This window comes from Coenobita brevimanus, chromosome 63, assembly GCF_032717465.1.
Source record: "Coenobita brevimanus isolate Jiangsu-jjx chromosome 63, ASM3271746v2, whole genome shotgun sequence".
Taxonomy (NCBI): domain Eukaryota; kingdom Metazoa; phylum Arthropoda; class Malacostraca; order Decapoda; family Coenobitidae; genus Coenobita; species Coenobita brevimanus.
In genome coordinates, this window is record NC_137016.1 from 16,164,412 (window position 1) to 16,236,500 (window position 72,089).

Consider the following 72,089-nt stretch of genomic DNA (forward strand, 5'->3'; position numbering starts at 1 on the left):
GTAAAATAATAATAATAATAATAATAATAATAATAATAACAAGAGGAACGAAGAAAAAAAAAAGAATGAGCATGAAACATTGAGAATAAGAAAAAATGTGAATAATGGAAAAAAAAAACAATAATTATAAAAGTAGTAGTAGTAGTAGTAGTAGTAGTAGTAATAATAATAATAATAATAAAAATAATATAATGAGGACGAGGAAGAACAAGTAATGGAGGGATATCAGAAAGAATGATAAGAAAAAGAATAAGAATACTTACGTCAGGAACAAGCACTGATACTGGCGAGATCAACACTCAGGTATCTCTCACTCCGTGTCAGTGCAATGCAATGGCGTGGCGTTACCTGGAGTCAGTACAAGAGTGGTGCTAACAAAACAGGTTAATGTGGCCAATAGCAATGCTCTCTGAATCACTTAATGGAATAAAATGGTGTGGCGATAGATGGATAATAAGAGAGGAATCCCCGTCCTAAGAGGGTTAATCCCGCTGCCCTCACGCCCTGCTCATTATCCTGACTACTGTATGTCCGTCTCTCCTGTCTGTACCTGTCTCTGTGCAGCCAATAAAGTGTGTTGGGCTGACTCATTACCAACCTGGCCTATTGTACCTTCCATCTCCTAATGCATAATTGTGTGTGTGTGTGTGTGTGTGTGTGTAATCAGTAGTGCAGACGATAACTGTTTGGAATCCTGTGTTCATGTGGCCTTGACCTTCATCATTACCTGGCACGACAACTGAGTGTTTGGCAGGTCAGAATAACACAATGAAAACAATAGATAAGTTTAGCTCCGAGAGATTCAGCCAATACTGCACTACACTTCATTAGCCATAAGCTTTCACAGATTTTATTTCACAGATTTTTAATGTCTATCAGAAAAATATGGGCAAAGAGAGAGAGAGAGAGAGAGAGAGAGAGGGAGAGAGAGAGAGAGAATAGAAAATGGAGCAGAAAAAGACTCGATGGGAAGTAAAGGAGTGAAGAGAAAAATTTACGGAGAAGCAATGGGGGAAGGGGGAGGGCAGGAATGTGGGCGAGAGGATGGAGAGAGGAAGGGGAGGGAGGCTGGAGGGTAGAGGAAAGGGGGAAAGCGGGGGAGGAGAAGGCGAGGTAAGGGAAAGGAGTGAGTCAAAAACAAGCACAGGTTGTAATTAACATTTCGCCCCCTCCCCCACCTTTACCAGTCCAAGGTTACACTACGTATCCTTGAACAACACTGACACCGTACCAGTTACATCATGCACTCAAATATACACCTAAAAAATGCACATCAATATTCAACATACCTAAACATCCTGTCCTTTCGGCATAACTGCGCAACAGAATCACGCAAACTTCCAAGACTCTCCAAAACAACACTTCTACATTATTCTGCACAATTATACATACCTCCAAACATCGCCATCCTTAGAACACTCCGCCCAAGCACAGTCTTGCGTTACATAAGCAAAAAAAAAATGTAATTTTTGATGCCAGGCAAGCATGTGACGCAACAGTATATCACCGGAACGCGACAACCTCACCCAACGTCGGTTAATAGGTGACTCAGCTAGAACTCCGGACTATGGGACAGTGGCTGATAAGAAGACTGTTCCTATGATATCACAGCCTGGGCATAATAACACAATTTCCATCATCAAAATTAGACGACCATCAGAGTTTACTAATATTGCTTGTAAAAGAACATATTTATTTTATTTTATTTTTTATTTTTTTTTGCTGACAGAGACGTCAGGAGAAAACAATAATGAAAATTTAAATAAGAATATAAAAGAAGTCAAGACGATCTATTAAAAACATTGCATTTAAATTCTCAATAACAGCACTCTTTAATCGTTTAGTACTAAAGATTGTCCTAAAATTGCTTTCATTCAGAAATTCATCTGCAATGTCTTTTTAGCTTATATGGGAGAGTTACTGAATGATTAGGAAGTTAATGAAGAATTAAAGGTACTAAAACGATTAAATATCTCCCCTGACAACAAACCGACAGCCAATCAGGTGGGCGGGGCTTAGGGATGCGAGGACAGTGAGGTAAGGATGAGCTTGCTGCAGAACTCTTCAGTCCCACGACGTGGTTTTCCTTCTACATGCTCATTTGATAGTGTGGCGGGTGTAATGCTTTACCCAGTGTGTGTGTGTGTGTATGTGTGTGTGTGTGTGTGTGTGTGTGTGTGTGTGTGTGTGCAGTTCTATCTGTGCGTCTGTGCCCAGTGTGTGTGTGTGTGTGTGTGTGCAGCTCTATCCGTGAGTCTGTGCCCAGTGTGTGTGTGTGTGTGTGTGTGTGTGTGTGTGTGTGCACGCAATTTTGTCTGTATGTTTGTGTGAAAGTAGTCGCCAACAATGTTTCTATTTGAATTAAGCCAAACTTACTGTAGTGGAAGGGTTCTTTGGCACATGTATTTGGTGCATACACTGGTACACATAACTGGTACATACACTGGTACACATAACTGGTGCATACACTGGTACACATAACTGGTGCGTACACTGGTACACATGACCGGTGCATACACTGGTACACATAACTGGTGCATACACTGGTACACATAACCGGTGCATACACTGGTACACATAACTGGTGCATACACAGGTACACATAACTGGTGCATACACTGGTACACATAACTGGTGCATACACTGGTACACATAACTGGTGCATACACTGGTACACATAACCTGATATGCTTAGGGTTATACATCTTGCACCCAATTCCCTGGTGCTGTTTCGCCCCACGCATCAGTCAACAGCATCAATGGCTCCTTCCCAGCAGCTGTCAGCCCTACCGTGTCAGCCTACCGTGTCTCTCCTGATGCCTCATCATAACCTCACCTGCCCTCACCATCATCGCCATCAGCTAAATTTGGCTGCACAATTGACTCCACTGATTGCCCTCTTGCTGAAAACAGTGAGTGAGCCTATATAGTTCTTCAACACAAGCTCGTGCATGCTTGTGTGTGTGTGTGTGTGTGTGTGTGTGTGTGTGTGTGTGTGTGTGTGTGTGTGTGTGTCGGAAAAGTTCATGAATTTCACCTGCTTCTCACTACTCTAACAATACAATACTTATATATTTAAGCAAAATTTTCTAATGATATATCACATCCTTCTTCAAAGCATAAATTACTGTACTACTCTCACTCTAGTATTTTCTAGTGGCTAATATGGCTCCTGGAACGCTGGCAATCTTCTACTTATAAAATAAAATCACTAGGAATTTATCATCTTTGCTCCTGAAACTTGAACAAAAATAAGTTCTTGTCAGATGAGCATTTGTTTGATCGAGGAAGATGATATTTTTAATCAGCTTTGGGAATGTCTCAAGGAAATGAAAGAAGTTAATACGTTTAGCTAGAGAGGACAATGTTTATGTTATTTTTTCAACAGCCAGATGTTTGCATTTGGCTCAGGAGGGACTTTTCTGGTCAGAAGTGTTAGTTATAGTCTTCATTAACCCCTTTACTGCACTGCATCATCATTGACCTGAACAATATCATCTGGCTGGGTCGGATTGCAATGAAAAACCCCAGCAGCCCTTTTTAACGTGACAGCTTTCGGACTGACCCTATCAGATAGGTATATATGAAGCTATAGAACGTGGTGAAATTTTTTTGGCCTATCTGATGGAACCAGGATTCCGCGGGCTTGAAGGATGAGTGAAAGGAAGCGTGGCCCATTGAACTGGGCAAACATAGGCTGTCTGGACGTTGCTACTCCTCACCCTGCACTAGGGTGGGAAAGGACGTCCGGATGATGTTAATGATGAAAAGGAACATATTGAAGGATTCACTGTTGTGCGCACTGCTAAGAAGTACACTACATGATGACTCTTGTATTCAGTACGGGATGGCATATTCATTTTGTAGAGTGGTGGCACTTAGGTAATTGGAGGGTGCAGGACAGAGGCGAGAGTTTGAAGGAGTAAAGTTAAGTGGTGAAGGAAAGGCGAGAAGGAAGGTAAGAGGCGGTTGAGGGAAAGAGACGGTGGACGAAGGAGGGAATAGCGTGGATGAGACAGACAGACAGACAGACAGACAGAGAGAGATGCAACCTTATCCTTTCAAAAAAAAAAAAAAATCAAAACCCGTTAATTTCGAGGTGCCTGGACACTGCGTTTAACCCTTCAACCCAATGACGCATTTTATTTTCGACTGTAGCTGATATTGGAAGAGTATATTTCACTTCAAGATTTTTCTTTTTTTATTTTTTACTGGAGGTGTTAGTTATAGCATTCATTAACACCTTCACTATTACGCTATTGGGCTGCTTTTGTAAATTAATTTAATCTACACTAACAGCCAGAATAAGATAAATATTACGTCACTGGGTTTATATGACCTTATTGCAGGAGGTAATGACGTCTTTGTGCCACCATTTGCTTGCTTATTTTTTATAGATGTTACAAATAGATATTCTCTAAGTTGTCTAAATAATTTTACTATCGATATAATTTACCTTAACTTTGTATGAGTGGAAAAACTGTAATATGCAAAATACGGAAAAAACTGTAATATCCAAGATACGGAAAAAGTGTAATATGTGAAATACGGAAAAAACTGCAAAATGCAAAATACGGAAAGAACTGATATGCGAAATACGGAAAATATTGTAATATGCAAAATACGGAAAAAACGGAAATTTCCAAAACACGGAAATAACTGTAATATTCAAAGTACGGAAAAACTGTAGTATGCAAAATACGGAAAAAAATGATATATACGCAAAATACGAAAAAAATGTAAAATGCAAAATACGGAAAGAACTGTAAAATGCAAAATAAATCACCGAAGACGAGGCGTGACGAAATCTCCAGACCCACCTAGAAATCCGAGTCAGCTTTCCATACACTCGTCAGCTTGAGAGGAATTCTGGACTCTCTTCCTTAACTACTAATTTTCGATATAACATTGCCACACACCCTCTGCTAATCTCTTCTTAATACGGACATCCAAGGCATACAGAAAATACAGGGATACATTAGCGTAACTGATACAGAAAAACAGCGGTGAAAGTTGCAACACATCCTGCTAAGGCAACCACACCCACGGTCTGAAGGTGACATGAGGCAAGACACACTCGCCTCCCAGTACCATATCCTACCGACACGCTTCACATTTCCTCTGGAGACTATTACCATGCCCCGGCCCTACATGTCAGCAGGTGGGTTGGGGGAGGGTTAGTGCCCCTCCCCATAAAACAACTAACTCAAAGTCATACGACCACCCCTTATGGGATTATGGTGTCTGGCAAGAGATAGACAGATAGACCACGGCCGTCAAGTGAGGCCGGAAAGGATGACAAAAATTACCCTCGTATTTTATCCAACGACCAAAGAAGAGTTATTTGCTCAGACCCTTTAATAGTCGACACAACTCTCTTATTCTATTTCAGCTAAATCCAGACGACTGTATTTAGCTAAGAGTGAGTCATAGGAGCCTGAGGATATTTTGGATAGGTAAGTTCCCTGTTCATATTTACCTTTTGTGTTCTTTAGTATGTCCTATAATTTTCTCTTTCGTCTTCAATTCAGTTTCACTTTTTAAAATAACAGACAAGAGACATATACATGGGTAAACAAAGATGTCATATTCCTTAGTACACAAATTAATATTGTCATCCATAAATTATGGAAGATCCATTTGTAAAAAATAAATAAATAAATAAATAAAGATCCGTAGAACGAAATCTGCCTACGTAAATGCCAGCAGACTTGTAACGAAAAATAACGTGACAGTGAACATTGACTTTCGAAACCATGTAACAAGACCTTCGGAGACCAACAAGCTTTTCGGAATACTATGCAAGAGTTTCATAACTGAATGGCTGAATATCAGAGTGAAATTCTTGCCCGCAAAGTATAGGTAGGATTTCCGAATGAAGAGTACAAACGATTTCCACTATTTGCTGTTATTCATGGCTCTGTATAGGGATGCCTTCACGTGGTGGCACAGATATAACAGTGCAGCTCAATTGCCTGGTTACATAAACGTCCCTCAATTTCCCTATCCCCTCAAAAGGAGAAAGTTGGACTGCAGGAGAAGGGAACTGAAGCTTGCAGTCCACCGGCTTTGCATCACATATGAGCCTATAACAACAACAACAACAATAACCACTATACTACTACTACTACTACTACTGACATTTACCACACTTTCCCTGGGAGTCCGCAGTTCCACACGCCACTCGGAGCATTTCTCTCCAGCCACCATAACAACTCCTCTCCATGCGGCCAAATTATCCCCGACCACTGTTTCAGGTTTCCCTACCCACCCCGCCACCACCCAACCCATACCCCAGCTTCCCTACAGTGCACGCATCTGAGAGTCGTCTGGTGGTTGTAAGAAGACGATTGACAAAGCTGTCAATGAAGCCATGGGATCAAATCACGAAGACCACATAAGTAGCGTATAAAATGTACCATCAGTGTGCAAACTACTTGAATTACGCACTGGAACAGTAGAAAAACGACAAATAAAAGATAAATGGATATATTAAGATATTATACTGGCAAACATGCTTCAGGTCAAAATTACAATCTCTCCGTGCCACCATTATCCTCTCCCCTCCCCTCCATAGCCTGTCACTCTGGATGGTTACAAATGTGGGTGAGTATTTCTTCCCGGCGGGTTATTCCTACCGGCATACATTCAGAAATGCTCTGCTTTGACCTGCTTATCTCCGGGGCTTCACATCCTTTTCCCACTATATTTCTGAAGGTTATTTCACCACCACTGCGTTTCACTCGCCGGTATTTCCATTTGTGTTTAGCGGTGGCTCGACTTCCGGGTAGTTTCCTTTTAGAATTTATCATTTTCATAAATGGTTTATCGCTGATCCATCTGCATTTCGTATTTTTTACATTATGAATGTTCTTGGCGCATATATATATATATATATATATATATATATATATATATATATATATATATATATATAATGTCTAAATATTTTTAGGAAAAAATCGTATTTGATCTGTTTCATCTTAAATTTATAACTCTTTTTCCAATTTTTCTTGCGCATTACTCTTGTCCGTTCTATTTATCTGAGTCCGTGCAATTTAGTATCTGTGGCTGGAATAACTTGCCCCAAGACCTCAACAGAATATCGTAATTAAAACCCAGTCAGATGTATTTGCTGTGCCAGATTATTACGTCCAAGCATCTTCCATTTCTTCATCTCATCTCGCACTTTTCGTTGCACTCACATCTGACTCATTTTGATACACCTTATAAAGGCAAATGAATTGGTTACTTTTTAAATAATAACTGTACTAGGTTTAATAATTTCATTTTCAGACACTGCCATAATTTCGTTTCATGTTTTCAATTCCTTCCTATATTGCATGATCTCTATCCACATAATATTAGTTACCATTGTACTTGTGTCAGACTTGACAACACCGTAACCTAAAAAGCCTGGTCTTCGTCACACACTCCCCACCAGATCAAGAGTTCACCAACGGGAATGGTAACTATAAACTTAATTTTATGAACAGTAATGAATTAAACACCTATCGCAATTTAAGACTGGTTAAAATCAGCTGTGTAATGTAACCTACGAAATGTTCACAGTAAGACATTATGAGAAAGTAAAGCGGTAACAGGCAATACCATTTTATCCCTTCTGTTATTACAAAGATAATTCCTGTCCTGATAAAGAATCAAAATATATAATTCTACGCTTTTCAGTACGGAGGCTGAAGTTACGCATCTTGTTTCGCTGATCGCAAATAATTTTATCAAGATCGGATAATTTTTACATGTCAAAGGGATTAAATTAATTCAAAAAGTATCTCTAATAAAGGAAAATAACATCGGAACTCCAGACGTGTGTGTGTGTGTGTGTGTGTGTGTGTGTGTGTGTGTGTGTGTGTGTGTGTGTGTGTGTGTGTGTGTGTGTGTGTGTGTTGAGTTTCTTGGGTGGATTAGTGTGAGGCGGACAACATTCAGCCTGCCGGTATGAGGACAGTATTTTTAGTAGTGTCAGTGTGGTGGGAATCCTTTTTAGGGCATCAGTGTGAGAGAAGTAACTGTTATCAGGATTTCAGTACTGGATGGATTTATATATTCATTCATTCATTTATTTATTTCTTTTGTGAGTGTCAATATGAGAGGGATAACTTTTTCCAGAGTGACACCGGGAAGGGAGTAGCTTTAATTAGTTTGACAGTATAAAACGAACATCTATTTTCGGTGTAACAGTAAGAGAGGAGAAATAGACTGTGCAACATGTCACTGTGGAGAGAGTAAATATTTCCAGTGTGTTATCGTAAGAGGAGGAAGTTTGTTTACAAGGTGTATGTATGAGGAAGACATCTTTCGGTGAATCCAGCGTAGGTTAGGACAACTTCTTCATCGAAACATCTTTTACTTTTATTTTGTTCTTATCCTTATTGTTATTCGTGTTATTGTTCTTCTTCATCTTATTATTATCATTATTAGTATTGTTATTTTTTTTTTTTTGGGGGGGAAGCAGACTTATACAGCATGCATGAAAAGCACACACCTGCCTCGCGCGGGGGGGAGGGGGGGAGTGGAGTGAGGGGAAGAGGGGGGTGAGTGTAGGATAGATGATGGGAGGTGGCTAAGAGGAGAGGGGAGTGGTGAGGTGGGTGGTAGGTGGAAGGGGTGGAGTGGCTGGGGCGGGAAGAACCAGGGTGGGTGGTAGGGGGGCGGTATACAGGGAGAGGGAGGAGTCGGGAAAGTGAGAGAGGAAATGAAACAAGTATACATGTATATAAGGGAAGGGAGAGGTGGAGCGAGTTAGGCAAGGAAAGGAGATGGAGTGGAGGGATGCAGGAAGTGCCAGGGTAGGGGAAAAGGTAGTGGGAGAGAGAAGAAAGTTGAGGGAAGGGTGTGCAAGGGTGGTGGCAGGTCTGAGGAGAGGCCACTTGTCTTGTACCACGCGGATCAGAAGTAAAGCCATTTTGCGGAGAACAGAGGCAGTCACATGTTGATGAAGGAGGAGTGGGAGGGAGTGGGATGAATAGCACCGAGACAAAGATGGAGGGTGATGGATATATATGATATGAACATGCAGGTGAAGATGTATGAGGACGAAGGAGAAAATGGATGGGGATGGGATGATGATGTATGAAGGCATAGGTAAAAGGTGTATGAGAAAGTGCAAAAGGCAGCATCTTAACACTGACACAATATTTGCCAAATACTGCAAATAATCCAAGTTACAATATTCCTTTTGATCGTTAGCGGCGCCCACTATCCACTCACTCGTTCTAGTGCTACCTACAGATGACTACAGTAAGTGGCGATTCAAATGTTCCCCTGTTGTTATTGTGTAATCCTCGTCTACCTGGCTAAGCAAACCCATCACCCGTAGGAAAGCAATCGCCCTCTACCTGTAGGCCTGTCCCGAGGAGTGAATTGATGTATCCTTGCGGCAGCCACAGCAAAGCACGGGGAGGAATGTGGAGTTTTGGTTCCTGGATGCACATCGCATTTGCGTCTCTCCACCCACTTAACAAGGGCACCATAATAGACTCCACATTACCCAATTTTTTGACTATGTGGTTACCACCAAGCAATGTAGATGGTTTCCTGGGTTAAAGAAAACCAATAGGTTTGCACTCAGTGTACAGCCAAGAAAGAAGAGTAAAAAATGTTACTGGAAGAATGGGAGCAAACAGGAAGAGAGGAGGCCAGACACAGAAGTAGAATGATAAAGGTAAATGAAGAAGCAGGCAGTACTACCTCTTTCAAACAAGCGAGAATGTTAATATTTTCAGCAGTCTCAACACTTCTGAACAATGTCAGCAAACCGAATAAGGTTCCACGAAAAATAAACTTAAATTATTACCTGTGAGTATTACATAATAACAGAAACACGTTTTAATTACATCACAAATACCGCTGCGGGGCAAAATCAACCTTAATTCGATTATGAATGAATGAATAACATGCTGGTATCAGTCAACGGGCACAATATTATTTCTAAAAACTTAATTCACTTCCAACAAAACATAATTGATCTTTCCTGATTGCTGTTTGAACTACCGTATTGGACTGAAAGTTACCTGGTTGTTTCCCCAATGTGATAATATGTAAATAATAAAAATATCACTGCAAGAATATTAACCATAAACCTTGAAAATATGCACCTGGTCCCCAGGGGGAGGGACCATAAATGCCCCCACCTTCCGCCCCTCTCCCGGTGACGACTCGAGCTGCCTGGAACCTCTGTCTGACTCTCTTCTTCATTTCTGCAACATTCGCGGCCTTTCCTCTAACTTTCGCTCTGTTGAGCACCACCTCTCCTTCTCTAAACCTCACCTTCTTTCTCTAACTGAGACACAGCTGTCTGAGGCAACTGACAGCAGACCCATTTCTGTATCCTCCTGCTTTCTCTATACTCATTTCAAAGCCAAAGTGGCTGTTGTGTATATATATACGCAACGACTTATCTTGCTCTCGTGTTCCTGAACTCGATTCTTCTGAATTCTCTACACTCTGGCTTCGGCTTTCCTGTCATTCTCTGACTAAATATATCTGCGCTGTTTACTTATCTCTTAATTCTACTGACTATCAAAAATTCTTTGACTCTCTTACTTCTACAATGGAACAAATTCTGTCCATTTCTCCTTTCTCTGAATCTCCGTTCTAGGAGATTTCAATGTTCACCACCACCTTTGGCTTTCCTCTCCTTTCACTGATCCACCTGGTGAATGGGCCTACACCTTTTCTGTCCTTGGTGACCTAGAGCAGCTTGTACAGCACCCTTCCCGTGTCCCTGACCGCCTTGGACAGAGCTCCTACATACTAGACCTCTTCCTTACAACTAATCCTTATGCTTATATTGTTGATCTTCTCTCTCCGTTGGGCTCCTCCGATCATAACCTTGTTACCTTAACCTATCCTATCACTGCTACGGCCTGTGGACCCTCCAAAGAGACGTCGTCTGTGGCACTTTGGAGCTGCAGATTGGGAGGCCCTCAGGTAGTACTTCTTTGATTTTCCCTGGAATGATTGTTGCTTCTATGGCCGGGAGCCATCTGAGTGTGCCTTGCGCATTATGCAGGTTATTCTCTCAGGCATGGAAGCATACATTCTTTTCTCATGTCCACTGACTAGTGCTGGAAAGCCTTGATTTAATCACGCTTGTTCTAATGCTGTCCGCAACAAGGAAGGGGCCTATAAGGGTACCGGAGCCAACCCACCCCTGAATCGCATCTTTTATACGTTTCTGCCCGGAATCGTGCTAAGTCTGTTCTTCGCTCTGCTAAAAATAATTTCATCCGTACTAAATGCTCTCAACTCTCCAACTCGAATTCTTCCCGCTCCTTCTGGCACCTTGCCGAAAACCTTTCTAACAACTTTACCCCATCATCCTTCGCTCCCCTTTTCTACTCTGATGGCTCTTTAACTATTTCTTCTACTGATAAAGCAGATCTCTTCGCACAGACTTTCTCCTCCAATTCCACCTTAGACGATTCCAGTGCTGTTCCTCCATCACTTCCCCCATCTGACTTCCTTATGGCTGACATTAAAATTTCTTCAGCTGATGTATTTTCTGCCATCACAGGCCTCAATACTAACAAGGCATATGGGCATGATGGAGTCCCTCCTGTTGTTCTCAAGAACTGTGCTTCTGTGCTTACACCCTGCCTAGGCAAACTCTTTCGTCTTTGTCTATCAACTTGTACCTTTCCTTCTTGCTGGAAGTTTGCTCTCATTCAGCCAGTCCCAAAGAAGGGTGACCATTCCCAACCGTCAAATTATCGTCCAATTGCTTTAACATCCTGTATCTCAAAATTTTTCGAATCAATTCCTAATTGAAAAATTTTAAAGCATCTCTCATATCACAACCTTCTTTATGATCGTCAGTATGGATTTTGTCAGGGACGCTCCACTGGCGATCTTCTCACATACCTTGCAGACTCCTGGTCATTCTCCTTTCGGGACTTTGGTGAAAGCTTTGCCATTGCACTTGACATCTCAAAGGCTTTCGATCGAGTCTGGCACAAATCTTTAAATTCCAAACTGTCCTCTTACGGTTTCTATCCTTCTATCTGTCACTTCATCTCCAGCTTCCTTTCTGCTCGTTCTATAGCCGCTGTTGTAGACGGCCATCGTTCTTCTCCTAGATCTATCAACAGTGGTGTTCCTCAGGGCTCTGTCCTATCACCAACTCTCTTCCTTTTATTCATCAATGACCTCCTAAGCTGTACATCTAACCCTATCTACTCATACGCTGATGACTCCACCCTTCATCTTTCCATTCGGTTCCCTCAACGTCCATCTCAGCAGTTATTTCAACAAACAAGGGATGAGGCTATGGCACACCTAATGTGTGACTTGGCTCGTATTTCTGACTGGGGGTAAAAATAATCTTGTTGTTTTTAATGGATCAAAGACACAGTTTTTACACCTATCAGCCCGACAAAATCTTCCACAGGTATACCCACTAATGTTTAATAATATTCAGGTTAATCCTGCGTCACCCTTAGATACTTGGGGTTTCATTTACTGAGGATTTATCTTGGAAGGATCATATTGCATCTCTTGTAGGATCTGCTTCCAACAGATTAGATGTGCTGAGCCGACTCCGTTCCTTCTTTACCCCTGCACAGTTGTTGACTCTATTCAGGGGTTTTAACCGCCCCTGTGTGGAGTACAATTCTCATGTGTGGGGAGGCTCTCCACATACAGTTCTTCTCAGTGGGGTGGAATTGGGAGCTTTTCGTCTCATTAGCTCTCCTCCTCTTACTGACTCCCTTCAGCATCTGTCTCTTCATTGCACTGTTGCGTCTTTGTCTCTTTTCTATCGCTACTTCAATGGTCACTGCTTCTCTGAGCTATCTGCATGCATTCCTGCACCACTACGACAGGCGCATAGCACCCGTCTAGCAACAAACTCTCATCCCTTTTCTGTCCCACTCCCTGATGCAAGAGTTAACTGTTACTCCCAGTCCTTCATTTATGCATTAGGTCAGTTCTGGAACTGTCTCCCTCTGTGTTTCCTGCTTCCTGTTATCTCCAGTCTTTCAAACGCAGTGTGCCCAGACATCTCGATATGATCGGATCTTGAATTTGGCTCTCTCTTGTATTTTGTTTTTCTCTTTGATGGAACAATAACTGCGGGCTCGCGGCCTTTGGGTCCTTCTTCGCATTAAAAAAAAAAAATAGTCTTGATTACAGTCAATAATAAATGATTCAGTGCTTTACGGCTTCTCATTTGCCATATTAACTGTTTGTCTTTACTTGTCGCAGATAGTCCTTTCATTTTCTTGGCAGTAGTGAGGGAATTTTGCCTACATGACGCCATAATTATGATCTAATTCAATAGAGATGAATCACTTTCAATGACAGCGTTCAGTAGGTTGCTCAAGCTAACGCTAGAAATTGTATTCAGCGGAGGAACGTCTATTAACGCTAGAAATGTAATAGCTATTACAGTTTAAAGCAATATTTGTTAATCCTTTCACTGGTGTGGTGGCAAGTCGGTATTTCATGCCGGCAAATGTCAACCAAATGATATCAGTATCAATTAAAGGTTGTATCTGTTGTGAAATATGTAGATTAGCCCCCTTCTTCTACTTGTTTGGTCGTACATATGAAATTTTCTGGCAACGATAAGCAGTTGTACGCCGCCAAAGAAAACTCTTCGCTGCTTGGACACGTCTACATTTCTGACTGCCGGCATCTTCCTTTTATCTAAAAATTCCCTAATACAATCTCGTTTTAGGAACACTGCACATAGATTCACCAGTACATCCTGTTAAAGTACTGGTGTTATCCTCAATAGCACGTAGGATGTTTACTCTGGATATCCCCTGACGATTTTCTTCAGCTTAGGACTGATGACTGAGGTGTAGGAGAGTAACAGAATAGTTGGTTTCTTGCAAAGCACTCTCTCTCGCTTCTATAGTACCTTCAGGCCTAAAATAGCGTACGCCTTTTAACTCTTAGTGTTTCATCATCATCATTATCATCATCATCATCATCATCATCATTATCATTATCATAACTTCTTCCCACTAATACATGAGATGGCAGTGATCATGAAATACGAAAAACATCAACTGCAGGTAAACAACGGACAGAGTAGCCTAAGGAAACAAGCAACAAATCCTGCCATTCATCACTCATTTGAAACTTTCACTTCTACCTAACCGCCAAACGGTCTACATTACGGTAGACTTAACATTTTTCATTTATTTATCTTTCATTTTTTTTTTTTTTTTTTGACAAAGTTCATTCCGTGGGCAACGAAACTGAATATGAGTTGCAACCGTTGTCATGGGCATCTCCATACACACTTCATCTATCCATTTTCGTCCATCCTCAGTTGCTTCCTCAATCTTCCAACCCTGCCTAATACATACACATCGACTTTCTTCTTGGTTTTCTACGTTTCCCCTTCAAACTTTTTTTTTTTTTAATGCAAGGAAGAAGGAACCAAAGGCCGGGGACTTGCAAATTGCTCCCTCCAAGAAAATAACAAAAACAAGATAACAGAGAGCCGAATTCAAGATCCATCTATCCACATATACACCCTGTCTCACCACCCTACTCATATACATTACTTACTTTACCATTTTAACACATCTTTTGCTCTCCTTTCATCAACAGACTTCATTGCTCCACACCTTATGAAAAGCTCTTTACATCTTATGATTATTATCCTGTCCATCCCAGGCACTCACATATATCAAGTCGCGTTTATCCTTGACCGCTCATGTACAGTTTTTTTTTTATTTTTAGTGAAATTGTCAAAAACCACCAAAGAGCTACAGGAGTAAATAAAAGAACGTTACTGAAGTACAGGAATTAATGGTAAAAAAAAAAAAAAAAAAAAATTCCTTCCCAAACCGTTCAAAAATTTTCTGGGAGGCTAACAAAAGAAAAATATTATTGTAGTGAATGGGTTCTAGAAGATAGTTTAAACCAATTCAGTACGAGTAGTCCGTCTAAAACTGTCAAATATCGTCACTGGATAGCGACACACACACACACACACACACACACACACACACACACACACACACACACACACACACACACACACACACACACACCGCTCGCTGGTGCAGTGGTAACGTTCTCGCTTGCCATCTGGTAGACGGGAGTTCGCGCCTCGCTCAGGTTGCGAAAAGTTTCACTGACGAAGTGGGTGGTTACTGTCCCCCTTGAGCAAGAGGACGGGTGTGTGCGTGTGTGAAGGTCACAGCCTTGCCCTTAGATCGGACTATATGAGCTCTCAGCTCCCTTCCGGGAGGGTAAAAGCTGACGATCACGACCATCAAGTGATCCTGACCGACCCGGTGAATTACATATGCTCTCATCGTGGTGAGGGTAATATTATATCCTCATAAAACACCGAGTCAGTAATGTAATTTGAAGGCCATGTTTACAGGTTCAACATACACCAAAGAGCCACACTCTAAGTCAGATGATTCTCTCTCTCTCTCTCTCTCTCTCTCTCTCTCTCTCTCTCTCAGATCGAAGAACACAATAATTTCTCTAACTACAGTACAGTACAATCCACTCCTGCTGGCTGAAATGAACCCATAAAATAGAAGCTTCCTCAATATAACGCCATGAAGCTGTCAGGAGCAAACTACAATTTCTCTGATGAATAAGAAAAATTAATATTCTTAACACAAAACACTTTTCAGTATAAATAATGGAGGCTAAAAAAGCAAACCCTGTAATATAACCCCAATGTATGTCAAAGAGAACGACTAATGGCACTTCATCATCACAATAACCAACCTTACTCTAATTAACACGGGACCCAGTTGGCCATTACTCCAGGCGTCTTATTACCTCGCCTCATTTACATCTGTTAATTACCAAACTAATGACATACAAAATTAATGCTGCCAAAAATAAGTGTAATAATCCACAGCCAAACTAGGGCGCCATTATTCCCAATACACACTTCAGCTTCAAGTAGGCTGGGTTAGCACAGCATTTGTAATTTTTCTTTATTAACTCAATGTTTATATACCTTTTTTACCTTAACTTGACCCAGATTTTCTTCCTTTTGTAGCTTATTCTACGTACCTCAGTAGTAGGAAAAGACAGTGCTATGGCTCAATATTCTTTCCATAGTCCTTCTTCGTGACCAGCGTCCTATCTTTTGTTACGACTCAGCATTCAAGATGGAGAAATGGCAATTTTAGGCCAAGTTACAGGAACAGGGGTATAGCGCTTCTCTGAACCCCTTGAATACGATGACGCCTTTTCTACTTAATTCTGGTTACCTGTGGATGATGTTATGTGGCTCAAGAACCCTCTCAGATTACACGACATTAAAACAATCACCTGCCGACATCTTCACCGCTATAGCGATATGCCATTTTATACTTGCTACTACCAGTCTGTCTTACGTGGGTCAGGAAAGAGTCATCGTACTGGCAGGGGTGATGTATATTTATCCTCGTGCTGAATAGACACAACATCCAAGCCAGTCATTAGTAAACACCATAATGTACACCTGCCGTCAATTCTTTTTAAATCACGGGGTTTAAGAACTGCTGCGAGACCCAAGCATTCTTTACCCAATTTCAACACTGGCTTAGCAAACTCTCGTAATGTTCTGACAGTTTCATAACAGTGCAAAGGAATGACTGGCCTAGTTGTACTTCACTTTCATATGCATCGCGACTATTTCCTACCAACATTTAATTTCCGACCCCATCATACATATGACGCTCCCTCCATCAAAAGTAAAGAGCAGGGAGAGAACCTGGACTGTGGCCTTTCGTATTATCCATACATCCGTAACATTAGATAATATCCTTCCTTCCCAAACACCATTCTCTTCTTAAAAATGCTGTCAGTTCTTTTTATTACGTATTAATATTTTAACATGAAATCTTAGCCGCACCCCCTTAACATCAAGGAATAGCTTTTCTCCCAGTCCATATCTGCTTTGTGCTTTAATATTCTGTTAGCTCCCATTACATACTTAATCCTTTATCATCATCATCATCATCTTCTAATCCTGTGTTGTCCCATGAGGAACGTAGGAGCCCGGGGCAAGGCAAGTTAGTCCTGACATTAAAGATAAAAGTGACCAGCCTCGCTCTTCCCTGAGTAGCATTACGTGAGCAATAAACTCTAACCATCTCTTGGATATAAACTTTCACAAGCTCAATCCGATTGGAGAGCCATAATTACCCACTAAGTACCAGACGCCAAAATCTGGTTGGAAGGAAAGAGGGAGGGAAGAGGAAAGGGCAGGCATCCGAGAGCAGCACTATATAGAATGAGTGAATGGTGAGTGCCCCCACCTACCACTAGAAATCCTTTAACATGTGATATATTACACCTTTCTTTATTACACACCCACTTCTCCACATCTGTCTCGTGGTTGGCAGCAGGATCGTCACCTATGTGTTGGGTGGTAAACACAATGGTGGCAGGAGACTGTCGGTGCCTTTTTGGTCGTCCACTTACTGTAGTCAGCAATGAGTAGAAGCAAGAAAAGAATTACCACACAGACCCATCAGCAAGCACTGTTACTAACTAAAGAAAGTAATGCTCATAACAACAGCGCACACAAAGGATATACAGTAAGTTCAAATATTAAATTACCACCTATTTCTAAATTAGCTTTTCTTGCAGGCTCTCTCCTTTGTTTTTCTTTTTTTTTCAACACATTACGTTCCATCCCCCAAACAAAACTTTAACTCCTTCAGCAAGATGGCGTGATGAATACCTTCATCCTGAGGGGGCTCTTGTATGCTGAACTGTTTGATAGCAGCAAGAATTAATTATTGTTAAGAAGCGGGATTGCCAGTTAGGTGTTCGAGAAGCTTCTCGGTGTTTCGCGTAAGGTAGTTCTTATATCGGTACGAGTCAGAGTTGCCAGTTTGCCTGCTGTTTGTGAGCGTAGTTGTTTCGTAATTTATGCATTTGGTTTTTTGCTCTTTTTCTCAATAATGTTTTATTTACGTGATTGTTTGTTATATTATGTAATTGAAATTAAGTTTGTGTGGAAAATAATTTATAGTGTTATATACTGTAAGAAAACTTACATGTTTTGCTTGTCTCCGAATTGATAACTGTTGTTGCTAGGGGCAGGTACAAGACCAGCATGTTCTAAAGTGTTGGAGAAGCAAGGAAGGTTATATAAGGAAGGAAAAGAGACTAGAACGAGTTCAGTTAGTTTCTGGTTCAGTTTGAGTGTAGTGTAGTGTCAGAGAGGATTTAATATTTTCAGTACTTGTGAAAACAATGAAGTGTTGTCGAGCATTAAGTGTAATAACAGTGAAGTGTTGACAAACATTAAGTTTAATAACAGTGTTGACAAGCATTAAGTGTAATAACAATGAAGTGTTGTCAAACATTAAGTGTAACTGCAGTTAGTAAATTTGTATAGCTCCAGTGCTTGTGAGAACAGTGAAGTGAAGTTGGAAAGCACTAAGTTGAATTATTTGAAAATAAAGACAGTGAACTTTAAGAAGCCAGTGTTTCTTTTTGCCTCAGCTGATCTTGTGTGCTGTACACCGAAAGGCTGACCATAAGGAGAACAACTCACTGGGCAACGTCCTTTCTACTGTATACTGAACTACTGCTGTTGGAGCCTGTGGTAGTGTGGGATGAGGACATAACACTATAAAAAGACATCATCGCCGTGAAGGAGTTAACAATACAATGTGTTGGCTAATCTATGTTTGGCAGGTTTCACGTCACGGCAACAGCACATGATATAAAAAAAACCCTGGGGGTAGGGGGTTTTTCCAAGAATACTCCCCCAGTATCCCTGCTTGTCGTAAAAGGCGACTAAAAGGGTTGGCGGAGAATTAGTGCCCCTCCCCGGAAAACAACTAACTAAAAAAACAAACAATAAGCCTCGGACAAGGACTGACCAAACGATGACGACCAAGGACCGGACAAAGGACATGGTTATCGGAACGGGGAATGTAAGGGGAGCGAATGATGAGGTGAAAGAGAGAGAGATTGTCCAGGTGCTTGAGGGTGCGAAAGTGGATGTATGTGGAATAACTGAAACAAAATGGAGAGGAGAAAGTGTGAGAGAATGGGAGTATGGATGGGGTATATGTGCAGGAGTAGGTGAGAATGAGAGGGCAAAGGAAGGAGTATGTATAGTTGTGAGTAAAAGACGGAAGAAGAGCATAAGACAGTATGGATCAGTTGGGTCAAGGATTGTGTGGGTAAAGTCGAAAGTTGGAATACAAATGTGGGCGATTGTGTGTGTGTATGCAACAACGCAAGATCGTGCTAGAAGAGTGAGAGAAGAGTTCTGGACAAATGTAGAAGTGTGCTTGGAAAAGTTTGGAAGGAATGAGAGAGTGTTTTTGATTGGTGATATGAATGGTAAAGTTGGGAATGTGAAGGTGGATGGAATAGTTGGTGAGTGGGGTGTGCCTGCTGAGATAGATGAGAATGGGAGTGCGTTAGTGGACATTTGTGCTGAGAGGGGGTTGGTGATAGCCAATACCCCCTTCAGGCATAAAATGATCCACAGGTATACTTGGCGAGTGATGAGAAGGGTGGGTGGTGAACTGAATGAAAGGAAGGCAATGATTGATTATGTGTGTGTGGATGAAAGGATGCGAAGATGTGTAATGGATGCAAGAGCTCATAGAGGTTGGGGGAGTGGACTTTCTGACCACTACTTGGTGGTGGCCGGAATTAGAATTCAAGTAACATGGAGGAATAGAAGAAGGGAAAGACGAGAGGAAGGAGTAGTTGCAAGGAGAGTAGAAAGGTTACAAGAGGATGAGAAAAAGGCGGAGTATAAGAGAGAAGTGGAGGAACGATTGGGCAAATATGAATTGGAGCAGATGGGAGACGTGGAATGTGTGTGTAGGATTTTTACAGAAGAAATATGCACAGTATGTGATGTGGTGTGTGGAAGGAAGAGAAGATGGAGGGGGGTGCAAGGAACAGCGTGGTGGACTGAAGAGGTGAAACAGGCTGTGGCACAAAAGAAGAAAGCATACAATGAATGGATGAGAAATAGGGGCGTGGAAGAAGTTGAGAGCCGGAACAGGGAGTTATATGTAGAAAGAAAGAGAGAGGTGAAAAGATTAGTAAGAGAGAGTAAGAAGAGAGTGGATGAGGAATTTGGAAGGAATTTGGGTGTAAAGTGGAGGGACTGTAAGAAAATGTTCTGGAAAGAGGTGAAAAGAGTAAGACAGGGTGGAAGTGAAGTTAGCAGGGGAGTGAAAGATAAAAATGGTAGATTACTAGTGGAGAAGGGAGAAAAAGTGAGCAGATGGAGAGAACACTTTAAGGAATTGTTGAACATAGAGGATGGAAGTAATGTGAGTATAAGTGGCTGGGGAATGGCTGGGAGAAGGAGGGAGGGAGAAGACAGGAAGAAATCAGTAGGATAGAAGTTGTGGAAGCAATGAAGAAAGTTAAATCAGGGAAAGCCCCAGGAATTGATGGAGTGTGTGGTGAAATGCTGAAGCGTGGGGGAGAGATAGTAGTAGAATGGATGTGGAAGATGTGCAGATTGGCATGGGAGGAAGGTAGAGTCCTGGAGGATTGGAAGTCAGGTATAATTATTCCCTTGTACAAAGGAAAAGGGGAAAAAGAAGTGTGTGGTAATCATAGAGGCATTTGTCTTCTTAGTATAATAGGAAAAATGTATGGTAGGATACTTATTGACAGAGTTAGAGAAAGAACAGAGAAATTAGTTGGAGAAGAACAGGGAGGCTTTAGGAAGGGAAGAGGTTGTGAGGATCAGATATTCATTCTTAGATCTTTAGTGGAAAAGTTTCTAGAGAAGGGAAAGAAGTTGTATGCGGCTTTCATGGATTTGGAGAAAGCATATGACAGGGTGGATAGACAAGGATTGTGGAAAGTGTTAAGAATATATGGAGTAGATGGGAAGTTGTTGAATGCTGTGAAGAGTATGTACGATCGTGCGAAGGCTGCAGTGCGTGTGGATGGTGAACTAAGTGAATTTTTCTCTTTGAAAGTTGGGTTGAAGCAGGGATGTGTTATGTCTCCATGGTGGTTCAATCTGTACATGGATGGGGTAATAAAAGAGGTACAAGGTAGGATAGTGGATGTTGGAGTGGCCCTGGTGAGAGAGGATAGTGTTTGGAAACTCCCTGTACTGTTGTTTGCAGATGATACTGTGTTGTTGAGTGAAGAAGAAGGGGAGCTGCAAGGCTTGGTGGATGAGTTCGGGAAAGTGTGTAACAAACGAAATCTAAAGGTGAATGTAGGGAAGAGTAAAGTGATGGTCTTTGAGAGGGGTGAAGTCAGTGAATGTACAGCGAGGTTGGATGGTGAGGAATTGGAAAATGTGAGTACGTTTAAGTACCTGGGTATTGTGATGAGTAAGGATGGAGGTTTGGAGGGTGAAGTGCTTGAAAGGGTACAGCAGGGATGAACGGTTGCTGGTTCTTTGAAAGCAGTGATAAGAAACAGGGAAGTGAGCATGGAAGTGAAAAAGTTACTACATGACAGTATTGTGATACCAACTCTAACGTACGGAAGTGAAGCTTGGACGTTGTTGGAAGGACACAAGTCAAGAGTGAGAGCAGCAGAAATGAGTTATTTAAGAGGAACCTGTGGAGTCACATGGAGAGACAGGGTGACGAATGAGGATATAAAGGACCATTGTGGTGTGGATGTGGATGTGATAGGAAGCGTTACGAGGAACACACTGAGGTGGTTTGGCCATGTGGAGAGGATGGAGGGTGAAAGACTGACGAAGAGTGTATGTGAGTGAGGTGGAGGGGGGAAGAGGGAGGGGGAGGCCGAGGATGAGATGGAGGGATGGGGTGGATAGGTATATGAGAGAGGGGGATGTGAGCTGGGAGCAGGGCAGTGAAATGGCGGGGGACAGGGCGACTTGGAGGCGATTTGTTTGTGGCCACCCCAAACTGGATTGAGGCGTCTGGCAATAGATAGATAGATAGATAGAAGTCATTTGGTTTTCTTTCTTTTTTTCATCTTTCTAAATCCTTCAATCCTGCTATCTTATCTGCATTACACAGGAGTAACCCTGGCAAGTCACACCACCGTTCTCCTGTGGGTTTAATCAAATCGCGATTCCAACAAGACTACAAAATTAATATCTGCGTACTGAAATGGCTACAAAAAAAAAAAAAAAAAAAGTATAACACTATGTCTGGCCTGCTTCCACCTCACTGGAACACAACACAGATACAAAACTCGAAATTGTTTGATTGTACGTATTTGTTGCGTACGGTAGGAAAAACATCTTATATACAGATAAACAACTCGAAATTTTTTTATTGTACATGTCTTTTGAGTACTGTCAGAAAAACAACTTTGTATACTATGTTCGTCATGTTTTTCACGTAACTTTTATTTATTTATTCATTTATTTATTTATTTATTTTTTGTTACTCAACCCTGTAATTCTATTTGCAATAAAGGGCAGCACAACACACCGCCCTTGCATTGTGGGTTTGTCTTCGGTAATCCAAACAGTGGAGTGGTATATGTCAGTGCTCTCATTGCCTCCCCCCCCTGCCCCTGTCCTGCCCTGCCCGATCATCCTGCCCTTGTGCTGATTTTTTAACATATGATCAAGGACGCACTACATGCAGATATATTCACCATACATCCTTCTCATTGGTTCTGTTTTTCTCCCCCCTCCCTGTCTCATCGCTTTCCTCCCTACCACTTACCCAGGGAAAAGCTGCTAAAGGCGTGAAGGCGCGTCACACTGCGGGATGTGAGGGTCAGGTGGAGAGACAGAACTCGTCCATGTTCGAAAGGATCAAACTTCAGTCCGAGCTAGGGCAAGAAAGTGTTTATATGAATATCGCACAAGCAGAATTTACTGATGTTGTTTTACATCCATGCAAGGAAATATCATTACAGACAGACAGGCGGCCCTATCATTAAAACCAGATAGTAATGGTACAGAAGCAATTACATGTGGAGGTATGTGGCAAGTAGCAGAACTGTTGGGTCTCTGGAAACGGACTGTCCACTCTATGCTCGGAGTCAAACACAGTTAAAAGATTGAACAGAAAGTAGTAGTAGTAGTAGTAGTAGCTGTTCCCTAGGCAGTCTGGCCGAACAGCCCCGAGTCCCTTAGGAAGGCCATGGTCGAGACCGGGCTTTCCCACAGAGCTCTCAAAGAGTGTATGTTGTGTTGTTGGCGTAAGTGATTGTGTGCAATGCAGTCTTCCATAATGTGCTTAATAGTATGGGGTGCTGTGTTGCATCCTGGACAGGCATCAGCGACGGAGTCATCCGGCCTCTTCTGGTAGCTTAAGAGGGCTGGATGGTGCCCACATCTCAGCCTGGCCAGGTGGACCCTGTCCTCACGAGGAAGATAGGATTCAGAAGGGTGGATGTCAGGAGGCCGTGCATGAGCTGTGTGTTGTTTTTAAGTGACTGAATGGAGTGGCGAGTGATCTGAGTGGGATATGCTTCTGGAAGCTGGTCTGAGGTGGGCGAGGGGGGAGAGATGACAGTATTTGTGTATGGTATCGTGTGCTGGGTGTTGTTTTTATGTACCTTGGTGTGGGTGGATGTACTGCCATGTACTGTAGTGGATATTGTGGGTTTGTGGAGGCTGCAGCAAGAAACTGGGTGCCTCTCATGTCTAGGTGATCCTTGACTTTGAGGACTTTGGTTTCTTGATGTAGGTGGTCTGTGGGTGTAGTAGCTGTGCAGCCTGTGATTATTTCTAGGGCCTTGTTCTGTATGGTCTGTAGAGTGTTGTAGTGTGTTTTGGTGAGGTTAGATGCCCAGGCAGGGCTTGCTTAATTCATCACTGAACGTATGTATTGTTTGTATACTGTGGTGGTGGTTTCTTTGTTGTGTCCGAATGTTGTATGGGCAAGTGACCTCAAGGCATTGAGTCTTGGTGTTATTTTATTTGTAATGTTTATGATGTGTTGTTTAAATGACACTGATATATTGTATGTTACACCAAGGCTTTTGGGAGTGTGTGTGTGTGGTAGGGGAGTGTTGTTTATGGTGAGGTGTGGGATGTGACTGTGTTCTGCTGTCCAGTTTGTGAGAAAAGTCACTGTAGATTTGGCTGGGGCTATTTTGAGCCTGTTTGTGGTGAACCATTCGTGTAGTGTGTTGAGGTAAGGTTGAATGATGTGTGCAGCTGTGTTTGCGTTTTGGTCGTACATGTAAGTGTTATATCATCTGCATAGGAAGCTATGTGTATCTGTGGTGTGTGGGGTGTGGGTAAGTCGTGCATGTATAGGTTAAAGAGTGTAGGGGACAAAACAGATCCTTGGGGGACTCCGTTTGTGAAGTTTCTGATGTTAGAAGACTGACTGGCAAATGTTACATGTGCACATCTGCCTGCTAAATAGTTTGCCAGCCATCTTTTTGTGTTATTGTGCATGTTTGTGTTGAGCATTTTGTTTGTGAGGTTGTGGCGGGGGATGGCATCAAAAGCTTTGCTAATATCTAGTGTGATTAGGATTGTTCTGTGTGGTGGCCTAGCTGAATTCATGCCATCGAAAACTCTCTGTGTAAGGTCTGTAAGAAGGGTGTTTGTGGAGTGTAGTGGCCTAAAGCAATGTTGTGACTGGGCTAGGGGAATGTGAGGTGTGACTAGTTGTAGTACTAGTCGTTCAGTGACTTTAGAGGGGATGCAGAGGAGTGTGATGGGGCGGTGTGAGGAGGGTAACGTGGGGGTCTTTGTTGGGTTTAGGGATAGTGGTGATATTGCCATGCTTCCAGATGTTGGGTATTATGTTGTGTGAGTAGCTGTAGTTTGATATGTTGGTGAGTGCTTGTATGCCTTGTGGTCCTAGATGTTTAAGGTGAATGTTGCTTATGTTGTCTGGTCCACAGGCAGATGAGTGCTTGATGTTGTTAATGATGTGCTTCGTCTGGTTGTAAGTGAAAGGTGCGTAGTCTGGGTATGTGAGGAACAGTCTCTTACGTCGGATGATACGTCAGTCTTCGGGATGGGGGTTTAGATGGCTGACTTGTGAAAAGTGATTGATGAGAGTGTTTTCTTGTTGTTTGTTTGAGGGTATGGTGTCTGTTGTTGTGATGGCAGCGTGTGATTGTGTGGTGTTGCTGTTGGAAAGTGTGATGCTGTTTAGTGTTTTGTAGAGTTTGCTGATGTTTGTTTTGTGGTCAAGTGTTTGGAGGTAATTTTTCCAGTTTAGTGTTTGCTGTTCTGATATTTTATTGTTTATTTGAGTGTTGAGTTCTTGTATTTGTTGTACGGTGTCTTGTGTATAGGGTGTTGGGGAGTGTTGCAGTGTGTCCCGTTGTCTGATGAGGCCTTGAATTTCTGGTGTGAAGCTGGGGTTGTGTCTCTTTCTGTTGCCTCTAGGGATATGTCTTTTGTCTGCGTTTTGTATAATTGTATTGAAGATGCGCACTGCGGTGTTGATGTTTGTGATGGGTGTACTGTTTAGTGTTTCGAGATGTTGTTCTGTTTCATTTACAAAGGCCTCCCAGTTGGACTTCTTATAATAGTCACCAGCAATGCGAAGGGTGTTAAAGAGGTAATGATGTTTGATGATTAATTCCCTCACCTACGTCCTCTATTAGTCAGACTTGCTGAATCCAAGTTTTCAGTCGGTATGGTGACCCTGAACAATACAGTGATATGAGTGTTCCCTCAATCAGCGGTAAGGGAACTTTCATATCACTGTAATACTTCTGTTGATCCCCTAAACTTCCGTATAATAGATACATGTGCCAATAAGAACCCCAGAATACTAGAATCCATTCATATTTATAAATGAAAACTGGCCCTAAACAATTGTCAGTCTGGTGTTCCTATAATTATACTGTGTATAATTTAACTATGTTTATATATATATATATATATATATATATATATATATATATATATATATATATATATATATATATATATATATATATATATATATATATATATATATATATATATATTTTGTTACATAGCTTATGATTTCATCATCCTTTGTGTAATATTAACGCACAGTATGCTGCATGTTTGATCACGAGCGTGTTCTGCCTCAGTCCCCCCCTTCTACCGTTATAGTAGAGTAAGTCGTCCTTTCTGTTGTTCAGAGCGGGATTGTCAACTCTTTGTCCCCATGGCTTCATTTGCGCATCCTTCTTACAAGTTGTATCAAGCTCTTCCGGCCCCTATATAATGAGCTCAGTCTCTACATTAATTGCCACTTAGATCTACTCCTCATTTTGTTCACATCTCTGTCCTCCCCTGTACAGTTATTATTGTGAGTGCTCAGGAAGTCTCCAACCATCTAGCAGCTGTGTAATTTGAGTATAAGTGTTATTGCATTTTGTTCTTGTACTGTATAGCATAAGTTTAATTTGTAGGCCTAGTGAAGTTTTTGTAAATTGTGTGGGGTTCTTGTTGTTAGCCATCATTAATATTATTTTGTATCTGTAATAATTTATCTTGCATTAACTGAGCATTACCCAGTGTATTTTCATTTTATCAGGGCTGACTTAGATAAATTTACTCTTGCTAATTTCGTGTTAATAGAGGCTATTGCAGTTAACCATATATTTAACCTGTTTTTTGCCATTACATTATCCTTATGAGTCCTGAATGTTTTGTTGTTAGTTTGAGCATTAAACTTTAACTTGTAATTTTACCTAACTCTTTGCTTTGAACCTGGAACTTTACGGGACAGTAGTGATTTTTAGTATTCTCACTTAAAGTGTACATTATCTTTCTCTGTTCCGTAACATAAATTTGGCGACCTCTCATCAGGATATTCAGGATATTATCATAAGGATATTGCTTGATATTTTGTGACTGTTACTTATTCATGATGTCTACTATTACTACACTTGATGAAGCCAAAGATTTTTTGTCAAATGTGCAAACAGTGTGTGACGTAGAAAACAGAACAAAGAATGAACTTAAGCTTGTTGCTCAACAATTGGGAATTGCTGTTCGCTCTCATCATTCTAAAGATCAAATTGTTGACATGATTAATGAAAGCTTGTTTAATGTAACTCCTCCAAATGAGCAAACGCAGATTGAAATAGCTAAGTTACAACTAGCCCTGCAGGAGGCTCGTGTGAAGGAAGATGAATTTCAAGCATGTGCTAAGGAGGCTGTCTCAGGCTAAGAAGGCTTGTGTTAAGGAGGCTGAATTTCAAGCAAATGCTAAGGAGGCGGAGTCTCAGGCTCGTATTCAGGAGGCACAGATACACGCACAAGTTGAACTTGCCAGGATTCAGGCAGACCATGAGTATCGCATGAAACAATGTGGAACTGGATCATCTAGCTCTGATGATTTTGATGTGGCTAAAAATGTTAAACTTGTCCCTTCTTTTAATGAATCTGATTTAACAAAGTATTTTCAGTTGTTTGAGAGGGTAGCTACAGGTTTTAATTGGCCCAAGGAGTATTGGCCAGTACTCCTTCAAACTGTTCTCACCGGTAAAGCTCAAGTAACTTATGCATCTTTGCCTCAGGATCAATCTGATAATTATGATGTAGTTAAGAGCTTGATTCTTAAGGCCTATGAGCTTGTTCCTGAAGCCTATAGAGTAAAATCTAGGACAACTTACAAGCAAGATAAGCAATCCCATGTTGAGTATGCAAAAATCAAAGAAGATCTGTTAGAGCAGTGGTTAAATTCTAAGAATGTGGATTCTGATTTTGGTAAATTTAAGCAGATGATTTTGCTGGAGGACTTCAAGAGGTGTATTTATAAAGATGTAAGCCTATATCTTGATGAGAAAAGAATAGATAATTTGTCTGATGCTGCAGTTTTAGCTGATGAATATGTTCTCACTCACAAGAGATATTCTAGAGAAAGAAGGAAAGCTGAGAGTAAGTACGTTGCCTCTACTCAGAGTACAGGTAACAGGAAAGAGAATAAAGATGATGTTTCTCAGGAAGTAAATACCAGCTTCACCTCTAGATTTCAGAAAAGTAAATGTACTTATTGTAGTATGCTTGGTCATACTACGGAGAAATGTTTCAGGAGACAGCGTGATGTGAACAAAAAGGAGTCTTTAAATATTCAGTCAATTGGTCTAGTGTCCACTCTTGAGAGTTCCCAGAATTCTTTAACTGAGTTAACTGAACATGCTTTGAGGGGTAACTTAAATTCTCATGATGGAGCTCCTCTTTTGAGCAGTAACATGGGTGACACTCTCAAGAGTTCATGTGCTAATTTCCTGTCTGATGGTTTTGTCAGTCCTCTGGACAGTAATGACAGGAAATCAGTTAAAATATATCGTGATACAGGTGCTTGCCAATCCCTTATGCTGACCAGTGTTCTAGGCTCTAATGTTAATTCCTCTGATGAAACTGTAATCTTACAAGGTGTAGGGAATAATTACTTCTCTGTCCCTCTGTGCAGAGTGAATTTAGAGTCTGGTTTTGTTAATGGTTCCGTTATGGTTGGGTTGGTTGAGACACTTCCAATGTCAGGTGTAACTTTCGTACTTGGAAATGATATTGGTGGAAGTCAGGTGTGTCCAGCTCCTCAGTTGTCTAGTGAGCCAGTGGCTGCGTCCCAGGACTGTGATGTCCCTGATGTGTTCCCTGCATGTGCTGTCACTAGGGCTAAGTCTAAAGTTACTGGTGATTTAGAGGATAATGATGATGATGATGTTATCCTAGCTGACACTTTTCTTGCTAATTTGGACCACTCACCAGATGAGGCAGTACCCCGTAGTGTTGATAATTTGTCTCGTCAACAGTTGGTTGAGTTGCAGGTTGCTGACCATGAGTTGAAAGGTCTAGCTAACTCGCTTACAGCGAAGAAGAGTCAGCCGGTGCTTCTACTTGTTATTATGTAAAGTCAGGAGTACTTATGAGGAAGTGGAGACCCCCAACAGTATCAGCCGACTGTGAATGGGAGGTTGTACATCAAGTTGTCATCCCTCGTGTTTGTAGGCAGGATATCATTAGAGTGGCTGATGATCCCAGTTTGGCAGGACACCTTGGAGTGAGGATGACTGTGGCACGCATTTTGAAACACTTCTACTGGCCAGGTATCTTCAGGGATGTTTCCTGGTATTGTAAGTCTTGTCACACCTGTCAAGTTGTGGGGAAGTGTAATCAGACTGAAAAGGTTGCACCTCTAGTTCCCATTCCTCCTTTTGAGGCGCCTTTCACCCGTGTGTTGGTGGATATTGTGGGCCCTCTTCCTAAGACTTCTTCAGGATTTTCTTATGTGTTGACCCTGATTGATATGGCTACTCGTTATCCTGAAGCCATTCCACTTAGAAATATCTCAGCAAAGAACGTGGTTAAGGAAATGCTAGGGTTCTTCACAAAGTTTGGTCTGCCCAAGGAGGTACAGTCAGACCGGGGAAGTAATTTCATGTCAAATGTTTTCAAGCAGTCTCTGAAAGAGTTGGGCATCACCCAGATCACGTCTTCAGCTTACCATCCCCAGACCCAAGGAGCGTTGGAGAGATATCATCAAACACTCAAATCGATGCTCAAGAAATACTGTTTGGAACATCAGAAAGACTGGGATAAAGGTCTTCTATTCGTTGTGTTTGCCGCAAGAGAATCTCCAAATGAATCACTGGGCTTCTCACCTTTTGAACTACTGTTTGGCCATAAAGTAAGAGGACCCCTCAAGCTACTAAAGGAATGCTGGCTGTCGGAGGAAGATGACGTCAACCTGCTGGAGTATGTGATGAAGTTCAAAGAACGGCTGTCCACTGCTTTACAGCTGGCGAGAGAGAATTTAGGAGCTGCTCAGGAGAAGATGAAGACTTGGTATGATAAGAAGTCCAGGTTACGCCACTTTCAGCCAGGAGATCAGGTTTTGATTCTGCTACCAGTTCATGGGCAACCTCTTCAAGCCAAGTTTAGTGGTCCTTATTTCATGGAGAAGAAACTCAGTGATGTCAACTATGTCATCGCCACACCAGATCGTAGAAAGAACAAGCAACTTTGTCACATCAACATGCTAAGGTTATATCACAGGCGGGACGAAAATAATCCAGTCTGCACTGTAGCTGTTCCACCCGAGTCTGCAAGTGAAGCTCTCCCATGCAGTATGAGCCTGAGTGATAGTTTGGGGAAGAATCCTGATATCATGAATGATCTCCAGACTAAGCTTTCTCATCTACCTCCCAAGGAAAGGCAGGAGTTTTCGGCATTACTGCAGGAGTACCCGCAAGTGTTCCATGCCACTCCAGGAAGAACCACTGTGTTGATGCATGATGTCGATGTTGGAGACGCAGAGCCAATTAAATTGCCTCCTTACCGTGTGAACCCAGTGAAAGTTCCTCTCATCCAGAAGGAGCTTGGCTACCTGTTGGACCACAAGATGATTGAGCCCTGTCAGAGCGAGTGGAGTTCTCCTGTCACTCTGGTCCCTAAGCCAGGGGGGTCACAGCGGCTTTGCATCGACTACAGACGTGTTAATCAGATAACCAAAACAGACACTTACCCTCTCCCTCGTGTGGAAGATTGCATAGACAAGATCGGAAAAGCTAGGTACATAAGTAAGTTTGAGTTGTTAAAGGGAGTTAAATTTGCCTGGACTGATAACTGTGAATCCTCTTTCACCAAACTTAAAGCTATCCTATTAAGTCAGCCAGTGCTCGCTACTCCAAATTTTGCTAAGCCTTTTAAGATGGCTGTTGATGCAAGTGATACAGGAGCTGGGGCTGTTTTGCTGCAAGAGGATGATCAGGGTATTGAACACCCTGTATCTTATTACAGTAAGAAGTTCACTCCACCTCAAAAGAACTACTGAACTATTGAGAAAGTGCTTTTGGCCTTGATTTTGGGTTTACAGCATTTTTCATTTTATTTGTGTTCTGGTTTTGACCCCATAGTCATTTATACCGATCATAACCCACTGAAATTCCTTAGTAAGTTTAAAGATAAAAATCAGATATTGACAAGATGGAGTCTACTTCTTCAGGAGTATTCATTAGACATACAACATGTCAAGGGGAAAGAAAATGTTATTGCAGATTGCTTATCTAGACTTTAGACAGATTATTTTAGAGTAATAAGAAATTTCTTTTGTAAATTTCTTTTTATTTGTGGGGAGGTGTTACATAGCCTATGATTTCATCATCCTTTGTGTAATTTTAACGCACAGTATGCTGCATGTTTGATCACGAGCGTGTTCTGCCTCAGTCGCCCCCTTCTACCGTTATAGTAGAGTAAGTCGTCCTTTCTGTTGTTCAGAGCGGGATTGTCAACTCTTTGTCCCCATGGCTTCATTTGCGCGTCCTTCTTACAAGTTGTATCAAGCTCTTCCGGCCCCTATATAATGAGCTCAGTCTCTACATTAATTGCCACTTAGATCTACTCATTTTGTTCACATCTCTGTCCTCCCCCGTACAGTTATTATTGTGAGTGCTCAGAAAGTCTCCAACCATCTAGCAGCTGTGTAATTTGAGTATAAGTGTTACTGCATTTTGTTCTTGTACTGTACAGTATAGCATAAGTTTAATTTGTAGGCCTAGTGAAGTTTTTGTAATTTATGTAGGGTTCTTGTTGTTAGCCATCATCAATAATATTTTGTATCTGTAATAATTTATCTTGCATTAACTGAGCATTACCCAGTGTATTTTCATTTTATCAGGGCTGACTTAGATAAATTTACTCTTGCTAATTTCGTGTTAATAGAGGCTATTGCAGTTAACCATATATTTAACCAGTTTTTGCCATTACATTATCCTTATGAGTCCTGAATGTTTTGTTGTTAGTTTGAGCATTAAACTTTAACTTGTAATTTTACCTAACTCTTTGTTTTGAACCTGGAACTTTACGGAACAGTAGTGATTTTTAGTATTCTCACTTAAAGTGTACATTATCTTTCTCTGTTCCGTACCAATATATATATATATATATATATATATATATATATATATACCGTACGATGAGCTCAAGCTCAAACAGTTCTTTTTGGATTTTAATCACCTTACAGGTCATTTTATCTCTTTTTTTTGATCCACTGAAGATTACGTAGTTCAATATATGGAAACGTCTGGACATGATAAAGATGCTGTTTGTTGCAACACTGATCTTGCTTCCTGTTCCGTGTTGTTTAGGTCAACAAACAATTTTGGGGGGCTTGTACAGGAAGTCAGAAGAGAGATTACTGCCATTCATGCAGTAAGACTACTATTGTAATGAACGATGGGGCAACGCTGTCACTGAAATTACTAAAATATGAATACTTTAAGTCATATATTTTTGTTTACCTTTCCTTCCAATACTTTAAATTATTACATGGGTAAAATAGATTTGAAAGATTACTGCTACCAGCGAGGATATGGAAATGATAAAAGCCCTACCACCATAATTAGCGAGAAACGAATAAAAAATAAATAAATAAATAAATAAATAAATCAACAGAGGGTAACTTTGGTGCTCCAGGCTTCCCCTTCCTGAGTCCTTCCTACTTCCTTTCGAATCTTTTTCCTCTTAAATCTCTTCCTCTTCCTCCTTCTTAATGGCCCAGTTTTATTTTCTTCTAAAACTCGTCTTACTTTTACTTTTTCCTTATTCTCTTTCTATATTCCCTTCTCTTTCTCCCCTTTCTCATGTATCTTACACTGTTTTCTGATTCTCCTTCCATTTTTCCTGACATCATTTCATTTTCTTTCATTCCCATTTTCTTACAACCTTCCATTTCTTTTCATTTTCTTCCTTTCTCTCTCTCTCTCTCTCTCTTTTAATCCCCCTATCCCGTGGACCCACTACCTTTTCCTCTAATCTTTCACCAACTTTCCTCCTAATTCACCTGACCTCATTCTAAGCTTCCCTCCTTTCTCACACCTCCCTCCTGACCCTTTTTCCATTTTTCATCTCACATTTTTCCTCCAGTATCGTTGCCCTTCATTTAGCTTTCTTTATCAGTCATTTTCTTTTCCCCTTATCAACACTCTCATGGTTGGAGCAACTCAAGTATTTTATTCCAGCTGTCGTCAGGCAATTATATTTAGCTAAGAGTGGGTCATAGGAGCCTGAGTGGGTATAAGCTAGTCGCCAGTTACCCTCTAATCGTGGGAATAATTCTAGTATTCTATTTCAACACCAAACGTTTTTATCCAGCTGAGAGCGCTATAGAAGCCAGAGAAAATGGTAATGGTTTCATATTTCTTCATTTTATTTTCTTTACTTATACATCCTGACCTGCTTCTGTTAAATTCCAAAATCTTTTTTACTATATCCCTTTCTGATCTAATAGGCTTCAGTTAAGATTTCTCGTCCCATACAAACACGTATAGTTTTCGTATTTTTCATTACATTAATCGCTGGAAACTCTCAGTCACGTCACCAACACACTTCATCTTCACCTCACCTCCACCATATTTCATTCCTCCAGCCAACTCCATTCCAACAACCATCCCACTCCATCACTCCCAGTCCACCTCACCTCTCCAGACAACACTCCCTTGTCCGCTACATTACCATATCACCCCTACCACACCTCACCCTTCCAACCCAACTCCCTTCTATCTACCATCCCACTCCATTATTCCCATCACACTTCACCACTCTAACCATTTCCTTTCTGTATACCATCCCACTCCATTATTCCCTTCACACTTCACCACTCTAACCATTTCCTTTCTGTATACCATCCCACTCCATTATTCCCATCACACTTCACCACTCTAACCATTTCCTTTCTGTATACCATCCCACTCCATTATTCCCTTCACACTTCACCACTCTAACCATTTCCTTTCTGTATACCATCCCACTCCATCATTCCCTTCACACTTCACCACTCTAACCATTTCCTTTCTGTATACCATCCCACTCCATCATTCCCTTCACACTTCACCACTCTAACCACTGCCATTCTATATACCATCCCACTCCATCATTCCCTTACACATCACCACTCTAACCATTTCCCTTCTATATACCATCCCACTCCATCATTTCCTTCACACTTCATCACTCTAACCATTTCCTTTCTATATATATATATTTTTTTTTTATGTGAAGAAGAAGGAACCAAAGGCAACGAGCCCGCAAAACTGTTCCTTCCAGGGGAAAAACAAAATACAAGAGAGAGACAAATTCAAGATCCATTCATTTCGAGATGCCTGGACATACTGCCTTTGAAAGACTGGAGATCATAGGAGGCAGAAAATACAGACAGAGGAAGACAGTTCCAGAGTTGACCTGTTGCATAAATGAAGGACTAGGAGTAACGGTTAACTCTCGCATTAGAGAGTTGTGCTACGCGGCCGTCGTAGAGGTAGAGGAATGCAAGCAGACAGTTCAGAGGAACAGTGACCACTGAAGTAGCGATAGAAAAGAGATAAAAATGCAACAGTGCGGCGAAGAGATAGAGGTTGAAGGGAGTCAGTAAGAGGGGGAGAGTTAATGAGACAATAAGCCTTTGACTCCACCCTATTGAGAAGAGCTGTATGTGGGGAGCCTCCCCACACATGAGAGTTGTACTCCACACAGGGGCGGATAAAACCCTTGTATAGAGTCAACAATTGTGCAGGGGTAAAGAAGGAACGGGGTCGGCTTAGCACTCCCAATCTTTCCAAGATAAGTCCCGAGTAAATGAAACCCCAAGCATGTTCAAGGATGGTGCAGGATTAAGCTGAATATTATTAAACATTAGTGGGTATACCTGTGGAAGATTTTGTCGGGTTGATAGGTGCAAAAACTGAGTCTTTGATGCATTAAAAACAACAAGATTATTTTTACCCCAGTCAGAGATACGAGCCAGATCAGACATTAGGTGTGCCATGGCCTCATCCCTTGTTTGTTGAAGTAACTGCTTAGATGGACATTGTGGGAATCGAATGGAAAGATGAAGGGTGTAGTCATCAGCGTATGAGTGGATAGGGTTAGATGTACAGCTTAGAAGATCATTGATGAATAAAAGGAAGAGAGTTGGTGATAGGACAGAGCCCTGAGGGACACCACTATTAATAGATCTAGGAGAAGAACGATGGCCGTCTACAACAGCGGCTATAGAACGACCAGAAAGGAAGCTAGAGATGAAGGTACAGATAGAAGGATAGAAGCCGTAAGAGGGCAGTTTGGAAATTAAAGATTTATGCCAGACTCGATCGAAAGCCTTTGAGATATCAAGTGCAATGGCAAAGCTTTCGCCAAAGTCCCGAAAGGAGGATGACCAGGAGTATGAAAGGTAGGTGAGAGGATCGCCTGTGGAGTGTCCCTGACGGAACCCATACTGACGATCAGAAAGAAGGTTGTGATAGGAAAGATGCTTGAAAATTTTTCTATTAAGAATAGACTCGAAAACTTTTGAGATACAGGATGTTAAAGCAATTGGACGATAGTTAGAGGGTTGGGAATGGTCACCTTCCTTCTCCTTCTCCATCATTCCCTTCACACTTCATCTCTCTAACCATCTCTCTTCTATCAAGTATCCCATCCCAACACTTTCTTCACACCTCATGTGCAAACACCCCTCTACACACCACATCATCCCACCACACTTCACTTCTTTCTCCACAACCCCATCATCTCCACCTCACCCCTCTGACCAACACCATCCTGTCAACTATCTCACCCTATCATCTCAACACTTCAATCTTCTTACCAAGCATTCTATCCAACAATAGGGGAAGGCTGTGGCTGAATCGGTAGAGAGGTGGCCTGCAGTCCTAATGGGCCTAGGTTCGAATTCTGGCTGGGGCAGGGAACAATTTAAGGACTTGAATTTCATTATGCAGACTACTCTACCAGAAAACCCACCGACACGTCGTAAAAATACTCCCGCTAATACCAATGCACCAGGCTCGTACGAGACGGCCATAGCATGTATTCAATATGAACGATGAGAGTTAGCACCGAAGTGGTGTTATGTGGAGGTGTATGGTATGTAGAAGAAATACTGGGAGGTGGAAATGAGCCTATGCCCAGAGTATGGGGGAAAAAAATATATATCCCTCTATCCGTCATTTAGTTGTACCAACTGCATCACATTTCATCCTTACATCAACAACCACTATCCACTAGCTCAATCCATCCTCCCTACCAACTCTAAACCCTTCAGCCAAATTTCTCCTCTCTACCATAAAATACTTTCTGTGCCATCACAATCACAATCCTTCCTACACACCACAAACTAAACCACCCATTCTGTCCCCTCCACGATCTGACTACCAGTATTTTCACCACCACAATCACAATCCCTCCCCTACACCACACACCAACCCACCCACACTATCTCCACCACGACTTCACTTACCTCACCAACATCATCACCACCACACTGGCACTCCCTCACCCCTTCGTATCCCCACCATGATTTCATTTACTCTCCCCACTATCACCCCCACCCAAAGCCAACCCCACCCACCCCACACAACAATACCCAGCCTCACCGCCTGTTTCAGTAAACCAAGATCTATGCCTTATCAAACCAGCCGACACCTGGTATTCTGTAGGGGGGAGGGGAGTGGAGAGGAAAAGGGAGATGAAGGAGGAGTGCTACGGGAGAGAAAAATAGAGGTGAAGGGGAGGAGAGGAAGGGAAGGGTAGACTAGGAAGGAGGATCATGCTGAAGGCAACTGAATCTGCGAAAAGATGAGAAGAGCTGAATGGAAAAATGGATGATGGGTATATAGGAAAGAAAGGCATAAATGAATGACAGAAAAAAGAGAATTGCAAGGGCATGTTAGGCAATATAAAGGAATGAACGAAGCAAGAGAAATAGAGGGAAATGTAAGGGAAGGAAAATAAAACGAGGGAATACGGGAAATGAGAGAGGAGAAAGGAGGAGAGCTGAAAGACAGGGAAAACAAGAATTAAGTTTGAGCATAAACTGAATAAAATAAAGGAAGAGACAACAAGGGATGGCTGGCCTGGGAAAAATGATAATGAGACCCACTGGAAATAATATATGAAGGAGAGGGAGAGGGAAGAACTATTTAACGTCTATAATAAGTTGAATGAAATCACCTGGAGACAGCAGGAACAAAATTAGCAATATCATCGGACTGAAAATATTGAGACCTGTGAAGTAAACCGAGAACAAAGCAAAGGGAAGGAGGTAAATGAGGAAAGGAGTCTGGGGAGACGTGTGGAGGGTTTAGAACGAGTTATAGGAAGGGGAAGAGCAGTAAAAAGTAAGCAAATCAAGACAGGCGTAAGGAGGATAATGTATTAATCGAATGATAAAGGGGAAAGAAAGAAAATGAAGGAAGCAGGAGCGGCAAAAAAAAAAATCACCATGACCTTTACTCTCGTCCGAATTTGGACTCAGAAATAAGAAGAAAAAATTCTGGTGCTGAATTAAGCTTTTATTTTTTTATAAGCAATATGTTGGCGAAATTTGACAAAAGCCACTTAGAAAACACCTATTACTTTTTCATAAGCTTTCCAACGATGTTCACAGGCCCGCTGTAGCTTTAACAATACTAGTGATAACCCCGTTTTGGTGTTCATCATCATCATCATCATCATCATCATCATCATCATCATCACTACTACTAGTAATAATAATAATAATAATAATAATAATCGCCATCATCATCATCATCATTATGATAGTAATCATCATCAATTACAGGTACTATACACTGCAGGACGAATATGTGTTTTTTCCCCACTCTAACAACTTGATTGCCGGCTTATCACCTTCATCAAGGGGGTTATGTTTTACCTCGGGTTAGCTGGTTTCTTTTCTGTCCATTGACAGGATTACTCAAAAGTTGTAAATGGATTTTGATGAAATTTTGTGAAAGTTTGGGCTATGGGCCAAGGAAATTATTTAATTTGGGCCGGATCCGGATCCGGAGTATCCCGCACAGTATCTCCAGAAGTTTTGAATTTCAGTGAAATTTCAATGAAATTTTGTGGAAAGGTAGGCCTTGGACCAAGAAAGAATTGATAAAATCTTCGAGCGGATCCGGATCCGGATCCGGATGACGTCATATCCAGGGAACAATGAAATGAGGCTGAGACGAGAGAACGGATACTGGGAGAGTATTGGGAGAAGAGATGGCAACACACACACACACACACACACACACACACACACACACACACACACAAAGATAAAGGCTAGCAGAATAATAACAAACAGAGAAAGCCACAAGGAAGGTAGGATGCAGAGATGAGAAGGTTAGGGGCGTTTGTAGTAGGGGAGGAGAGAGGAAGTTGGAAAAATGATAAGACAATGAAAAACTGGGGAAGAATGGACAGGTGGTGGGACAAGAGCAGCAATACTGGAAGGGGAGTTGGAGGAAGGGGTGGAAGTAAGAACAGATGAAGGAGAAGTAAAAAGGATAACTGGATAATAAGAGACGAATACAGGACTGAAGGTGAGATGAGATGAAGTGTACTAGGAGTGTTCGGGAGGATAGAGGAATGGAATGATAGGATAAGGCCATTACTGATGAGGAATGGCAAGAATGTGGGTTGAGAGAAGCATATTACTGCAAGGGGGTTGTAGGAAGACGAGGACAGAGAAAGAGAAAAATTTAAGTAATGAGAGAAAGAAGGAAAATAAAAAAAGAAGGACAGGAAAGGGGAAAAATCAGAGTAATGGGAAAATGAAGGAAAATGAAAAAAACACAAATTGCTCTGACAGGATAAACGCCTTGAGAGGAGTTTGCGAGGAGGAGGTGGAAAAAAGAGTGAATGAAGGAAAAGATTAAGATGATGGAAAAACCTGTGAAGAATGAAATTAATTTGTGACCAGAGAATAACAATATCAGGTGAAGCGTTGGTGTAAGGAATGAAAGTCAGAAGGGGTGAAAGAAAGGGAAGAGAAAAAGAAGGTAAAAGCTATATGGGAGAAGAATTATATGAAGCGGAGACGAAAGGAGAAGTTACAAAGGGAAAACCCGTGCTGGAGAAAGGCTAGGTTAGAAAAAATCACGAGGAAACTGAGACACGCGAGGGAAACAGTTTTGATGGTAAGGGAAGAGGGACTGGTGGTGGTGGTGGTGGTGGTGGTAGTGGCGGCATAAGGGCCAAAGACGAAAGTGGAGTGGGAGGGAAACCTGCGTGGAAGAGGAGGATGACACACACACACGGCCTGAGGTGGATGATGTTGGAAGGAGACGGGTGAGAATTTAAAGGGATGTATGATAATAGAAGGAAAATAAAGCAAAAAGACATGAAAGTAAGTAGGAAAATGTACACGTATGTATTGGAAAGAAGTTATGTATACAAAATGTAAGAGAAAATAAGAGAAAGAAAAAAAGAGAGAGCACGAGACGAAAGTAAGGAGAGAAAAATACAAAAATAAAACTAAGAAATAAATTACATATAATGAAATGTAAAACAAAGAAAAAAAAATAAGACAGAAAGAATGGGAGGAGGCAGAAGAGATGAAAATCTAGAGGTACGGATAGAGGAAAGAAATGGAACATTTGAGAAAGGCGAGAAGAATAAGGAAAAAAAAAAAGTTGTGAGGAGAAAGTCTGGAGGTACTGGGATGGGAGAGAAATAAAAGGGTGACAAGAGAAACGTAGTAGAAAAATATGAGAATGAAAAGGAAAACATGGGAGAGAATGGGAGGTGAGAAACGAGAAGAAAATCTGTAGGCAAGGAAGTCAGATAAAAATGAAAGAATACAGGAAAAAACAGTATTAGAATAAGAAAAGCAAGAAATGTGAAAGAAAGGAAGGTTAACGAAGAATGAGATAGGAATTAATGTAATGACACAAAGATAATCGAAAGGGATGTAAAAAAAAGGGTAAGAGAAATAAATAAAAAAGGAATGAATGCACAGAAGAGGGAAATCAACGTAGGTAAGAAAATGGGAGAGGAAGGTAAGGTAAGACAAGGGAAAAAGAAAGAAGGAATGTGAAGGACGGGAAGCTGAAAGAAAAGGGAGAAAGAGAAGGAAACAAATGGGAGAGGAATAACCAGGAGGCCTATGGACGGGAAATACAAGTGGAAGGAAAATGGATAAGAAAAAGTAAGATTGGAGAGAAGGTGGAGAATAGAAAAAGTAAGATAAAGAGAGGAGGTACATATAAGAAAAAGATTAAGAGAGAAGGTGGAGATAAGAAGAAGTAAGATTAAGAAAGAAGGCGAAGATAAGAAAAGGCAAGATTAAGAGAGGAGGTGGAGAAAAGAAAAAGTAAGATTAAGAGAGAAGGTGGAGATAAGAAAAAATAAGATTAAGAGAGAAGGTAGCGGATTCTGAAAGGTGTCTGGGTTACGAGAAAATCTGCGAGAACTTTTGCGATGTGCATACGAGGTTTTGATAAGTGGTATTCTGAAGAGTGTTGTACGACAGTCTTAAGACCAACACCAGGTGCGCCAGCGCAAGTGTTGGCCAATCAAGGAACGGAAGGTTTCGCTATTTAAACCTGAGTAACCAATCACAGTACACCACAGTATGACGTCATAGTGGTAGCAGACGATGTTTCCACACCGCCAGTCATAATATGCACGACGGTACTGAAGCAGTGGACCACCAAAATATTATGTATAGAAGGACAGTGAACTTCTCAGAGGAAGAAATAAGTGCGCTGATTCATAATTTTTTCGATATTGCGTCATGTAGGCTATAACCATATTTTAGATGAGTTTCTTCTTTACACTGGCTTGTTTAATCGATTTTTTGTGAACATTATATCATTAGGCTATAATTTGTTTGCAGTAAAGGCAATACTGGCCGACAATGTTAGTTTTACCACTTATGTCGAAGTAGTACTTGCTCCGTTATAGTATTCTGGCATCGTCTACGACGATCTCTGCCACTTGTACTTATTATTTTTTTGAAAAATCGCAACAGTTGTATCCACTTAAGGATTAATTGATGCATGATTTAATGCTGAGGATTTGGGGGATGTTTGAGCTACAACATTTGTAAAAATAGGAGAGTTATAAGGCTTACGGTGTACTTAGGGCTGTCCCTCACATGGCCCAACTCTACGAGGAGAATTGACATCGTCGCATAGGGTTTGCGCTCGTTTTCTAGGGCTTCAGAATATGCACTTAAGTGAAAAGTTGCTCTTACGCCCAAAGATGGTGGATTTGCGAGGATTTTTGAGCTTTCAGAATCCGTCCCAAGGTGGAGAGAAGGTGGAGATAAGAAAAAGTGAGATTAAGAGAGAAGGTGACGATAAGAAAAGTAGGCATATGAAAAGATTTAAGGTAAGTGCCAATGAAATTATTTACTCCTTCACTCTGAATAAAAAGTATGATAATCGCCTTGAATCATCCTTTCAAAATGAGGGACGCTTAATTAACTGAATATATTAGCATGACGTTAGCCTGAATACAGTGAAAAAAGACGTCATCATGAAGAGGTTAGTGTTAATAGAAACAATTCGTGGTTACATGATGAGTTATTACATTATGTTGGATGGAAAGGTACGGGTATGATGATAATGGCGAAGGAGACGGTAGACGTACTGTATACAGTATAAGGATGATATGTGACCACTTCACTCATGTATTTTCTCAGCATATTCTTGATACCTTCAGACGATTTTAATATATTAGACCAGAGGATTTTGATAATGCCTTCAATAATTCTTTGACCTTTCCTCGTTAGATTACAAGAGCCTAATGTTAGCTAGAAATTAACAAAGACGTCATCAGTTTGAAAGGGGTTAAAATTATTAGGAAACACTAACAATGAATCTAATAAGAGGGAGACAAAAATTATAAGAGCAGGGATGAGGATGATAGATAAAGAAGACGTGGTGACAGAGTGTGGGAGTGACTGGCTGGCAGGGAGTTGAGTGAAATGTGAGAAGGAGGAATGAGATGCCCCAGGGAGAGGACATGGAGTGGCGCTGGGTGGGGAAAGATAGGGGCGGAAGGGTTATGCAGGAGAGGGGGAATGAGGGGAATAATGTAAAATCATGGTTGAATAGGAGGGACATGAGAGAAAGAATGATGATGAGGAGAATATAAATTGTGTACATGGGGAATATGTGGAAGAATGACTGCATAAATGGGAGAGAAATCTGCAAATAAAAATGACTGACTGTAATAACCCTGGCGGCGCAGGGGCGATGGTTAATGCCACTAAAAATAGTAAGACAATATGTAAAGATGACAGAGAGAAGACGCAGGATATGTGGAAAAATATGAATATTGGTAAAAAACAGAGATGACGTTAGGAAGAAATAACGTAGAGAAAACGGTACGTTATAGGGTTGAAAGGGATGGTGGGGTGTGGATATTGTCAGGATAGGCAGGAGGGTTACAAGCGAGAAAATATACATCGAAGAGAGTGAACGAAGGAGATTTAAAGCAGTAAAAGAAAAAATAAGAATTGTGTTAATACTAGTATTTGCAAGTTGATGGGAAGCTTCGCGGTTGGGCTGAGGCGTGCTATGGCTTGCTCTCCTACATTCTGTCTGTCTGTCTGTCTGTCTGTCTGTCTGTCTGTCTGTCTGTCTCTGTCTCTCTCTCTCTCTCTCTCTCTCTCTCTCTCTCTCTCTCTCTCTCATGCACACTTGCCTAACTCCAACACCCCAAAGTTACCTCCCCACCAATGAAGAGTTTGGCAAGTGTTATTTAATTATCCTGATGTGCCTTCCTTACTGAAACTACTGATTTGCACACAGACGCGAGAAGAATAAATGAGAGAGAGAGAGAGAGAGAGAGAGAGACAGACAGACAGACAGACAGAGTTCTTTCGTAAAATTGCTCTATACAATGCAAAAGGTGAGAGGATGTAGTTATTTTCACCAGGTCTCTCATAGATCTGACATCCCCTCTCCCTCCCCCCTCTCTCTCCTTCTCTCTGCTTAATTTATTCCTTGCCACTTTCAGATTATTTTATTCAACTATGCAAACTTCTCAAAAAATGTAGGGCATAATGAAGCTAAAATGAATAAAATTAGAAACACGTCATCGGCAGGAAGTGATAAAATTATTGTGTTCTTCAACATGTATTCATCTATGCCAACCAGCCAATCATCCCTAAAGTATCATCCTTTTCCTAACTCAGTTATTCTCTCCTCATTTCCCCATCCTTTTTTCATCCACCCTTACTCATCTGTCTTCAACCATTCACCCAACCATCCTCTTCCAACCTTCAATAACCATCATATCCTCCCTCACTCACTCTTACCATCCCTTACCTATCCAACGTGTCATCCATATATCATTCACCTATTCCTTCATTTACCCACTAGTCATTCATTTAACACCTCTCAGTCACCTATCCCCATTCATTGATTCACACACGTCACTTCGCTAATTCCCACTCATCCATCTTAGTCATCCTCACTCATCCAAACTCAACCATCCTCTCACACGTTACGTCACACCCAGGCATTCACACACGTCACGTCATTCATTCACACTCACCCATCTTCCCTCATTCATCGTCACTCATCCAAACTCAACCATCCTCTCACACACTAGGTCTCACTCAGGTCTTCCTTCATCCTCGCTCACCCATCCTCTGGTGCACTCACACTTGTAGCAAACCCAGGATAATCTAAGACGCCAAGTCCTTGCTAATCCCTCATCATAGGTTCTGTAACCTAATCACAAACAAGAACTTAACAATGCCTCAGATATAGACAGTCTAAGGGTCACCCAGACAAAAAGTAATGCTAAATTTTACATGTGGTGAGTTATGTGCTCCAAATAACATAGAGTATGTGAAGTATGTGACAAGCGTTCAGTGGATAAACCGGTACTCACACACGTAGACCAGGTACTTACACACGTACTCCAGGTACTTACACACGTCGACCATATTCTTACACACATAGATCAGATACTTACACACGTAGACTGGGTACTTACACACATAGACCAGGTACTTACTCACATAGGCCAGGTAAATTACACACGCAGACCAGGTACTTACACAGGTACACGAGGTACTTACACACAGACAAGGTACTTACGCATGTACACCAGGTACTTACACACGAAGACCAGGTCCTTACACAAAGCAGGTACTTACACACAGACACCAGATACTTACACACAGACCAGGTACTTACACACGTAGATCAGGTACTTACACACGCAGACAAGGCACCGCAAACCCACCTGCAATAATAGAAACCATGTTACTAGACTGCATTACTGGATTACACATGACCTACTGATGATATGCTATATGTCAATAACTTATAATATATTAATCTACAGTACAATATGAAATTCTGCTTCCATACAACCTATCTATCTATCTTTCTATAGCTAGACGCCATAATCCCGTTAGGAGTGGCCGTTTGACTTTGAGTTAGTTGTTTTTCAGGTGAGGGCACTAACCCTTCTCCAGTCCACTTGTTTTTATGTAGGGAACACGTATGGGTTGGTTACATGGTTACCCCTCAGCGATGTAAATGGTTTCCTGGCTTACATGAAACCACTAGGCTTGTTACTCAAGGTAAAGCCATCTGAGTAATAAAAAGTAAAAGAAACGATGAGAGAAATGGGAAGAGAGGAGAGCAGACAGAAAAAGAATGCTAAAGGTGAAGGAAGAAGTAGGTATCACTACATCAAGTGAGTGGATAATGGTCGCCACTACCTACCACCTTCCATACAACCAAACTGTAAAAAATGTAATCCAGTCCTCAGGTGCTTAATTACAGTACAGGTATTCTTGGCTATAAAAATATGTTATTATGTGGTACTGTGCTATGTATTTTGGTGGTGAAAGGCAAAGCAGTAACATCACACACGTGGTGCAAGATCTGGCAGTGGCGTGGTGTAATGTTAGTCTCGTAATGTGTGTGTGTGTGTGTGTGTGTGTGTGTGTGTGTGTGTGTGTGTGTAGATAGTTGGACAGACAGATAGAGATAGATGGATGGATAGATTGATAGCTAGACAGACAGATGTAGAATAGATAAATAGACTGCCAGATAATTAGATACACAGATAATGGATAGGATACATAAACAGATAGACAGACAGATAATCAGACAAACAGATGGATAGATGGACAGAGATACATATACACAAACAGATAAAGATAGACAGACAGATTGACAGAGAGATAGATAGATGGCTAGACAGAAAGACAGACAGATATACTGAATAACGGTAAAGCTGGGAGTTTAGCAAAATATAAACCCTAACCCCAGGCCTTGTAAAACACTGTAACACAATAGAGTAGTGTGTGGGTAGGAGAGGTGTAGGGCCAGAGGGAACTACTGTGAGGCCAAAATGATGACTCGCAGTAGACGCATTTACAGGTTATGGTACAAAATGCTTTACTTGCCTGGAATTTACAGATTAATCCATGTATGTATGTTCATCACAGAGTTTTCAGCATACATCTCTCTTCAAGTCGTTACTTTAAATTTAATTACTTAAAGGCAAATGCTGCACCTGAACCTGACAGGGGTTACCAGGGATGTACCATGTGTGAGTGACGTGGGCACCGTATACTGTGAGTTTGTCAATCAAACTGTTACGTTGACTCTCACTTTAGAACAGTTTAACTTATCTCGATAGCATAACCTACCGAAATAGCGTATACTTTCACTACTTCAGCGCCAGGAAGCCAGACATATGTTGGAATTCATTACTGCTTGGCAGAAAAATTGCTAAAGTAGTTACATATCCACTCGCGCAACCTCAACCGCCCAGATTCTTATCCACTAACATCCACCCAGCCAATCAACATTGTCACACACCACTATCCATTTCCACTCCTGAATTCTTTCACCCATTCTCTAACATACTCACATTGACTCATATCCTCATTCATCCACACACCCATCCACTCATGTATTCACTATTAACCATGCTCTCATCCGTTCCTCATCCATCCCAATCCTCATCTTCAACTCTATCCACAATATCTCGCCAATATCTCATTCATCTCATCTCTGCCTTTTTCTTATTCATCGTCATTCATCCATTCTTTCGTCCATTCACATTCAGCTATATTGTCACCCATTCTCACTCACCCACCCTCCCACCCAACCATCCACACCCACCCACCCACCCACCCACACACACACACACACACACACATTCACTCGTCCACCCTATAACCTTTCCTCTACCCATCCCTCGAGTACAAAAACAAGTGAAAAAATATGATGTGACTCTCCACACACATGATCGCACAATCCCATCAACACGGTCGCATGTGCGTGGGTGTGCGTGTGAGTGCCGTAGAGTGCAATTTCCATTTTTACCTCACGCATTTTAAAAATTCTCTTTTCTTCAACCTGATATCTGATGTGTATAATGGCAGGGTGATTCTCCCTACTCTTCCTCACTCCCTATTCCTTCCCTATCCTACCTTCTTACCGTTTCTCCTTTCCTCTCCCTTCTCTCTCCTACCCCCTTCCTCGTCCCCTCGTCTTTCCCTCTCCCACCTCCTCATCCTCCCTCATCCTCTCTTCCTTCCCTTCCTTACCTCCTTACCCTTCATCCTCTCGTCCTTCCCTCTCTTACCTTCTTACCCCTCCTCACCCGCTCCTTCTTCCCTCTATTTCCTGGTTCCCTGTCTGAAATTTTCCTTCCTTTCCTTCCTTTCTTCATTTTGTTTCTCGTTTTTCTCTTTAATCTCACGTCTCTCCTCTCTCACCCTTTCTCTTTTCTCTCCGATAATTTCTGCTTCTCCTCACTTCGCTCCAATATTCCCTCTAACCCTCCATTTTCCTGTCTCTTTGCCACTCCCCACTCGTTAATTTGCCACATGAGACGCCTGGTATATGAGAGCAGTGCGTGCTTACTTTCTTCTTCTTTCTCTTCTTTTTCTTCATCCTCTTCTTTTTCTTCTTCCTTCTTTCTCTTCTTCCTCTTCTTTTTCTTCTCCTTCCTTATCTTTCTCTTCTTCTTCCTCTTTCTTCTTCCTTTTCTTTCTTCTTCTTCCTCTTCTCATTCCTCTTCCTCTTCTTTTTCTTCTTCGTCTTTCTTCTTTATTTTTATTACCATCACGTACATATTTAATTATCTTATTAAGTAATTTATACTCTCTCTCTCTCTCTCTCTCTCTCTCTCTCTCTCTCTCTCCAGTCATAAAGGCGTGAAAGTTGCTGATTTCATGGCAAAGTAAATCAGAAGATGAGGTTCAAAGACTAGGACGAGAGAGAGAGAGAGAGAGAGAGAGAGAGAGAGAGAGAGAGAGAGAGAGAGAGAGAGTTGGTCATCAAAGAGAGAGGTAAGCGCGTGAAAGCAGCTCAAGTGGGTCGATTACATGGGTGGGTGAAGGGTGTTATAATGGAGTGAGGAGGGGGATGGTGGGTGAATGGGTGGATAGGGGTGGAGAGAGAAACGAGTGGAAAAGTGGATGGTGGATAACGAGGTGGGGGGAGGAGAGGAATACAGGTGGAGGGGTGAATGGTACGTGAAAAGGTGGGTAGGGGCGGAAGGGGGAGGTGGAGGAAGAGATGGATAGTGGATAAGCAGGTGAATAGGCAAGTTGATAGTGTCAGAGCAGGTGGGAAAAAATAAGAAAAAAGACATGAATGAAGGCTGTATCCTAGTTCTGAAAAATCTCTCAAGTTGGTAAATAAATATAATAATAAAGTAATAATAATAATAATAATAAAGTAAAATAGACCATCATTATCCAAGAATTATTGTTTATAGCATGTTTACTGCAGACAAAAAGCATCTAGCGCCATAAATTCTTCATCTTTGTGTACTTCATCAACAAGCACCAAACTATAAAGCCTGTGAATTTTAAACAATCAATAATAACCTCCAGAACGATGCACATTTCTTTTTTAAGGTATCAGTAGACAGTTAGATTTAGACTGGATAGGAAAGAGAATAAATCCAAGGGGAGGGAGAATAAATCCAGCATATATTAACCTGTCCAATGTTAGGGGGTTATCCTCAGCTGAATATTATCATCCCATGGTCTCGATTAAAAAAAAAAAAAAGTTATTGTTGTGAAGGAGTTCATGAAATGCAAATGTAGTAAGTTCTTGATAAGTTACAGTTTCTATGACTATTTCTTTATCTTTTAGCTTTATTTATTTATTCATTTCTCTTTTAAGGTCAGTAGTAACTATAGAAAAAGCTGCCTATGATAGCTACACTATCATCCACAGAGCTGTCCTGCGAGTAGCCCAATTTACAAATCCAACTATATTTAAAAAATAAAAAATAAAAGGATATTCTGCACCACATCCCTGACTGACAAAAATTTGTCTGTACCATAACAAACAAATGCCAAAACCCATCCCACGTTTTCTATTACGTAGCGAACGAAATGGGGGCGAAATGTGGTGAAACAACGGCAAGTGAAGTGAAAATAAACGTGAATAGTGTGAGGACTGATGAAGGCAGGGATAACTATGATTGGATCGGATACTGGGGAACTGTGTACCTGGGGAGATTAAATGTGTGTGTGTGTGTGTGTGTGTGTGTGTGTGTGTGTGTGTGAGAGAGAGAGAGAGAGAGAGAGAGAGAGAGAGAGAGAGAGAGAGAGAGAGAGAGAATGTATGTTTATGTCTATGAATGTATGTGTGTATGTGTGAAAATAAAGTGGGAAGTACTATGTCATAAAGAAAAAAGGTGTCTGGTGTTATGAAGGTTTTGATAATGGATCAGAAGAGGGAGTGGAGGTTGGGTGAGCACTGCATCCACTTGCTCCAGTACCCCATTTGGCACTGGTTGGGTCTGATATTTCTTTCATTAAACCTCTCCACACTCGGGGTTTCTCCTAGTTTACACTCGTCTGGTGACAGCAAGTTTGAAATATACACCACATCATCGTACTGAAAGGGTTGGTGAAAAGTGATAGGTGCGGCCTGAGTTTTAAGAGTTACATCAGTGGAATGGATCTGGTGAGAAATATGTGTGGGGAACGACGACTGGAAAATATGTGAAATTTTGAAACACGTGAAGGATGTGACAAATAAGCCTGTTTATCAAAAGTTAGAAGAGTTTAAGCTTATGTGATACGATTATCCAGAAACGATGCATAAAACTAAACTGGTGAAAAAAAAATATATGAGTGAGTTTGAAGGCAGAAAGAGACGTGATGAGTCAAAAAGATGGCTTAATATTGTGAGTGAAAGTGTGATAATGTGAAGGATGGAAGAACGGGAGGCCAACGAACTGACGAATGATACAAGTGGATGGATGAAGTAGGTATGGAGGGGCACAAGACAAGTACTACACAACTTTTATTACTTGGCATTAAACGGATTCGCTAAAAACCACAGCTGTTTTGAGAGTGACAGCAAAATAGAGTTCTTTTGGTGTCCATGGTTTCACTTGTACAGTACATTATTTCGAAGGAGTGAATGATGAGTGACGAAACGTAGGAAAAATTCACTAGTTACTTGACCTGCTTTGTTGATTCTCTTACTCTGTGTTATTTTACATGTTTGCTAGTTCTTAAATCATTCCATTTAAAATTGGGCTAGGTAGTGTTGATGATGATGATGATGATGTCGATGATTCTCTCTCTCTCTCTCTCTCTCTCTCTCTCTCTCTCTCTCTCTCTCTCTCTCTCTCAGCTACTGTATATCATTCTGTCCATTTCCTCTCAGATATTATTTTCTCTCGTCCTCTCATATTTTTTCTGTAAAAAATGGGAAGATATTTCACCTCTGTTTCACGCGTCCATCCTTCCGTCGGTGCGTCAGTCACCTGTCGTAAACAAATGCCAGGACGAGTTTGACAAAAATGTTCGAAAATGGCGCAGTTGATGGTAAGTCCATTTTATGAGTCATTGTGTCGCTTGATTATTAACCGCCCTAGAAAGATGAAATTTTACCTATGGTGTTCTTGCTACCGGAAATCAACTAATTAAACTATGGACTCTAACTTCCACGTAATGTAAAACACGCATATGAGGAATTATGTAAAATAAATGAATAAATAAATAAACAAATAAAATATGTTCAGATCGTTAAGCCAGTGCTGTAAAGGCGGGATTTATGGAGCTTGAACGGTGAGTGAATGAGTGCATGACCCATTACACTGGCCAAGCTGCCGACTGATCTCCATGTACCCTGCTTTCTCTTTCCTTGCTTTCTGGGCCCTACTTCACCCCATATCTATGGCTGGAAAAAGAGTTCAGCATGATGATGATGATGACACTGAACGATCCATCCCTCTTAGTGAAAGCGTTAGGATCAGTTTCCATCATCTCCTTCAGAGGAATGTCTTCTATTTACTCCCGCCTGACGACTTAAGTTTGGGCTGACTCCTCTTTGTGAAGTAACTGATAAGCTCTCCTTCTACACCTGCTGAGGGATGTGTCTTTTTACCACCGTCATGGGTTGCAAGGTATATGAAGGCAACGCACTCATTCACTCACCATTCAAGCTTCATAAATCGGTGGTCTCGTCATTATCCCACTATACCGGGAAACCGTCGATCTCTATTTTTTTTTTTTTTTTTTCAGATTGCATTACACCCTCTCAGACCGTCCACCAGCCACCACACACACACACACACACACACACACACACACACACACACACACACACACACACATACCACACACACACACACACACACACACATACCACACACACACACACACACACACACACACACATATATATATATATATATATATATATATATATATATATATATATATATATATATATATATATATATTGTTACATAGCCTATGATTTCATCATCCTATGTGTAATTTTAACGCACAGTGTGCTGCATGTTTGATCACGAGCGTGTTCTGCCTCAGTCCCCCTTCTACCATTATAGTAGAGTAAGTCGTTCTTTCTGTTGTTCAGAGCGGGATTGTCAACTCTTTGTCCCCATGGCTTCATTTGCGCGTCCTTCTTACAAGTTGTATCAAGCTCTGCCGGCCCCTATATAATGAGCTCAGTCTCTACATTAATTGCCACTTAGATCTACTCCTCATTTTGTTCACATCTCTGTCCTCCCCTGTACAGTTATTATTGTGAGTGCTCAGGAAGTCTCCAACCATCTAGCAGCTGTGTAATTTGAGTATAAGTGTTATTGCATTTTGTTCTTGTACTGTATAGCATAAGTTGTTAATTTGTAGGCCTAGTGAGGTTTTTGTAATTCATGTAGGGTTCTTACTGTTAGTCATTGTTCATAATAGTTTGTATCTGTAATAATTTATCTTGCATTAACTGAGCATTACCCAGTGTATTTTCATTTTATCAGGGCTGACTTAGATAAATTTACTCATGCTAATTTCGTGTTAATAGAGGCTATTGCAGTTAACTATATATTTAACCTGTTTTTTGCCATTACATTATTCTTATGAGACCTGAATGTTTTGTTGTTAGTTTGAGCATTAAACTTTAACTTGTAATTTTACCTAACTCTTTGTTTTGAACCTGGAACTTTACGGGACAGTAGTGATTTTTAGTATTCTCACTTAAAGTGTACATTATCTTTCGCTGTTCCGTAACATAAATTTGGCGACCTCTCATCAGGATATTCAGGATATTATCATAAGGATATTGCTTGATATTTTGTGACTGTTACTTATTCATGATGTCTACTATTACTACACTTGATGAAGCCAAAGATTTTTTGTCAAATGTGCAAATAGTGTGTGATGTAGAAAACAGAACAAAGAATGAACTTAAGCTTGTTGCTCAACAATTGGGAATTGCTGTTCGCTCTCATCATTCTAAAGATCAAATTGTTGACATGATTAATGAAAGCTTGTTTAATGTAACTCCTCCAAATGAGCAAACGCAGATTGAATTAGCTAAGTTACAGCTAGCCCTGCAGGAGGCTCAGGCTAAGGAGGCGGAGTCTCGTGCTAAGGAGGCTGAATTTCAGGCCCGTTCTAAGGAGGCTGAGGCACAAGTTCAAATTGCTAGGATTCAGGCAGACCATGAGTATTGCATGAAACAAGGTGGAACTGGATCATCTAGCTCTGATGATTTTGATGTGGCTAAAAATGTTAAACTTGTCCCTCCTTTTAATGAATCTGATTTAACAAAGTATTTTCAGTTGTTTGAGAGGGTAGCTACAGGTTTTAATTGGCCCAAAAAGTATTGGCCAGTACTCCTTCAAACTGTTCTCACCGGTAAAGCTCAAGTAACTTATGCATCTTTGCCTCAGGATCAATCTGATAATTATGATGTAGTTAAGAGCTTGATTCTTAACCCCTTAACTGCGGGGCGTCACTTTCGTGATGCTTGAGAGCAAGGGATCATACCGCGGGGCGTCGCTTTTGTGATTCTGTGTTATTTTGAATTCACCCGGGCTTCCAAGTGGGGGCTTGTATCATCTATCAGTACTGCCAATGTCCAACACTATTCAGCACTCCTAATCTCATCTGTACTCCCATACATTGTTGACAATTTAGCCATTTCTCCCCGTTCTTGACTCCCCTCCCTACCCCCCCTCCATTACCCTATCCTCTCGCCTGCCCGGCCGTGCTACGCTAAGTAAATCTTCCCTGGAATTTTTCACTGATTTCATCCATTGAAATAAGCCCTATGTCCTATTCTTATACCAAATAATATATACAAGAAAGAAATAAGATAAGTGAGAGTGCCATACACTTGGATTTGGCTAATTATCACCTGACAACACCTCACGTGCACTCGTTCGCTAATTTTCGCTGTTTTTTCCCCCTTGAAATATGCCGTATAATCTATTTTCGTAATAAATATACATGTAAGGAGGGAAGGGAGAAGCCTAAGTGATATTTACATTCACCTGGAACTACCTAATTTATAATGTATTGTCTAGATTTCCTGCCAATCATATCAGTGCTAGACAAAGCTGTTTCAAGATCTAACATTTGTAGCTCTGAATATATATCTCCTAAGTAGGCCTCTAATCTATTTTCGTAATAAATATACATGTAAGGAGGGAAGGGAGAAGCCTAAGTGATATTTACATTCACCTGGAACTACCAAATTTATAATGTATTGTCTAGATTTCCTGCCAATCATATCAGTGCTAGACTTAGCTGTTTCAAGAAGTAATATTGGTAACTCTGAATAACCCCTAAAGCAGGCCTCCACGCTGGCCCTCCGTTATCAGTTCACTCTCATCTTCCGAAGTGAGGGCACGTATGTTTCTTCTTGCTGACTTCAAGGCCTTTTTTCACCCCCATGCAAATGGCCCTGTGACCTTTACCCCTTACTAAACCTCGTGTGGAAAGAGGTAAAGGGCTGACAATTGATAAAAGAGTGACTACGATCTTTCTATTGAGTAAAACAGTGCAAGTGGAATTGTAAATAATGTGTAAATAATGTGTAAACAGCAAGTGAAAGTAATGAATGTAAATATACGTGAACAATGGAAAATAGTTTTATAAGTTATTTCAAGTGACAGTGCACAACACAGTGTAAATAAAATAGAAATGTAAATAACGTAAATAAAATAGAGAACGTAAATAGAAATGTAAATGAGTAGTATTATAAGAATACGAGTATATACCCTAGGAGTAATGAAAGTGAAAGTTTCACTCTAGCATGTCTGAATGCTATGAGTTATGAGAGTGAAGATGAAAGTGACATTCACTCTCAATGCCAGTATACAGGACGAGAAAGTGAATGCTACGTATTTTACTGAAAGAAATTGAATCCCTACAGTGACAATAAACTAATACTACTGAAGGAAACGTATGGATAAAGACTGTAGATATATATAAGTGTTATATAGTAATAGAAATATAAAGTGTGAGGGGTTTTATGAATAATAAATGACAGAGTACCAAGAGCGAACTAGTGACAGTGCGACGATCAGACGCACTCGTAATTTCCATTGCTTTCACAGTGTTTTTTTTTTTTTTTGAGTATGGATCCCAAACTACTTGAAAATTGTAGAATAGTGTTTATAGTGTTTGTATCTGGCTGTGGTAATCATATTACGGGTTGTCGGGAAGTGTAAAGTGGAGACTTCCTTACCCTACTTCAGAGGTCTCCACAAGTCCTACGGTAACCGATAAAGGCTCAACAATCATTCCAGGAGAAAGCTGAAGGTATGTGCCATAAGCATATTTAATTTTATTATTCTAGGACTAATAACTGATTTTTGGCAAATATTTTTTGAGAGTCTGTCGGAGCCCAAATAACCCCGCGGCACACGCAAGTCATTGGTAAACAAGCCCGCGGTGTAGGGGTTAAGGCCTATGAGCTTGTTCCTGAAGCTTATAGAGTAAAATTTAGGACAACTTACAAGCAAGATAAGCAATCCCATGTTGAGTATGCAAAAATCAAAGATCTGTTAGAGCAGTGGTTAAATTCTAAGAATGTGGATTCTGATTTTGACAAATTTAAGCAGATGATTTTGCTGGAGGACTTCAAAAGGTGTATTTATAAAGATGTAAGCCTATATCTTGATGAGAGAAGAATAGATAATTTGTCTGATGCTGCAGTGTTAGCTGATGAATATGTTCTCACTCACAAGAGATATTCTAGAGAAAGAAGGAAAGCTGAGAGTAAGTACGTTGCCTCTACTCAGAGTACAGGTAACATGAAAGAGAATAAAGATGATGTTTCTCAGGAAGTAAATACCAGCTCCACCTCTAGATTTCAGAAAAGTAAATGTACTTATTGTAGTAAGCTTGGTCATACTACGGAGAAATGTTTCAGGAGACAGCGTGATGTGAACAAAAAGGAGTCTTTAAATATTCAGTCAATTGGTCTAGTGTCCACTCTTCAGAGTTCCCAGAATTCTTTAACTGAGTTAACTGAACCTGCTTTGAGGAGTAACTTAAATTCTCATGATGGAGCTCCTCTTTTGAGCAGTAACGTGGGTGACACTCTCAAGAGTTCATGTGCTAATTTCCTGTCTGATGGTTTTGTCAGTCCTCTGGACAGTAATGACAGGAAATCAGTTAAAATATATCGTGATACAGGTGCTTGCCAATCCCTTATGCTGACCAGTGTTCTAGGCTCTAATGTTAATTCCTCTGATGAAACTGTAATCTTACAAGGTGTAGGGAATAATTACTTCTCTGTCCTTCTGTGCAGAGTGAATTTAGAGTCTGGTTTTGTTAATGGTTCCGTTATGGTTGGGTTGGTTGAGACACTCCCAATGTCAGGTGTAACTTTCTTACTTGGAAATGATATTGGTGGAAGTCAAGTGTGTCCAGCTCCTCAGTTGTCTAGTGAGCCAGTGGCTGCGACCCAGGATTGTGATGTCCCTGATGTGTTCCCTGCATGTGCTGTCAGTAGGACTAAGTCTAAAGTTACTGATGATTTAGAGGATAATGATGATGATGATGTTATCCTAGCTGACACTTTTCTTGCTAATTTGGACCACTCACCAGATGAGGCAGTACCCTGTAGTGTTGATAATTTGTCTCGTCAAGAGTTGGTTGAGTTGCAGGTTGCTGACCCTGAGTTGAAAGGTCTAGCTAACTCTGCTTGCAGTGAGGAAGAGTCAGCTGGTGCTTCTACTTGTTATTATATAAAGTCAGGAGTACTTATGAGGAAGTGGAGACCCCCAACAGCATCAACCGACTGTGAATGGGAGGTTGTACATCAAGTTGTCATCCCTCGTGTTTGTAGGCAGGATATCATTAGAGTGGCTCATGATTCCAGTTTGGCAGGACACCTTGGAGTGAGGAAGACTGTGGCACGCATTTTGAAACACTTCTACTGGCCAGGTATCTTCAGGGATGTTTCCTGGTATTGTAAGTCTTGTCACACCTGTCAAGTTGTGGGGAAGTGTAATCAGACCGAAAAGGTTGCACCTCTAGTTCCCATTCCTCCTTTTGAGGCGCCTTTCACCCGTGTGTTGGTGGATATTGTGGGCCCTCTTCCTAAGACTTCTTCAGGATTTTCTTATGTGTTGACCCTGATTGATATGGCTACTCGTTATCCTGAAGCCATTCCACTTAGAAATATCTCAGCAAAGAACGTGGTTAAGGAAATGCTGGGGTTCTTCACAAAGTTTGGTCTGCCCAAGGAGGTACAGTCAGACCGAGGAAGTAATTTCATGTCAAATGTTTTCAAGCAGTCTCTGAAAGAGTTGGGCATCACCCAGATCACGTCTTCAGCTTACCATCCCCAGACTCAAGGAGCGTTGGAGAGATATCATCAAACACTCAAATCGATGCTCAAGAAATACTGTTTCAGAAAGACTGGGATAAAGGTCTTCCATTTGTTGTATTTGCCGCAAGAGAATCTCCAAATGAATCACTGGGCTTCTCACCTTTTGAACTACTGTTTGGCCATGAAGTAAGAGGACCCCTTAAGCTACTCAAGGAATGCTGGCTGTTGGAGGAAGATGACGTCAACCTGCTGGAGTATGTGATGAAGTTCAAAGAACGGCTGTCCACTGCTTTACAGCTGGCGAGAGAGAATTTAGGAGCTGCTCAGGAGAAGATGAAGACTTGGTATGATAAGAAGTCCAGGTTACACCACTTTCAGCCAGGAGATCAGGTTTTGATTCTGCTACTGGTGCATGGGCAACCTCTTCAAGCCAAGTTTAGTGGTCCTTATTTCGTGGAGAAGAAACTCAGTGATGTTAACTATGTCATCGCCACACCAGATCGTAGAAAGAACAAGCAACTTTGTCACATCAACATGCTAAAGTTATATCACAGGCGGGACGAAAATAATCCAGTCTGCACTGTAGCTGTTCCACCCGAGTCTGCAAGTGAAGCTCTCCCATGCAGTATGAGCCTGAGTGATAGTTTGGGGAAGAATCCTGATATCATGAATGATCTCCAGACTAAGCTTTCTCATCTACCTCCCGAGGAAAGGGAGGAGTTTTCAGGATTACTGCAGGAGTACCCGCAAGTGTTCCGTGCCACTCCAGGAAGAACTACTGTGTTGATGCATGATGTCGATGTTCGAGACGCAAAGCCAATTAAACTGCCTCCTTACCGTGTGAACCCAGTGAAAGTTCCTCTCATCCAGAAGGAGCTTGGCTACCTGTTGGACCACAAGATGATTGAGCCCTGTCAGAGCGAGTGGAGTTCTCCTGTCACTCTAGTCCCTAAGCCAGATGGGTCACAGCGGCTTTGCATTGACTACAGACGTGTTAATCAGATAACCAAAACAGACACTTACCCTCTCCCTCGCGTGGAAGATTGCATAGACAAGATCGGAAAGGCTAGGTACATAAGTAAGTTTGATTTGTTAAAGGGATACTGGCAAGTACCTATGACTGAACGTGCTAGGGAGATCTCATGTTTTGTAACACTAGGAAAGACTTTTGCATGTTCTGTAATGCCATATGGTATGAAGAATGCACCAGCCACATTTCAGAAGCTCATGAATGTTGTAACAGAGGGTTTGGCAGGGTGTGTTGTTTATATTGATGATGTATTAATCTTCAGTGACAACTGGAAAGATCACCTATGCCATGTCAGTAAATTTCTTGAGCATTTGGTTCAGGCTAATCTTGTAGCTAATTTATCAAAGTGTGAGTTTGGTCAAGCTAAAGTTCAGTACCTTGGGTACGTAATTGGTGATGGACATGTTGCACCACCAGGAGCTATGGTTCAGGTTATAAGTGATCTTCCCAGACCTAAAAGTAGGAAAGAGCTACAGAGATTTTTGGGAATGGTAGGTTATTACAGGAGATTTGTTCTTAACTTTTCAATTCTTGTATCACCACTTACAGACCTACTGAAAAGGGGAGTTAAATTTGTCTGGACCGATAACTGTGAATCCTCTTTCAACAAACTTAAAGCTATCCTATTAAGTCAGCCAGTCCTCGCTACTCCAAATTTTGCTAAGTCTTTTAAGATGACTGTTGATGCAAGTGATACAGGAGCTGGGGCTGTTTTGCTGCAAGAGGATGATCAGGGTATTGAACACCCTGTATCTTATTACAGTAAGAAGTTCACTCCACCTCAAAAGAACTACTCAACTATTGAGAAAGAGCTTTTGGCCTTGATATTGGGTTTACAGCATTTTTCATTTTATTTGTGTTCTGCTTTTGACCCCATAGTCATTTATACCAATCATAACCCACTGAAATTCCTTAGTAAGTTTAAAGATAAAAATCAGAGATTGACAAGATGGAGTCTACTTCTTCAGGAGTATTCATTAGACATACAACATGTCAAAGGGAAAGAAAATGTTATTGCAGATTGCTTATCTAGACTTTAGACAGATTGTTTTAGAGTAATAAGAAATTTCCTTTGTAAATTTCTTTTTTCTTTGTGGGGAGGTGTTACATAGCCTATGATTTCATCATCCTTTGTGTAATTTTAACACACAGTGTGCTCCATGTCTGATCACGAGCGTGTTCTGCCTCAGTCCCCCTTCTACCGTTATAGTAGAGTAAGTCGTTCTTTCTGTTGTTCAGAGCGGGATTGTCAACTCTTTGTCCCCATGGCTTCATTTGCGCATCCTTCTTACAAGTTGTATCAAGCTCTGCCGGCCCCTATATAATGAGCTCAGTCTCTACATTAATTGCCACTTAGATCTACTCCTCATTTTGTTCACATCTCTGTCCTCCCCTGTACAGTTATTATTGTGAGTGCTCAGGAAGTCTCCAACCATCTAGCAGCTGTGTAATTTGAGTATAAGTGTTATTGCATTTTGTTCTTGTACTGTATAGCATAAGTTGTTAATTTGTAGGCCTAGTGAGGTTTTTGTAATTCATGTAGGGTTCTTACTGTTAGTCATTGTTCATAATAGTTTGTATCTGTAATAATTTATCTTGCATTAACTGAGCATTACCCAGTGTATTTTCATTTTATCAGGGCTGACTTAGATAAATTTACTCATGCTAATTTCGTGTTAATAGAGGCTATTGCAGTTAACTATATATTTAACCTGTTTTTTGCCATTACATTATCCTTATGAGTCCTGAATGTTTTGTTGTTAGTTTGAGCATTAAACTTTAACTTGTGATTTTACCTAACTCTTTGTTTTGAACCTGGAACTTTACGAGACAGTAGTGATTTTTAGTATTCTCACTTAAAGTGTACATTATTTTTCTCTGTTCCGTAACAATATATATATATATATATATATATATATATATATATATATATATATATATATTATATATAGATAGATAGATATATATATATATAGATATATATATATTCTCGAGTATAACACGATCACTGTCTATAACGGTCAGCTGAAGGACATAAGCCTCTTCCAAATGTTTGTGAGTGAAGTAACCAACATCACCCAACATGTCTGGCTTATGACTCAAGTAAGGGAGTGCTGTTAACCGGATTGCTGCCGCCTTGCAGTACACAAGCTTTTTCTCCACTGTATGACTACTACACAGGCGGGCTTGTGTCCACCCCTTAAAGGCCACCACCATCATTTCCAGCGAGAGCTGTGGCCTAAGAGGGTCTCTCACACACACACACACACACACACACACACACACATACACACACACATAGATAGACAGACAGACAGACAGATAGACAGAGACAAACAGATAGATAAATAGACAAATAATTCATGCACACATGAGGGGAGAGGCATCCACTTCTGAGCCAGGATTAACCCGCCCCGTCCCATTGACGTATGGGTACATTGCAACATTTCACATTTGCCAGTCCCGATGACGTACTGGTAGGTTGTGCAATTGCAAGGTCTCTAATGTGCACAATTTTCAATTTTCGCGTTTGATTTTTTGTACGTATACACGGGACACCTTCCTCTATTCCTCTACAAGATGCCAAGCAGGGACAATGCCTTACACTGCATAACCTCCCCCCTCCCCCCCTCATGCCATTGTCTTGGCAATTCACCTGTTACCAGTGACCTGGGCAGTAAAGACATTCAGGGCCAGAGTGATTCCCCAATCGATGACAATGTGGAGGACAAAGTTTACATAGCCTTAGAGGAAGAAACAGTCAGAAATAATGATCAGGTAATGTGGCAAAAGAAGGTCAGGTATGGTGATGAGTTAGTGAATGAAACAATGCTTATAATACCTATATTACTGTTTGAAAACCAATATACTCTCGTACTACATATAAATTCGTACCAAGTAAATAAATAAATACCGTTTATGAGTGGTGTGAAATAGTTACCCTCCCATAGAACTCGTTTTCTTTGGTGCCAGCCTGTTAGAAAACCCAGTCAGGTAAGGAGGTACTGGTACCTGGATCGAGTATCTTAAACCTCAGGTGAGCAATTTCTCTATGAATTTTCGATGTTTCTCACCAAAAGCGGAGGTTTTAGCCCCCCAATATTTTTTTCGAAAATACCTCAGGATTAGGGGGTGTCAGAGGTTCGAAATAGCTCGGGACATGATGGGTTAATACAAAAAAATAATGACTATTTTTGGGGGCGGAGGATAAAAACGAAAAATGATGGTAATAGTGAAATCATTACAAATTATTGAATATGTAATGTGTCCTTTGCAAATCCTTTTTTTTTTTTTTTCTGTACGAATTTTTGTCAAAAAATCCTGTAAATATTAATTAAAACAATAGGCATACAAACACAAATTCTTACCTACCAGTGCATAGATTACAAGCTTATTATTCCTGTCTCCACGTGTTCATAATAATTATACCCATAAATTCTTTTAGAAAAAACAAATGCTGCAAAATAAAATCCCACCAAAATTATCCATTAACACGTTGACCGCTTATCGGGCCATCGATGTACCGAGCAGAAGTTTCCCCCTCAGCGTATTGGTACATCCTTGACCCGAATGTCCTTTTTCAAAAACTTTTGAAAACGTGAGTATATAATCAATATTTATTTCCATTTGCATTTATTAAAGCTACAGATGTGCTGCAATGGTATTATTTAATACAAAAATAGTTATACATAGGTAAGTTATTGATTAATAACCAGCTAAAAATTTATTTGTTTTTCGTTCATCATTTTTTATACAAAATCAGTTTTCACACAATACAGTTAGCTCATATGCATTATAATCAATATCATAGAAAGGCAGGTATCAAATATAACACTTATGAATGCATTTCTTGTATAAAAAGTAAAAAATCAACACTCCGTTTTAAAAAAATTGAGGTAATATTTCATAAAATAAAACATAGTTCCAAGATGCACAAGAAGCCTGGTAACAATTTATAAACAAAGTAAATGAATTACATAATGTAACAGTAAGTAACTGTAAAGGAAAATACTGCTAAATTTTAAAAAAAAAAATCTAAAAATTTAAATCTTATGATAAATGAAGGTTATATAAAACATACAAAAATAATTAACTATTACACTATATGACTCGTAATTTGCAAAACTGAATATCCAAATATCTAATTTTTGCCCTGTATTATATAACCTATTAGTATGAAGCTGCATGCTTTTCATTGAAACATGAAATACAAAGGTGGGGTTGTCCATCGCACCCAACACAGAAGGTTGATACTCTCCTTGGAGAGAGAGAGAGAGAGAGAGAGAGAGAGAGAGAGAGAGAGAGAGAGAGAGAGAGAGATGTGCAGCTTATTGAAATAATAAGACATATTTTATAGGTACTAACAGGTATATACATTAGAAAATACACATTTTTCTAAAGTAATGAAATGGTACATCAATGCACCAATTCGCAGAGCAACAAGATATTATCAGTAGGTCGCGTATTGGTATCCAGATGCACCGAGGCAACCTCGGTACATCGATGCACCAATACGCGAGGGGAGAAAAATATATTAGTGGTCGGCGATTCGGTATACATATGTACCACGACTTTTACTGCTCTAACCAATGCACCACCCTGTAAGAGTGAATCATACCTCCTCTCCCTCCGAAAGTCCAACGGACACTGGCAGGGGAGCGAAGTGAAGTTGACGCTGGGAGGGCGAGAGTGCAGGGTTGCCAAACGCGGCGAACGTGTTAACCAATTCACTGTGATGACCTGCTATTCATTTTATCACTGTTAACACCATTTGATGTTATTTGTCTATGAAGAGCTTTGTTGAAATGAAGGGAATGAAAATTCTTGTGGTGAGGATGTGGATGTGATAGGAAGCATTAGAAGAAATACGCCAAGGTGGTTTTGCCACGTGGGGAGGATGGAGAGCAGGAGACAAACAAGGAGAGTGTGTGAGCGAGGTGGAGAGGGGAAAAGGAAGGGGGACCCAAGGATGAGATGGAGGATGGAGTGAAGAGGTATATGAGAGAGGGGAATGTGAGCTGGGAGCAGGGCAGTGAAATGGCGGGGGACAGGGTGAAATGGAGGTGATTTGTTTGTGGCCACCCCTTACGGGATTAACCCCTCCCATCCGGGTGGCATGTATACATGATCTAGTGTTTTGTAGTGTTATTGTTATTGTATTATTATTATGATTATTGCTTCATATTATAAGAGGATATTATACTATAATTTTATTTTATAGCTTTAGCTGAGAAATTATGGTTTAAATAATGGTGATTATTAAGAAAGACACCTGCTGGTGGTTTGGGTGGTGAAAACAACCCCCGGACATGATGGGTTAAGGTGTCTGGCAAAAGACAGATAAATAGATGGATATTCACTCACTACTGGAGATTTGTTCACAGCTGAATAAAATCGTCTGGAAATACTTGGAATAAGAGGTCATGGGTCTGAAGGGGTATGACACACCAGGTTTCCTTTTCTGTACAAGAGGGGAAAACATCCGGGAAAATCCATACCTAATTAGCTTCCTTGGGTGATGTATTTATGGATGTGAAAAAAATTGAGAAAAAAATTATTGTGCCAAGGATGGAAAGAATGAGAGAGAGAGAGAGAGAGAGAGAGAGAGAGAGAGAGAGAGAGAGAGAGAGAGAGAGAGTCAATATGACAAACTTAAAAGCAGAGTTACGAGCATTAATGAGAAATCGGTTCCAGACATTTCCAGCGCAAAGATAAAACTGCTGATTGGAATAATTGGCATTGACTGGTTTCACCTCCTTCTTTTATAAGTCACCAAGCAAGAACAAAGAAAAAAATTCTGGTCTTTCCTGCAGTCATCAGGAAACAGATTAAGAATAGATAAATACTAGTAAAAGCTCCTTCAGAAAAATTATATCGATGTATGGAATCCGTGTTTTATCTATTTTATTTATTTATATATTTTTTTAATATATATCTGTCCATCTGTCTATTGTCAGACACCTTCATCCCGTAAGGGTGGCCACAAACAAATCGTCTCCATGTCGCTCTGTCCCCCGCCATGTCTCTGCCTTGCTCTTAGCTCACACCCCCCTCTCTCATATACTTCTCCACTCGATCCCTCCATCTCATCCCTGGCCTCCCCCTCCCTCTCCCCCCTCCACCTCACTCACATACACTCTCTTCGTCAGTCTCTCACTCTCCATCCTCTCCACATGGCCAAACCACATTAATGTGTTTCTCCTAACGCTTCCTATCACATCCACATCCACACCACAACTCTCCTTCACTTCCTCATTTGTCAATCTGTCTCTCCATGTGACTCCACGTGCTCCTCTCAAATTACTCGCTTCCATTGCTCTCAGTCTTGACTTCTGTCCCTCCAACAAGGTCCAAACTTCACTTCCATACTTTAAAGTTGGTATCACAATACTGTCATGTAGTAGCTTTTTCACTTCCACACTCACTTCCCTGTTTCTTATCATTGCTCTCAAGGAACCAGCAACCTTTTTTCCCTGCTGCACCCATTCAAGCACTTCACCCTCCAAACTTCCATCATTACTCATCACACTACCCAAGTACTTAAACACATTCACATTCTCCATTTCCTCCCCATCCAATCTCATTGTACATTCCCTGACTTCACTTCTCTCAAAGACCATCACTTTACTCCTCCCTACATTCACCTTTAGATTCCGTTTCTTACACACTCTCCCAAACTCATCCACCAAGCCTTGCAGCTCCCCTTCGTCTTCACTTAACAACGCAGTATCATCTGCAAACATCAGGACAGGGACTTTCCAAACACTGCCTTCTCTCACTAGGGCCACTCCAAAATCCACTGCCCTACCTCGTATCTCTTTTATAACCCCATTCAATATAGACTGAACAACCATGGAGACACGACACATCCTTGTTTCAATCCAACCTTCAGATAGAGAAATTCACTCAGTTTCCTATCCACACTCACTGCAGCCTTTGCACCCTGATACATACTCTTCATGGCCTTCAGCAACTTCCCATCTACTCCACATATTCTTAATACTTTCCACAATCCCTGTCTATCCACCCTGCCATAATTATCCTCTCTCCAAATCCATGAATGATGGATGCAACTTCTATCCCTTCTATAGAAACTTATCCACTGAAGATCTAAGAATGAATATCTGATAAGCACAACTTCTTCCCTTCCTAAAACCTCCTTGTCCTTCTCCAACTAATTCTTCTGTTATTTCCCTAACTCTGTCAATAAGTATCTTACCATATACTTTTCCTATTACACTAATAGGGCAAATAACCCTATGATTACCACACACTTCGTTTTCCCCTTTTCTTTTGTACAGGGGAATAATTATACCTAACTTCCAATCCTCAGGGACTCTACCTTCCTCCCAGGCCAATCTACACATCTTCCACATCCATTCTATTACTATCTCTCCCACATGTTTTAGCATTTCACCACACACTCCATGAGTTCCTGGGGCTTTCCCCATTTTAACTTTCTTCATTGCTTCCACAACTTCCATCTTACTGATTTCTTCCTCTCTTCTCCCAGCCATTCCCCATCGACTTATATTTGCATTACTTTCATTTTCTATGTTGAACAATTCATTAAAGTGTTCTCTCCATCTGCTAACTTTTTCTCCCTTCTCCACCAGTAATCTACCATTTTTATCTTTCACTCACCAACTAACTTCTTTGGCACCCTGTCTATCTCTCTTTACCTGTTTCCAGAACATTTTCTTATATTCCCTCCACTTTACACTCAATTTCCTTCCAAATTCCTCATCCACTCTCTTCTTTCTCTTACTAATCTTTTCACCCCTCTGTTCCTCTCTACATATGACTCATTCTTCCGTCTTTCAAATTCTTCGACGCCCTTATTTCTCATCCACTCACTATATGCTTTCACCTCTTCAGTCCACCATGCTGTTCCTTGCATCCCCATTCGTCTTCCCTTCACCCAAAACTCCACCTCTCATGCTGCACAGTTATCTTGCACACACCTTCCACGTCCTCCATCCACTCCAATCTATATTTACCCAGTCGCTCCTCCACTTCCTTCTTATATTCTGCCTTTTTTCCATCCTCTTATACCTTTTCTACCCACCCTGTAAGAACTACTTCCTCCTGTCCTTCCCTTCTTCTCTTTCTCCATTTTGTTTGGACTTTGATTCTGACCACCACCAAGTGGTGGTCCGAAAGTCCATTCCCCCAACCTCTATATACTCTTGCATCCATTACACACCTACTCATCCTTTCATCCACACACACATAATCAATCATTGCCTTCTGTTCATTCAGTTCACCATTCACCCTTCTCATCACTCGCCACGTATACCTATGGATCATTTTGTACCTGAACAAGGTATTAGCTATCACCAACCCCCTCCTGGCACAAATGTCCACTAAAGCACTACCATTCTCATCCATATCTGCAGGCACACCCCAATCACCAACTATTCCATCCACCTTCACATTCCCTACTTTTCCATTCATATCTCCAAACAGGAAGACTCTCTCATTCCTTTCAAATTTTTTCAAGCACACTTCAATGTTTATCAGAACTCTTCTCTCACTCTGCTTGCACGATCTTGCGTTGGCACATACACGCACACAATCGCCCACATTTGTAGTCCAACTTTCACTCTTACCCACACAATCTTTGAGCCGACTGATCCATACTCTCTTATAGTCTCCTTCCATCTGTTACTCACAACAATACACACTCCTTATTTTGCCCTCTCATTCTCTTCTACTCCTGCGCATATACCCCATCCATACTCCCATTCTCTCACACTCTCTCCTCCCCATTTAGTTTCAGTGGGTCCATATACATCCACTTTCTCACCGTCAAGCACCTGGACAATCTCTCCTTCACCTCATCATTTGCACCCCTTACATTCCATGTAGCTATCCATACCAAGTCCTTTGTTCAGTCCTTAGTCATCACCTTTTGGTTTGACCTGGTCCGAGGCTTCTCGTTTGTATTTTTAGTTAGTTGTTTTCCAGGGAGGGACACTAACCCTCCGCCAACCCACTTGTTGTCACGTAGGGAAAATGTGTTGGTTCGTTATAAGGTTACCACCTAGCGTTGTAAATGCTTTCCTGGTTTGCAGGAAATCATTTGGCTTGCCACTCAGTGTAGACCCACCCCCAAAACAAGGTATCACTACACTAAGTGGGTGGATGATGGGCGCCCCCACCTACCACAATTTTGTACTTGTTTTTTTTTTATTTATTTAGTGTTATAATATATTTATCTACATGTTTATTATTTATTAAGTTTTTATTTCTTTAGTTAACGATCTATTATTGATTTAGTTTTATTATTTATTTTTATGCTTATTTAGTTTTATTATCTATTTATCTATTTATCTATTACGTTACATATTTATTTAGTTTTCAGTTTTGTTATCTATTTATCTATTCACTTATTGTTTTATTATTTGTTTATCTATTGGTTTTTGTTTATTTTTACTACTTATTTATTCATTTATTTCTTTATTTACTATATTTCTATTTATATAATTATTTACATACATATATATATATACGTATACATATATATACTTTTTATATACATACATACATGCATATATATATATATATATATATATATATATATATATATATATATATATATATATATATATATATATATATATATATATATATATGTCTATTTATTTTTTACAATTCATGACCTTTAATACTGACGCAAGTAAAACCTCCTTCCTTTAAATGTCGCCACAACAATATTACAAAAACTATCTATCTATCTATTGCCAAACGCTTTAATCCCGTAAGGGGTGGCCACAAACAAATCGCCTCCATGTCATTACAAAAACAAGGGGGGAAATAGACGTCTCTCCTCCACTATAGTCGGTTTACTTTCATCTGACAAAACTGGGCCACTTTTTCAACTTGAATATTAAGCCATGATATTAGATGAACAATAATTATTAGGCAGGAATGACTCTCCTTGGTTGCTAGTGAAATTTATACCCCATTCTGACTACACCTGGCCAATGACCGAGCTGAAAGAGTTATGGATTATTGTCAGGTGAAGCTAAACGGATAATAATAAGATAGAAATAAGATAAACATAAGACAATGATAATAAGATAAAGATAATAAGATAAAGATAAGAATAAGATAAAAATAATAAGATAAAGATAAGAATAAGAAAGATAATAAGATAAAGATAATAATAAGATAGAAATAATAAGATAAAGATAATAATAAGATAAAGATAATAAGATAAAGATAATAATGAGATAAAGATAATAAGATAAAAATAACAATAAGAGATAAAACCTTGTTTCCTTAACCCTTTTCTGTCACTAATTTAACAGCTTCAGCCCGATGACGTCTATATCATTCTCCTATAACGTCCTTCAAACACGTAGTAAATAAGTTAAACAAGGCTAAATTTAACCCGGCCAGGTGGAAACGTATCACCAACGCTAAATTCTCAAAAAATGTCCGGAAATAGGAAAGAAGAAAATTAAAGACGTAATCACAGTGAAGGGAATAAAAGTTTCCGGCCATTAACACTGAAAGACAACAAACCTCCTTCTTCCACATATCAAGAAAACCAGACAAGAACACAGGAAGAAAATGCAAGTAGAGACAGAGGTGAGAGGTGACGCAGTGCAGGTCCCGAGCAGGTAAATTGGTGTATTTTTGTGATCAATAAACATCTATCTGTCTATCTATTTATCTATCTCATCTCCACTCTTGGTATCCGCGTAAACACTTCCGTCTCATCGCCACTCGGCCAGGAGAGTTCGGAAGAAATGGACACTTTCGGTAATGTACACTGCGGAACCACTCTTTTGACCACTCTCCAGAACGTATGACTGAACTTGATATATATTTTAAAACTTGATATACATTGTAAAACGATAATACATACACACACACATATATACACAAAAAATACATACATACAAAGAAAAATTCCAATCTACCTATCACTGATCATACTTTCTGATTTTCTATCTGTCTACTCGTATCTATTGCTCTCTCCCAACACGACAACAACAACGAGGTGTTTTGAAAGAGAGAGAGAGAGAGAGAGAGAGAGAGAGAGAGAGAGAGAGAGAGTTACATACATTTTACAACGATGTACTCGTATATTTTGATGCCTGATATATAGTATTAAAACTTGATATATACTTTTTCCACATACCTTAGTCAATATTCAGCAGACGTATTGCACGATAAGCTGACTACATTTCGTCATTTTTCGTACAAGACCACAATTAATTCTGTCCTCATTAACACATTCAGGTTCGGGAAAACTCTTGCATTGTCATAAAATGACTAAATGTTATAAAAGACTTTGTGGTTCCTTTTGGTTGAGTTATATATATATTAGACTTATGAACGAGCGGTGTTTATATCTTGGAGTAGCTTCCCATTTGTCATGTAGTGACAGGAGAGGTAAAGAATAGTATGGGACTATTTTTATTTGTCTTGGAAATATTAACAAGTCTCTCACACGGAGCGGAGTATAGAGTCCAGTCCCGCTAGCTATCTCTCTGTCTCTCTCTCTCAAGTTGCCAAGCCCTTCCTTTTTCTGACCTGCCTGTTCTAAGGCTTGTCTCCTTCTGAGCTCTCTTTCCTAAATTCTGGTGTAGCAGGGGTGTGTCACGTGTGTTCCTTGTGAGTGGAAAGTTCTAGCAGCCTGTGTGTGAGTATGTGTGTATGTGTGTGTATGGTCACTAGGTCTTTGTTCACGGTTGGACTGCTGACAACTAACTGCATCATCTCCTTAGTGGCTACTTCGTAATCTGTCGTCAGCTTTTCCTCAGTGTAACTTGCAAGCTCATTTCCTTTTCCCAGGCTCGCATAGGGCTGTCTATCTATCTATTTATCTATCTATCTATTATGATTTGTAATTATAATACAGCATTCTACCCGAGCAACGCCATGCAATTACAACCAGCTGGGTGAGCATAGAAGCCTAAGAGTGTTAATACTTTCACCATTAACCCTCTCATGGTGGAAATAACTCAAGTTTTCTATTCCAACTAAACCACATGATTATACTCCACTGAGGGCGAATATAACAACCTGTCAGTGTCAGTACTGTCACCACTACACCTTTCACGCTCGGCACAACTCTAGTAATTATGTCCAGTTAACACAAAACTATTTTATCACACAGAAGTGAGTCATATGAACCTGAGTGTTAATGGAAAAAATTGATTTATAAATGAATAAATCAATAAATAAAGGAGGTACCATTTTCTTTCCCACTTCACATCCACTGCTTCCTGATCCCTTTCCAATTTTAGCATTTACAGAATAAATATCACAGCTGTTCCCACCCTATCAACCTCTTCACCACTATAACCTTTACTTTTTGGTGTATTCCTGTCACCGCCAATTTTATCAACCTCGGGAGAGCCCCCACGCGGGAAAGGTGTATAATAAGGCAGTATCTAACCCCCCCAGTTCAAAAAATCCATCTTATGCTGATAAAATCGTCTGAAGATTGAAGAATATAGAACAAATCGTTTTTGGATTGAAAGAGCTACCTGGATGAGAGTTGGAGAGGAAAGACAGGTCAAAGGTAAATTTTTCCCTACATCCATTAACCTTCACAAGATGGGACAGTTCCAGTATTGTGTGTCAGGTGATGCCACATGGACGCATTAACACTGATGCCATTAACCCTTGTGTGGTTGGCATAGCTCTATTATCTCATACCATCTAACGCCAAACAATATTATTCAGCGTGGAGTGAGTCCCAGCACCCTGAGAGAGTTGTCCGTACTACTGTACTGGTACAGAGAAACCTGGGAAGGAGGATACAGTCCAGAGTTAAGGAAAGCCATCCACTCCCTTCTTACAGATTCATCAAGTTGGTCTTTTATTGTAGGTACTTCATAAACAGTTCATGGTTTAAGGCACTTTTTGTGTTTTAGCTGGTTTTCCTGCATAATCCCTTCAGCATGACACACGTCTCCCAACTTCAAGGAATTCCTCTGAAGGAGACAAAACAGATGCCGTACAGACAGCACGAACATCACGACTTCACGTTGTCTGATAAAAGTTCTATGCCACAGGCTTGGTATTTTTGTTTTATTTGTGTGTGTGTGTGTGTGTGTGTGTGTGTGTGTGTGTGTGTGTGTGTGTGTGTGTGTGTGTGTGTGTGTGTGAGAGAGAGAGAGAGACAGACAGACAGACAGACAGACAGACAGATAGCGTGTGTGTGTGTGTGTGTGTGTGTGTGTGTGTGTCTGTCATCCCTCCTTCCACACCGTTTGCCTCACACTCTCCCAAGGGACACAGAGTAGGTAATTAAGGTCATTACTTCTTTAATCGTCCAGTAATTACTTATTTACACGAAAGAGAAATTACCAAGATTAAGTGATTAGTTCAGAGTCGTTACGGAACAAAACAGGAGAGAGAGAGAGAGAGAGAGAGAGAGAGAGAGAGAGACAGACAGACAGACAGACAGACAGACAGACAGACAGACAAAAAGAGGCAGCAGAGTAAACAGTGAACCAATTTTCTTATACATATTTTGGATTAGCATTTTCTGGAACCCTATTTGTCGCTGGCTGGTACTGATAATACAACACAAAGGGTCAGCATCGGTCAGCATAAGTCAGCACTGGAGACGGCTTCACTCAGTTCCGCTTTTAACCCATTCAGTCAGAGGATACAACCCAGGCTGTATGAAACTGTGTGGTGGTGTAGAGTATTGGAATATATATTAATTAATTTTTTGATCAATGCTTTTACAGCTAAATTGATACTTACTCCCGTGTCCAATTCTCTGTGTCAGACTCCCTAGAATATCTATCTATCTATCTATCTATATACCTAGGCTGCTTCCCCCAAGGAAAGGGAGGTAGCCGAGACAGGACGACTCACTCTCCATTTACTCATCCATTCAAACACATTCATTCGCATCTTAGCCCCAAAGGGGAGAACGGACAGATCCTCACCGCACCACACCGCACAAGGGTCAACTGGGCAATGCAATCAGTGACATCCGCAGCAGGGCCCGACAGCAGAACTAGAATATCCCATATAATAATTAATACCAGGCCACTTCTTATCATTTGACCTATGTATCATCGTAAGTTATCTGCCTATCTATCTATAACTATAAATTAGTAAATATGGCGGATTTATAACGTCGAGAAAAGTAATATTGTGTTGTTCCCTTGGAGTTTTGTAAAATTTTGACACACACACACACACACACACACACACACACACACACACACACACACACACACACACACACACACACACACACACACACACAGAGGGCGTCTTCTGTCTGAACGACTGAAAATTACCAGAATATAAGAAATTCATCATCGTTGAAGAATAAAAACTGAAACGATATTACTGAGAGCAACGGGAATTCTAAGATACATTATTCTGGCGTAAAAGTTCATATTCGTTCGACTGTTAAGTGTTCGCAGGAGATAATTAATTTTTCCAGAATAAGAGTTTCATCATCGCTGGAAAATAACGAGAGAGGTATTGCTGACCATCACTTTAGTTCATAAATATTTACCTTTACAGCAGTGGAGATGAAAAGATGTAGACTCGATCAATCCCTCTCCACCTCCTCCTCCTCCTCCTCCTCCTCCCTTCTTTCCTTTCTTCTCGAGAGGTGGTTAGCAGCACCACCTGGAATAAGCAGGGTGGGAGTTAGAGTCAAGAATTAGAGGTGAGAATTACAGATGAGAATTGGCTGAAATTATATGTGAGAATATGTGCTGAAATTCAGAAGTGGGAATTGGAGATGCGAGAATTAGAGGACAATCAGAGATGATAATGAGGTCAGAATTTAAGGCAAAATATTGAGATGAAAACTAAACGTATGTTATAGACACAAGCACAAGACAAAAATCTGAGGTAAGAATAAAAAGATGAAATCAAAGGCATGTCTTAGAGGCATTATATATAGAATAATCTGAGACCAGAGCTGGGGGGTGGGAATTAGGTCAAAAGTGAGGCAAGGTGAGTAAAGGTAACGACTGAGGTGGGAATCATCACCACCATCAACATCATCATTGATCATCATCATCACCATCAACATCATCATTGATCATCTTCATCAATCATTATCATCATCATAATCATCAATTATTATCAGCATCACCATAATCATCATCATCATCATCATCATCATCATCACCACCATCACCAATCCACCATCAAAATTATTATCATCATCATCATCATCAACCATTATCATCTATTTGCACCATCATCATCAATTTTCACCATCATCATCATCATCATCATCACAACCTTATTTCCTACTAATAAATGGGGCAGGTAGGATCAAGTGGGGAAGAAATAGAAAAACTATTATACATGAAACAGAAATACAGAGACGAAAGACTGGGGAAAATAGAATTGTAAAATG